Source organism: Oryctolagus cuniculus, chromosome 4, assembly GCF_051225735.1.
Source record: "Oryctolagus cuniculus isolate XC-2025 breed Fujian yellow rabbit chromosome 4, ASM5122573v1, whole genome shotgun sequence".
Classification (NCBI taxonomy): Eukaryota; Metazoa; Chordata; class Mammalia; order Lagomorpha; family Leporidae; genus Oryctolagus; species Oryctolagus cuniculus.
Genome location: NC_142870.1, coordinates 85,162,546 through 85,231,953, shown reverse-complemented (window position 1 = coordinate 85,231,953; position 69,408 = coordinate 85,162,546). Strand labels below are relative to the sequence as shown.

Genomic DNA, 69,408 nt, shown 5'->3' with positions numbered 1-69,408 from the left:
CTATATTAAATCTTGGAAATCCAGCATGTCTTTTACCCTAAGAGTCAGCCGCATTTCCAGCGCTCACAGCCTCATGTGGCTCAGGGCTCCTGCCCTGGACAGCATGATCTAAGGTTCGTCCAGCCTCTGGATCGTTCCTCCATACCCTTCACGACCTGCCGGCACAAAAGCTTCCCCACGGGCAAACAGACAAGGAGAGCGTTTGCGCCAGTGCATGGAATAGTATGCAGCCAAACAAATGGCTCTTTCATGGGCTTGTTTGGAAGGAGAGCCCAGATGTGTCACTAAGTGAACCAGGCAAGATACCGTGCAGGTGGAGTTCCGCTGTTGCAGGAAATGCCCGCACGGCACCGGCCACGCACACAGCCTTCCTGGAAAGAGTCTCCAGAAACTCCGCACACCAGGAGGGCCACGGTGGAAGGCCGGCATGGGAGAGGACTGCCTGGAGTCCGCACACTCCCACGTTTGAATCTGGAATATGTGGCTGTGCTACTCGGCCACCATTAAAACAAACTCCTGGGAGAAGGGCACACATTGGCACGTGCGTTTGCCCCTGGGCAGCACTAGTGGCCCTGCTGGGAGGAGCCAGTGCAGGTCAGGTCTCTGTTGTCACGGCTGCCCACAGCAGGGGCAGTGGGCGGGGAGATGCTATCAGTGACTCTGAAGGGCTCCTTTGTTTCCAGAAATGCGGTGGTTTCCACTCAGCCGCCCTGCCCCCTCCCAAACCCTCTGTCTCTGGGGTCCCTCTGTCACCTGCTGCAAGAGCGTGGGGTTTTCCCGGAAGAGCCTCTGGCCTTAAGCTGGGGGGTGGGGAAAGCAGTGGCTGGGCAGGGGCATCGTGTTCTCTTCCCAAGGGCTGCCATTCATTCCCATATGCAACCCTGCCAACCTGAGATCATGCTGTCCAGGGCAGGAGTCCTGGCACCTCCAGCCTGCGTGTGACAGGCAGCGACAGTGTGAGACGATACAGTGCTGAGCCTTCTTGCACTGTGTGTGTCCACCTGTGCGATCTGGCACTTATTCACTCATTCATTAATTCTTTTTTTTAAATTGATTTATTTATTTGAAAGGCAGAGTTACAGAGAGGCAGAGACAGAGAGAGAGAGAAGTCTTCCATCTGCTGATTCACTCCTCAGGTGGCTGAAACAGCCAGAGCTGCGCCATTCCAGGAGCCAGGAGCTTCTTCCGGGTCTCCCACGTGGGTGCAGGGGCCCAAAGACTTGGGCCGTATTCTGCTGTTTCCCAGGCCAGAGCAGAGAGCTGGATTGGAAGAGGAGCAGCCAGGACTGCACACACCTGACCATGAGCCTGCTTGATAAGCTATACTCCGTTTAACAAATGTCTTATTTCGAAAAAAAATTTTAATTGCAAAAGTAAAAGGAGCCCAAAGCACCCCTGTGCTCATGGATGCCTGCCTGCTCCACACGAATCCCTGTGGCTAGTGTTGTACGCCGTCCACTTTGTCTACATGCACGAGGCTCCGGGAGCACCTACACATCATGCACTCATACATCATGTACACACGCAGTATGCACACAAATCACACAGTCACACAGCATGCACACACACATCACACACTCACATACCATGCACACACACAGCATGCATACACATTGCACACACACACATCATGCACACACGCAGTATGCACACACATCACACAGTCACACAGCATGCACACACACATCACACACTCACATACCATGCACACACACAGCATGCATACACATTGCACACACACACATCATGCACACACACAATATGCACACAAATCACACAGTCACACAGCATGCACACACACATCACACACTCACACAGCGTGCACACACACATTGCTCTGCCTGCTCTGACTGTGTCATACGCGATGCCCCCTTGCCACTGCACTCTTAGAACGGCATGCCTGCTCGGAGCTGTGTGCTCAGTCACAGCCCAGGAGGGATCAAGCCTGCCCTTCTTCCTCCTCCTTCTACCTGCAAAGAGTTGGGCACCTGGAGCAAAACGATGATCTTTTTGCAAAGCCTGTCTTGAAATTTAGGAGCAAAAATCAAAATGTTGTCCCAGAGGAAAGCTCTGGGGTTCTTCAAGTCCTCCAGGGGACAGCCTGTTCTGCATCCAGGCCTGGTGTGCATGCGCGTGTGTGTGCACAGGGCAGGAGTCAGCTGTGTGCCCTGCAGCCACACCTCCCGGCCAGGTGGCCAGTGAAGACCTGAGCCCTGGAGAGCACGTCTCTGACCAGCCAATCGGCTCTGGCCCTGGGAAGGGCTCCTTCCCCTTGGTGTGGTGGAACAGAGCCCACTCCTGGTCGGCCGGCCCTGCTCCCAGGGCACAGTAATGAGCGCTGGTTCTCAGCTGCTTTCGAGAGCCGTGTCCTTAATGCACGCAAGGAAGGTTGGGTGCAAACGTACTCTACTCCCCGGCTTCGCTGGCCTCAGGGGACACCCCTGAGCGTGGGGTCTGCCGAATCAGTAACTGGGCATGGGGAGACCTCCACCTACTGCATCAGAACTTCTGGGCTCTGAGCCCGGGAATGTGTATTTTCAGCAGGTGCAGATCCATTTGGCTCCGCAGCCACTGTCCTCAAAGGCCGCTCAGATCTGCAGCGGGGGGCGGGGGAAGGGTCGCAGAGGTAGAAGCCTTCCAGATGGTGAGCGCTCAGCCCTTGAGACCCTGGTTGGTCCTGGATGGCAGTTTCTCCAGTGTAGAGGCCTCAGGCCCTCGGCCCACAGCCTGTGGGTCCTGGAAGGGAGTGTGTGTGTGTGTGTGTGTGTGCTCAAGGCTGGCTTCCATCTCTTCTCCCTGCTAGGTGGATCCCAGAGGTCCTTGATGAGTGCAGAGTCAGCGCCCATGCTGGGGTTCTCCCTGATTAGTGGGGCCAGGAGCGGCAGGGGGAAACCAGTGACGCACCAAGGTGTGCTCTGGCCACCCTGGCCAAAGCTGGTGGCTGGTGCACCCAGCTCGCTGGAGCGCAGCTGCGGGCAAGAGCAGGTGCCTGGGCCAGGGTGAGCCCCTGGAGTGCGCGCTCACAGCCTCTCAGCAGCAGGCCGGGACTTCCCCTCCCGCCGCCTGCAAGCTGCTGGGCGCTCGCTCTGTGCGGCCAGCACCCACAGCCCTCCAAAGCCACACACTGCGGCAAACACCGGGCCTCCGCGACCTAATCTCTCTCCTGAAACTGTGCCTCCCTCTGCCCCTTCCCCTGTCCCCGGCACAGCCCTGGGGCAGACAGCAGGCACCCAGGGACAGAGCAGAGGGGAGAGAGAGAGGCAGGCAGGAGTGGAAGAGAAAGGGGAAGGAAGAAGGGAGGGGGAAGAAGAAAGACTACCATGCAATCTGCTTTTTATTCTAAGATTTATTTGAAAGCCAGGTTAACAGACGGAGGAAGAGACACATACAGAGAGGGTGAGAGAGAGGTCTTCCAACCACTGGTTCATATCCCCAAAATGCCCAGAACAGCCAGGGCCAGGCCAGGCCACGCTGAACCCAGGAGCCTGGAACTCTCTCCTGTCTCCCCCATGGGTGGCAGGGACCCTAGCACGTGAGCCATCCTGCACTGCCTTCCCAGGTGCATTAGCAGGAGCTGCTCTGGGAAGCGAAGCAGCTGGGACTCGAACCAGGCCTCAGGCAGCCCAAGCAGCAGCCTAATTCACTGCGCCACAGTGCCCACCCTTCCAGTTCTTTTTGTTTTTGCTTTTAAGATATAGCTATTTATTTGAAAGGCAGAGAGAGAGGGAGACATCTTCCATCCGCTGGTTCACTCCCCAAATGGCAGCAGCGGCCAGGGCTGGGCCAGGCTGAAGCCAGGAGCCAGAACTCTATCCAGTCTCCCACGTGGGTGCAGGGGCCCAAGCACTTGGCCATCCTCCGCTCTTTCCCAGGGGTATAAGCAGGGAGCTGGATCGGAAGTGGAGCAGCAGGGACTGGAGCCGGAGCTCATGTGGGACTCAGGCCTCACTGGTAGCAGCTCAACTCTGAGCCATAGCTCTCCAGGCCTCACCTGACCCACTGAAGCAACACAGTCCACAGCGCATTCCAGCGAGGCTCCTTGGCCGAACCCAGTTCAGGACTATCTCCCCTCCTACTCCTGTTCCCTAAGGCCTCTCCTGTGGGGGAAATGTGAACTGACTGGACTTCTCAGCTGATTCTCCAGGCTTGAGAAGACACCCACCTGGCACACAAACTGAATAACTGATTGAAAGAATACCTGTCTCTCGGTGTTCAAATAAGGTCAGTTCTTGAGATCTAGACTAAAAAGCTACCTCCTCAGGGAAGGCTTCCTGGATTTCTCCTCCTGGAAGTGACTCCTCCATCCCCTATGAGGACACCGGACATTTCCCATCCTGCTTGCTGGACGGGCTGTGGGTTTCTACCTGGTGATACAGTCGTGCTGGACACCTGAGAGGGCAGGACAGAGGAAACAGCACAGGCTTGGAGGTCAGACCCTGCCAAGTTCAAGTCCCACCTCTCCCTCTCAGTGGCTTTGAGCCTGGAGGAGCAGTTTATCCTGTTTCTTGGCATGATCATCAGCAACGGCACGTCTGTCACGGGGATTAGCCATGTGATTGGAAGTTCTGGGGTGCCAGGTATCTCCTGGGCCCCTGCTGGAAGGCAGATGTGATAAGGTGACATCCTCTGGCCACTGGCAGGCTAGCAGCCGGTGAGCGTTGGTTCCAGGCACTGCTGAGCAACAGTGCTGCTGTCTCCCCGACTCCGCCTTCCCGGCAGGAGTCCCGCCCCCTGGGGCAGAGGTGCTGGCATCCTAAGGTGGGAGAGTGCCAATCACACTGGCAGCCAGGAGCAAGAGGTGAGAAGAGGGGTCTCGTTGCTTGCAGCCCCTGAGAGCGCCTACCCTGGCCAGTCCCAGATGCAATGCAGGCAGGGCTGTCAGCACAGCTCTGCTAAGTGGTAGGTGCTTGATTGAAGAATTTACAAACGCACGTCTGCACGAATGAGCCAGGGATGGGCTGGTAGACGCTTCCAGACTGGGGCTGCTCCCAGAACGGAGAGCAGGTGGCAATGCCCCTGGGTCCCTTATGGTGAAGGTGGACACCTTATGCAGGTGCTGCTGGCGGCCAGCTCACAACTGGGCAGTAGGGGCGGCCGCTCTGCTCTTCGCCACCCATCCACAGACATCCCCCCACCCCCCGCACAGCTCTCTGGACACCACCCTGAGCGACAGTGCGACTCGAGGCCCTCAGCACTGGTGTGTTTGCCAGAGAAGATCCCATCTGGAGAGGCAGATGCCCAGCTAAGTGGCCTCGTGAGTCCCTTGAGCCTGCTCACCACCCACAGACACCTCCATCAGAGAGAAGAGGCAGGGGAGAGGGGAGCCGAGACCACCGCAAGCTGCTCTCCTCCAGTCCAGGTGTTGACAGGTGGCTGCTTTGCATGACCAGGACTGAGCAACCCGGGGAGAAAGGGGCTGCAAGCCGTGGTGGGCAGCCCATGGTCTGCACAGGGCTTCTCACAACCAGCGTCCCTGTGGCCCAGGTACTTGATGGAGCTGCCTGCATGGGGACCACTATCGTCCCCATTTTGCAGAAAAGGGAACTAAGGCTTCCAGCAGGCGTCTGCAGCAGGTGGTTCCGGCCATGGATATCAGGAGCCTGCTGGGAATTTTCCCTCAGCCCCCTGGAGAGGCTGAGCGCCTTCCCTGTTCCTCCTGCTGATATTCGCTGCTCGATGAAATAGGCAGACAGGGCGTCCACCAAAGAAACTTCCCAAGACTGCTCCCCATCGCTGTAAAAAAATAGAAACAGAAAGAGACGGGGCGGGTGGGAGGAATGCCCCCCCAGAAACCAACACAGCACTCCAGAAAAGAGGGGAGAAGGAAAGCATTGTGGGAAGCCCTAGGCTCCTGGCCCCAGGGCAGCCAGAGCAATGCACCGGCTGGGGTTCTGTACAGTGGGCTCAGGGCCACAGCTGGGCACTCACAAGCACCAGGTCCAAAAGGCAATGGGAAAGGAGCCGGAAGAGCAAGCACAGGTCAGGTGGTGGGAGGGGGGTGCAGAGGTTCAGGAAACTGGCGGGGGCGGGCTCCCCACGCTGTGGTGTTTGGGTGCCTCTGAGGCCAGGCAGGGCGGGGCCCTCACGGCTCACTCTCCTTTGCTGGCTCCTGCAGGGCTGACCCCAGGTTCCTTCCCGGGTGCCAGCTCTGACACTGACGTGGTTTGCGTGAACTGAGAGCCTTGTGGCCTTTTGACTGCTGGGGACTGTCACCTCCAGACTCAGAGCTAGCCTGCAACAGCTCACCCCTGCAGCACGGATGGGTGGACGGAGGCTCTAAGAGATGAAAGCAAGCAGCGGAGCCCAGATTTGAATCAACGCCCGCCTGGCTGCAAACCTCAGGGCGTTTCTACTGCATCTGGCTGCTGCCTGTGGGGGTCGCTTTTTTTTTTTTTTTCCTCCTCCATCAACAGAGAACTAAAAAGGACCCTCTCTATCCTCCTCCCCGAGAGTGAACTCCAATATCAAGGGCAGTGGTGCAGAAAGCCATTGCCCCCATGTCCTTGCCAGGAACCAAGAGATAACCCTTATTTGCAACTTAGTTTGAATATTAACTCAGCACCCAAGGGCGCTGTCCAATACAAGCAAGACAAAGTCCTAGCCTCGCCTCCAGCTTAGGAGCTCAGAACTCAGCAGAGGAGCCCAAGTCTCCACCACTTGGAAGTCCTCACAGCAAAGCCCCAGCCATGGGTCCCTTTCCCTCACCGTCACAGCGTCCCCAGAAGGGCAGCCCTGGGCACTTGCACAACCCGGAGAGGCGAGTGACAGGCTGCCGGGGCCCCCAGTGGGCAGGAGAATTCCCCTGGCACCCTGTGCCCTCGAGGGCACCATTCCAGGAAGTGGCTTTTCTTCTGCACCTGCACCCAGTCCTGGCCTCAGCGGCTGTGAGCCAGCCACCACTGCACCACAGTGACATTTCCCCAAGCACAGCCCACACGCTCGTGGCTGGCTCAGCACCGGGGGCAGAGGGAGTGCCTCCTGCAGGTGCATCGCAGTTCATCTCTGGCCCTCAGTGGTGTCTCTGCTTCTGGCCCTGGCCCCTGGCCCAGAGCCCTGCTCCTGTGCCTCTGTGTGGACGCACCGGGGTGGCAGGAGAGGGGTGGCGCGGGGCCAGGGCTCTGGCCATCTCCCAGACGCACTGACACCTCAGTTCTCAGTTACCCGAGGTGACAATTTGCCTTTCCAACTGGGCCATAAAAGTAAATGACCTCTCTGGAAACTGACTTCCTTTCCACACCCAAGCCCCACTCCTCGGGGCTCTGTTTGGAGACTTCTCCCGGTTGGAGCACGCAAGCAACACAGAGAGACATGGAACGTGCCTCCAGCCTCTTGGGGAACCGGCAGTGTAGGCATAACAGAAACTTTCAAACGGACGGCTCCAGCAGGAGCGGAACCTAAATTAAGCCAGACGCTAGCCAGGCAGCAGGGCTCTTCCTGTCTGTACTTACTCACCCAGCCCTGGTGCCATCTGCGAACACACCACCACTCCCTTCCTGCCGGACCCTGCGACTAACGGCCACCGCCCCTCTGCCCCAGGCCTCCCTGCTCTCTGTAAGGATCTCCTCTGCCTCATTCGTTTCTCCACAAGCTGAATCCAGCACCTACGTGAGCGTTCCCCCTGACGTACACAGCCCCAGACCTCCATCAGAATTAACAATTCCTTCTAGGATCTTCCCCACTTGTATTATTTTAATTGCTTGCTGATTTTGTTTGAAAGGCACAGGCAGAGAGAGACAGACAGAAACAGATATTCTGTCCACTGGGTTCACTCCCCAGCTGCCTACAACAGGCAGGGCTAAGCAGGCTGAAGCCAGGAGCCGAGAATTCAGTGCAGGTCTTCCTCCTAGCTGGCAGTGACCAAGTATGAGAGCCTTCGCCACTGCCTCCCAGGGTGCGCACCAGCAGGAAGCTGCATCGGAAGCGGAGGAGGCAGGATTCAAAGCAGGCCCTCTGCTGTGGAGGGCAGGCGGCCCCAGGAGGGCTCAGCCACCGCACTCCTCGTCCTCGATTTTCAGCACCGCTGTTTGACAGCACTTACACATTTTATTGCACTTGGTCCTTTTAAACATTCCACTTCCAGGAGACTTCAAAGTGTTCCTAAGCAGAGGACGTGGTTTGTGAGCGCCAAACTCACCTTGCAGTATTCGCTCAGCAAACGCTTACATGGAGTGAGCTAGCGAGTGGCCCGATAACATACCCTCGTAAGTTACTTCTGCACTTGGTTCCCCTGCATTCCCTACAGAGCAAAGGACACATACAAATGTTGCTGTGCCCAGCTCAAGGTGAGAACCAGCTCGCAGGGTCGCCCGCCTGTACTCACTGGACTGATGTTTAAGTTTCAGCCGAGCAGAGCGCTCCCCACACTTCAGTGTGCACGTGCATTTCCTGGGAGCCAAAGAAAATGCTTATTCTGAGCCAGCGCATCTGCAGCAAGGTCCCAGACTGCATTTCTAACCAACTCCCGGTGTCCCCTGCGCAGCTGGGGAAGGGCCACACTTCCGGGCTTGCCCACCTAACAGGTGGCTGAGAGAAAGAGAACACCCAATGGGTTTGACTATATGGTAGTGATTTCACTGCCTTGGAAATCCTAGGAAGGAAGACAGCTAGCATTAGGCCCATTTTACAGATGTGGAAACTGAGGCTCAGAGAGACTAAATGAATTATCAAGGGTAGACTTCATCCTTCTGATTCCAGCTCTGTGCCATCTTGACGGCTCCGTGGCGCTCTGCCCACTGGGAGGACTCACGAGGACAGCACCATGTCCCGTCCTGATGAGGGTCACTCACACCAGGATCTGCAATGCAGAGCTGCAAGAGAGAAGAACCAGGGTCCCCAGGCAGGCGCGCACGTGCCCGTGGATCTGCCACAGAAATGTGCCCGTCTTTGTTTTCCACCCATGGCCCAATTAGACTGGAGATGGGGCCTTCTTCCCTCCACCCAATCCCTTTAAAAGGGAAGAGAAAAAAAAAAAAAAAAAAACAGTGGCTTTAGGGTTTTCCTTTTAAGCCCTGAACCTCTCCAGTGAAAAGTGCTGCCCTCGCGACCTGCTGATGTAATTGCCATAATTGAAGATTCCTGGCCCCCCTGTGGGTGGACAGGGCCCCATTCATCCATCGGGTCAGCGAAGTGTAAACCTGCTGAGTCCTTCAGATGCCCTGGCCGTGGCCTCCCCCGCCCCCCGCCCTCTAGCCCTGCAGGCTGGGCTCCCCGCGAGGCCGGGGCGGCCAGGCCCAGGCTGGTCCCTCTCTCCATCTGGGAGCAGTGCCTAATTAAGGGGTCTGTTCTCATCTCCATGGGGCTGACTTAACGCCTCCTGACAGTAATGAGAGCCACACGTGTGGGGCTGGGGGGTGGGAAAGACAGCCCCCCTGCTGTCTTAGCACCCTATTAAACAGCAAGTCACACACACACACACACACACAAGCACGCACACACACACACACGCACGCACGCGCGCGTACCCCTGCCTTCCAATTCTGCAGTCATCACCATCAAACCTTTAAAGCTGCAAGGAGCTGCTTCCAGTTCTGAAAGAGGAAGGAACCAGAGAGAAGAAACCACTCGCCCAAGGGCACCGGGTGAGTCAGGGTCACCAGGCCCCAGGTGTCCTGTCGCACTTCACAGCACAGACGTCCCCTGCGGAGGGTGGGGCGCTCCACTGCAGCCCCCGGGGAGCTGGGGAGTGGGTGGGGAGACAGACTCCTCCCCCGCTGCTCGGGAGCGTTCAGCTGGGGAGGGCCGTCAAGGCAGAGGAGAAAGGAGCCCTGAGAGCAGGCTCTGGGGACCTGAGGCTTCGGGGATCTCGAGGACGCCCTTCGATCATCCGACAGAACCAGCCTCAGAGGGAGACCCTCATGGCTGCCCCGGTCCCTCTCCCTCAGCTTCCCAGTTAGGGAGCTAGTCTCGGTTTCTCTCTCGGCCATTCTTCATTCTTCGCAGTCCCTGTCTAGCCTCCGACCCCTATTTTGTGCCCCAGTCCTCACTCCCAACCCACAGCCCCTGAGCACCTTACCATGCTGCGCTCCTGTTTCCCCAGCAGAGGAACTTCACACAATGCCAGGCATGGAGTTGGCTCTCGGTATGTAGTCAAGGAGCATCATAAAGTCAAGTCCGTGTTTGCTTCAACTCTAAATCATGAGAGTTCATTGGGGTTTTTTTTTAATATTTAATTTATTTAAAAGACACACACACACACACACACACACACAAGTCAGAGAGAGAGAGAGATCTCCCATCTGCTGGTTCAGTGCCCAAATGCTTGCAATAGCCAGGGCTGGGCCAGCCAGAGCCAGGAGCTCCGTCCAGATCTCCCACCTGGGTGGCAGGGACCCAATCGCTTGAGCCAATACCTGCTGCCTCTCAGGGTTTGCATTAGCGGGAAGCTGGAGGCAGAAGCAAAGGCGGGGGTCAGAACCCAAGCACTCTGATGTGTGAAGCCGGTGTCCCAAGTAGCATCTTAACCCCTATACCACCCACCCACCCCAGTTCGTTACTTTAATCACAATTTTGCTGATAGAGAGGGCCAAGCAAGCAGTGTGAGGTGCAGGGCAGACAGAAATGCTAAAAATAACATGAACCAAATCTCAGAGACACTGACCCAACTAAGACAGTAAATGAGAGAAAAAAAAATATTTCAGTTGTATCCATTTCCAAGTCCAATGGCAGATGTGTGAATCCCAAGAAAGAAACTGCCAATATCCTGGGTGCTAACAGCGTGATCTGGAGACCCGGCTCCTTCCAGAAGCCCCCTCAGCAGAGTCTCCCATTTACTTCCCCCTTCCACCTCCCGGTCCTCCGTGCCCTGGCTTTCCGCGTGATGGGTCTCATGGCTGGTATTACGGCCCAACCCCGCCCAGAACCTTCCCGGCTCCCTGCTGCCTTGTGCATGACAGCTGTGCTGCCAGCTCCCCAGGGACGCCCCTGTCTCCCACCCCGCCCCAGAGCACTGCCTCCATTGTCGTTAGCCCAGTCGCTCTCTCATCCCACTCAGACAGCACAGGCAGGGCATGGGGTGCCGCTGCAGCTCCGGGAGGCGAGTCTTACCTCCCCCATTTGACGGCTCTGAGCCCATTCCTGCTGGGTAAGATGTGGAAGATGATGGCATCCACTTTGCAGGGTCGCTATGAGGACCAAGTGGTGCAATGGATGCTTAAGTACCGTACAACATGACAAGGGCTAGAGGAGCGACAGTTGTTCGTGTCTAGTCACGACTGTTCCCTTCTGCAGTGTGGCCTTGGATCTTGGCCTTGCCCTGCTCCTTGTCCTGCACCCAATCAAACCCGACTCCAGCCCTGCCACCCATAGAAAGGCATGCCTGGACACTCCAGCTCTCATTGACCCTGGTTTTTAAGGTCTCACCTGTAAAACAGCTGGGTTCGTTCACTGTGTGGTGTGCATGTGACCTTACAATTCCAAGCTGTGCAGGTAATATAACACAAAAATTCAGATGGCTTACAATTTAAAGATATATCTTTAATAGCGAAGTGCAAGATAAAAATGATGGGGGAGGGGCCGGTGCTGTGGCGAAGCGGGTTAATGCCCTGGCCTGAGGCACCGGCATCCCATATGGGCTCTGGTTCCAGTCCCGGCTGCTCTACTTCCGATCCAGCTCTCTGCTATGGCCTGGAAAAGCAGTAGAAGATGGTCCAAGTTCTTGGGCCCCTGTACCCGCGTGGAAGACCCAGAAAAGCTCCTAGCTTCAGATCGGCACAGCTCCAGCCATTGCAGCCAATTGGGGAGTGAATCACCATCAGATGGAAGACACCTCTCTCTCTCTCTCTCTCTCTCTGCCTCTCTCTGTGTAACTCTGACTTTCAAATAAATAAATAAATAAATCTTTTTAAAAATGAGGGGAGAAATCAGAAGTGCCACTAAGGGATGTATTGGTTTGCCTACACCGTGGTAACAAGATACCGCAGACTGAACAAGACTTTAAGAGCGGCCGGCGCCGCGGCTCACTAGGCTAATCCTCTGCCTTGCGGCACTGGCACACCGGGTTCTAGTCCCAGTTGGGGCGCCGGATTCTGTACCGGTTGCTCCTCTTCCAGGCCAGCTCTCTGCTGTGGCCAGGGAGTGCAGTGGAGGATGGCCCAAGTACTTGGGCCCTGCACCCCATGGGAGACCAGGAAAAGCACCTGGCTCCTGGCTCCTGGCTCCTGCCATCGGATCAGCGCGGTGCGCCGGCCATTGGAGGGTGAACCAACGGCAAAAAGAAGACCTTTCTCTCTGTCTCTCTTTCTCACTGTCCACTCTGCCTGTCATTAAAAAAAAAAAAAAAAAAGAGAGCCGGCGCCGTGGCTCAATAGGCTAATCCTCCACCTTGCGGCGCCGGCACACCGGGTTCTAGTCCCGGTTGGGGCACCGGATTCTGTCCCGGTTGCCCCTCTTCCAGGCCAGCTCTCTGCTATGGCCAGGGAGTGCAGTGGAGGATGGCCCAGGTGCTTGGGCCCTGCACCCCATGGGAGACCAGGAAAAGCACCTGGCTCCTGGCTCCTGCCAGGATCAGCGCGGTGCGCCGGCTGCAGCGGCGGCCATTGGAGGGTGAACCAGCGGCAAAGGAAGACCTTTCTCTCTCTGTCTCTCTCTCTCACTGTCCACTCTGCCTGTCAAAAAAAAAAAAAAGAAAGACTTCAAGAGCAGGATTTTTTTTTTCTCACAGTGCGGAGGCCGGAAGTCCACGGTCGGGGAGCCAGCACACTCAGTGCCCTGGCTCGTGCACCGCCGCCTTCTCGGCTCTCACCGTGTCTTCACAAGGCAGCAGGAGAGAAAGAGTGCGAACACCAGCCTCCTGGAACTGATCCCATCCATCAGAAGGCTCCACCCTTGCAAACTCATCTACAGCTAATGGCCTTTCCAAAGCCCTATCCCCAGAGTCCACTACACTGCGGGCAGCGATGCCAACATATGAGTTTGGGGGGGGGAGGTAGGGGCCACCATTCCATCCACAGCAGGGGTAAAGGGGACAATTATGCCAGAGACGCAGCTGAAGCTGCCTACTGCAGCGACAGACCCCCGGAGGATAATCCTCATTTTCTCTTCTTCACATTTCTGTACAGGGAAACTCGCCCTCCCAGGCCCATCAAGGAGAAGGTTGGAATGAAACATTTCCCTCTCTGTCCCCTTGTGGAGGAGGAGAAGCTAACAAGAAGGGTGAGGGCTACATTCACCAGTATTTAAAAGCAAAATAAATGTATCTTTCAATTCCTTCGTCCGTGAACTGTTTGACCTATAGATGCTGTCCATAGATCCTCATATTTGAGACACCAACCTGGAAGACAACAGGCCTTCTCCAACTCCACAGTTTCTGCTACAAAATGGAGAGACATCGTTCCCACCGCCCGCAGGTGAGGTCACTGCCTCCCAGGAGGGGGGTGGGGGGGACAGAACCTGCCCTTCCCCAAACCAGGAGCTCGGGAAGCACCTGGGCACTTCGACCATTTCATGTCAGCCAGGGGCTCACTGAGGGCAAGAGCCAGATTCTTCCACTTCTTTCTACGCCCCGGTGCGTGCATGCTCTTTGCTGCTGGACCGCTGGCACTTGGCAGAAAGAATCCCTCTGTCTCCCCTCCCTGCTCCCTCCTTCCCCTGTGGCCTGTACCAATCGCCACTGCTTCCCCAGGTCATCGTCCCAGCCTCGATGCCACGTGATCATTGCTCAGACTCCCTCCAGTGAGTCTGAGCTCCTTGGGACAAGGCTGGGGTGCGGTTCATGTGTTATCTGCCTCTGAGGTTGTCAGCACGGAGTCTAGGCTTTATTCATCCAACATGGCACGTAACAGCGTTCAGTCGGTGTTTGCAAGGGAGAGAATCAGTGAGCACAGGCTGAGTATGGCTTTACTGTCACTGAGCCCCTAGCCCTGGCCCAGTGCAGGCTCTGAGGACACGGAGGGAGCGTGAGAGAATTCACACAACTCTTCCCACACTTCACCAGTATCCGGTTTGCTTCCTGGATAAATGCCATGGAGGCAGGGGCTGCATCTGTTTTGTTCGCCCAAGCAATGCAGCAGTTCACTCCATACCAAGGAAGGCATCCATAAACTGCTGTTGAAGCAAGCAGTGGGTGCCATGGAACCCCGCTTTTCAGCTTTGGCTTCCTTGAACAGCACGTTCTACATTGTACAGTGTGGCTCTGCGCCTGCTCTTGCTTCTCTGTTGAGAGCCCAGAACTGCATGGACTTGCGGAGGTTTCTCTGCTCAGCTGAACTGCCTGGAGCCCTGAGCAAGAGAGGCAGCAGGTTCTCAACGAGAAGCCTCAAAGAAGACTGCTGAGTAACAGGTGACGGATCAGCAGCCACTTCTGAATTGAATGATTGTCTTTAAATATCCTTAAACTTAAAAATTTTCTTAGAAAAGATGGCTAGATGGGGCGGGCACTGTGACGCAGTGAATAAGCCACCACCTACAGTGCCGGCATCCCATATGGGCTCTGGTTCCAGTCCCGGCTGCTCTACTTCCGATCTAGCTCTCTGCTATGACCTGGGAAAGCAGTAGAAGATGGCCCAAGTCCTTGGGTCCCTGCACCCACATGGGAGACATGGAGGAAGCTCCTGGCTCCTGGCTTCGGATTGGCGCAGCTCCAGCTGTTGCAGCCATCTGGGGAGTGAACCAGTGGATGGAAGACCTCTCTCTGCCTCTCCTCTCTCTGTATAACTGACTTTCAAATAAAATAAATAGATTTTTTAAAAAATGAAGAAGAAGAAGGAGAAGGAGAAGGAGAAGGAGAAGGAGAAGGAGGGGGAAGAAGAAAAGATGGTTAGAACAAGAATGAAAGTCAGGATTCTTTAAAATTTTGAGATGGGTTGGCACTGTGGAGCAGCAGGTTAGGTTGAGGTCTTCAGTGCTGGCATCCCACATGGGCGCCGATTTGAGTCCCAGGTGCTCCCCTTCTATCCAGCTCCCTGCTAACGCATCTGGGAAAGCAGTGGTAGATGGCCCAAGCACTTCAGTCCCTGCACTCACGTGTGAGACCCAGATGTCCTGGCTCTTGGCTTCAGCTTGGCCCAGTCCAGGCCATTGTGGCCATCTCAGGAGTGAACCAGTGGGTAGAAGATCTCTCTCTGTCTCCCTTCCCCCTCCCCACTCTGTAACTCTGCCTTTCAAATAAATGAAGAAATCTTCAAATCTTGAGAGAAATTCAGTTATGGGCTATAAGACTCTACACTTGCATTTTGCAAGAATATACCCTGGGTATCAGCTCGTCAGCAGCCCAGGTCTCAGTTACAAGTCGCTTCACTGATATGTGCAGCTCTGGGTCCCTCCTCAAGGCCGGGCTTCCTGTTCACAGGGGCTTTCACTGGCTCCAGGCCCCACTGGAAACATCTTTCTTGATGTAGCAGCTCAAAGCATTCTAAAGACGACATTCTCCAACTCCAGTGGACCTCGAATCAGCAGGGAGATTGCTGAGAGCCAATCCCGAGACCGATTCAGCCGGATTAGATTGGAAGCCTAGAACGTACCTGGTAACACACCCCCTGCTATAGACGGAGTCGTGTCTCCCCCAGATCCTATGTGGGAGTCCTATAGGCTGAGTCGTGTCTCCCCCAGATCCTATGTGGGAGTCCTATAGGCTGAGTCGTGTCTCCCCCAGATCCTATGTGGGAGTCCTATAGGCTGAGTCGTGTCTCCCCCAGATCCTATGTGGGAATCCTAATCCCTGGGGTGAAGGTGCCGAGAAATGGAACGTGTGGGAGGGCATGAGGCTTGGAGGGTGGTGTGAGGGATGCGAGCCTTGGGAAGAAGACGCCAGAGAGCTCTGTCTTGCTCTGAGTGTCCAGGAAAGGCCACGTGAGGACGCAACCAGGGAGGCAGCCGCCGCAGGCAGGGAGGGGCGGCCTCACCAGACAGGGACAGGCCCTGCTGGCAAATTGCTCTTGGACTTTCAGCTCCAGAACTGAGAGCAAAACTGTGTGCTGTTCAAGCCACCCAGCCTCAGGTGCTCTGCCAAGGCAGCCCGAGCTGACTCAGGCACCCCACCTAGGTCAGGTGCCAAAGGCCAGCGCTTCAGAGATGGCCCCTCTAGTCCCACGAGACAACTCGCTTCCAGTCTTCCCTAGGCCGCTCACTGAGCTGTCTTCTTCCCTGGGACTCTCTAAGCCCCCAGGACAGACACCTCCTTGGGCACAAGTTACAACAATGTCACTGCCCTGTGCATCACACAGGACATGGCCTCCATCAGGTATTTGAATTCAAGAATGAGGGAGTGAATGAATGATTGAACACATGGCTGGATTTAATATCACACAGAACACCCCCTTCCCTTTCAGCCCCTTTGCCCACCTCCGTTCTTCCAGCTCACCCAAGAAAACCAGGACTTGCAACAAGACAATGCTCCATTCTTGCTTTTGTGGGACTCTTTCAGACTTGTTGCATGGGACTCCAGCCCCAGGCAGGGCAAGACAGCTCCACAGATAGAACCCAAGGGAGCTCCTCTGGTTGTTGCCAAAGACTGCAAAGGTCATTTTCAATCAATGACACTGCCAGTGTGGCTGCCCTGGGACCCCTGTGGAGGAAAGGCACCAGAACCTTCCTTCTCTGCAGGAAAGCCCTGGACAGCCTTGGCCAGGTCCAGAGGAGGCTAAGGGCGGCGGGTTTGCACCTCTCCATCTGTTGCTGAGTGAAGTCTTGGGCAGGCAGTCCAGGTAGGGAAGCTAACAATTAATTTGGAATCAAAACACAATCCTCCCCTGCATGCCCTCCCCCGTTCAGTCTTCCACTCTGAAGGCGGAGGGGAAAAACGGTCCCTTCCCCCCTCACCCCCACGCCTCATGCAAGACTGGCCCAGGCTTTGTCAGAGCCGTACGCCGCTGTCATTCGCTGTGTTGTAAGTGCAGCGACAATGATCAGGTTGGGTGTTTAGAACAGTATGATGTAAGTGGGGCCTGTGATGAAAGAGACGCTGACAGACAGTGCAAGCCGACACCATGAGAACAGCTCTGGCTGTGAGGTCACGCAGTCCGACAGATAGGCTGTGCTGTTTTCTCAGCCCCACACTCGATGCCCCACCAGTTATTCAATAACCAGGAATAAGATGCAAATTCCTGGGTTTCCATGGGGATGGGGAGGGGGAGGGCCACACTTCCCACCTGCCAGACTGCGGGTTTGGTCAGGGGCATGGCAGAGCAGCCAGGCTGGCAGTCTGCCCACGAGGATGGATCGATGAAACGAAAGGCAAGAAAGATACTCAGAGGCATCATTTCTGCGGAGGAGTGAAAAAGTGATTCTGCACCTTGCTTGATCCAAACAGCCACACCCCAGCCCTCAGGGGAAAGTGAGACGTGCCCCAGACTGAGCAAGCGCTCAGAGGCAGCTGCCCATTCTCAACAAGTTCACTTTTAAAAAGATCAGGGGAGAGAAGGAGTTAGTGGAGATTTTGAGTCTGCTTGTTTGGGAAGGGAAGTTATTTTATTTCTTAATTTTAAATTTCACTCTTCAGCAAAACCCACAGATTGCCGTAACATGCAAAGCTCACGGCTTCTTCACATGAAATATTTTGATAAAAGATTGCTTCAAAAGTAATGCTTCAAAAATGCAAGTTCAAGCCAAACCTAGTTTCCTTTGAAAATTCCACAGAGGTTGCAGGGAAAAGGGGTGGTTGTAGATTTGCTTCTGAAGCAAGTAGTACGGGTGGAAGGGTCAGGGTTGGGGAAGGGTTTGTTCATTTCCTGGGGCTGGTGTAACCAAGCAGGCAGCATACAACAATGCGCACATCTATGGCCTCACGGCTCTGGAGGCTGGAAGTCCAAACAAGGAGTCAGCAGGGCCGGGTGCCTCTTCCCAGTGCCTGGTGGTGGCCAGCAATCCTTGGTCACAGCTGCATTGCTCCACTGTCTGCCTCCATTGCCACACGGCCTTCGCTCTCACGTGTGTGTGCCTGTGCCTGTCTCCTCTCCATCCTACATCAGTCCTATGGGATTAACGGCCGCTCCTGCTCCATAGGACCTCATGTTAACTAGCAACTTGTGCAACAGTGCTGTTTCCAACTAAGATCCCATTCTCAGGCGCTGGGAGTGGAGAGAGAGTCTGCTGAAAGGATGCAACTCCATCCACAGCCGGCGATAACCACAGAGCTACAATCAGATCAAAGGAAAGCACAGAGCGCCAGCCTCCCCCTCACTGCTGTCTGCGCACAAGGTGCTCTGGCATCAGCAAAGCGATGGTACATCAGTGATTTCCTTCCCAAGAAGGAAACAAATCATTGATTCCTCAAGTCTTTAGGCAAATGTCTCCTACGCACCTACTAAGGGCCCGGCTGTGCTGGCTGTGGCTCAGAGAGAGAAGACAATAATGTTAGAAGTCACTGTGCAGTTTTGCAATTCTTTGCTCACCTGTGCCCAGCTGGGCTTACTGAAGTGTCAGCACTCGGCGGGGCCAGGAAGCCCTCACAGTAGGCACCATAGTGCATGACAAGCTGTGCAACCAGGCTTCATGGAGCCTCTGAGAAGAGAAAAGTAGCAAACACGCAGGGATTAAAGAACAATGTGTTACATGCCGAAGAGACCAAGTCCAAAGCCAGAAAGACATAAGGGGAGAATCATAAGATTTTTAAGCTGGAAAGGATTTTTGAGCTCATCTTAGTCATTGGTTCCAAACCTAAACACAGAAATCCATGGAATACTTTCTTCCACTATTGATGTGCAATTTTGTGAACCTGCGGAAACAAAGTAGCTGGATTGAGGGGGTGGGGGGTTTAACAGGAGCGCCTTCTGCTCAGCACCCCCATCCCAGCATCCTTTGGAAACCACTCGACCTCCAAGGGGCAAGCTGAGGCCCCAACAAGGCGCAGTGGCTACTTTCTTCAGGGGCACACATCATAACTCAATGGCGGAGGCGGGACCTGGGCTCTGTTCTGATTTCCAGCCCAGAGCTTCTGGCACCAACTCATGTTCGGAGGGGCAAGTGGACAAGAAGGTGGGGTTCCGCGTCCTCCGGCCTCCCCTTTGCGCCACACACACTCTCCTTTCCTGCAGCCTCGCCCCCCTCCCCACATGGGCAGAGGGAACCATTTACAGCCACCTAGGCTTGGCCTGTGCTGTCCTGTTCATTCCCAGGAGGAGGGGGAGGTAACTCAGTGACTTTCCAGGCCTTTTCCAGCCGGGTGACACCTCCATCCCACCACCTCCTTGCTCTGCAGCCCAAGGGATTGCAATCTACCAAACCACTGGACACTTACGGTGCCCCCACCGGCCCTTCCCGTGGAGGAGAAGCTGGGGGGTTCGCAGAGGCTGGTGGAGAGCTGTCCATTCACAAGGTGGCTCTGAGTCTCCCTCATTCTGACGCATGTGACTGACAGACGGCATGCACCGGGGGTGCCGGACACACAGACTTCCCAAAGAAGAGGAGCCCCCGGGAGACTGACAGCTCCGCTGCGGACAGTTTAGAAGTCCCTACCCAAAGGTCGGTGTTCCGGCTTCTTGGCCCAAGAACTCAATCCTGGGAAAACCTTGCAGGATGGTAGGGGTTTCCTCACGAAGCCATCTGTCCACGACTGGACCTCACCCATTACCAAGACTCCAGGGACTCACAGCAGCCTTGGAGGACCCTGATTCTGAAGTTACCTCCCCAGCAGTCAAAAGATCACGAGTTTGGAGAGAGCTGCGGAAGGTGGTGCGCCTAGGAGAAGTGATGGCCTTCATGCTCAGACTCGAGCTTCCTGAGTCCAAGTGTGGGCTCCGCCATCTACTCGGGACCAAGGTGAATTGGAGCCAAATCTCTTAATGACCCTTGAGTCATCTTTCAGCTGTGAGTTCAGCTTTTACTCAACATTCATTCAACAAACACTCGTGGGGCACCTGTGACCTTCCAGGTGCAGCTCAGAGCCACTGTGCGTGGCACATTTTGTGCCTCCTTCCTTGCAGGCTGCGGTGAGGAAAACACTGTTAGGGGCCTGACCGTGGCTCCTGACTGGTCACGGCAGGTAAGTATTGCCTCCACGGCGAGACTGCCAAGAGTGGGGGGGCATTCTTTCCTCCCTGTGTCCCCTCACTCCTCAATCATCACTGTCCGACTTCATTCTTTTTTTTTTTTTTTAAGATTTATTTATTTATTTGAAACTCAGAGTTACACAGAGAGAGAAGGAGAGGCAGAGAGAAAGAGAGGTCTTCCATTTGCTGGTTACTTCCCAATTGGCTGCAATGGTTGGAGCTGCACCAATCTGAAGCCAGGAGCTAGGAGCTTTCTCTGGGCCTCCCATGCTGGGGCAGGGGCCCAAGGACTTGGGCCATCTTCTACTGCTTTCCCAGGCCATAGCAGGGAGCTGGATCAGAAGTGGAGCAGCTGGGACTCGAACCAGCGCCCATATGGGATGCAGGCACTGCAGGTGGTGGCTTTACCCACTAGTGCCACAGTGCCAACCCCTGACTTCATTCTTAACAATGTGATTAGCTCTCATGTTTTTCACGATTCATCGCCACACTACCCATTTTGAGGACTAAATTGGCAGTTGAAAAATCTATGATTCATGCAAATAGCTTCAAACTTTCCTTTTGAAGTAGTGAATGGTATGAGCTCGGCGTTTCCACCACGCGAAGCCAGCACGTAGCAGAAGCTCAATAATTACGCCGAGTGAGTAAATTACTGAATAAATGAATGGGGAGAAACCTCGCCTTCAAGGAGAATTAGTAAAACAGAACCAAAGGAAGGAAAAATGGTTGTGGAGTTTATTTCAGCCACGCTCCCAATAAACTAACAGCCTTTTGAATATTCTCTGAACCACTGCAAATGACTCTGGTGTGTCTGTCTCTCGGTGGTGACATGATATGATGACATTGTGGTGCATTGGGCTAAGCTGCTGCCTGAGACACCAGCCACGCATATGAGCTCTGATTCAAGTCTCGGCTGCTCCACTTCTGATCCAGCTCCCCGCTAATGGCCTGGAAAAGGCAGCAGAAGATGGCCCAAGCGCTTGGGCCGCTGCACCCACATGGGCAACCTGGATGGAGTTTCAAGCTTTGTCCTGGCCCAGCACTGACCATTGCAGCCATTTGGGAAGTGAACCAGCAGACAAAAGATTTCTCTCTCTCTCTATCTCTCCCTCCCTCCCTCCCTCCTTCCCTTTCTCCCTCCCTTCTTCCCTCTTTCTCCCCTCTGTAGCTTGGATTTGCAAATAAATAAAAGAAATCTGTTTTTCTCTTAAACCTTCCAGTCTAGCTGACACTGTGCCTGGTCAAGCAGACAGCCAATCCCAGCGGTGCACGCTGAGATGCTCCTGTGACCCTTGCTACCCACAGGGAGTGGGTGGGGCCCGTGCCCTCGGCCACCCTCACACTCACTGCCAGGGCCAAGGGGAACACTTTCATCCAGGCCTTCTCCCCCCGCCCTCCCTTCTCCTTCTTTCTTGTCAGCTGCACCCAGTGATAAAAGCTGGGGTAAATTGAAATTGGCAGCTCTGTGGTCCTCAAGCAGTAGGAAAAGTACTAGAGATCATGTGAGCCACACTTTTCAAAACTGAAAAAAAAATCTAATCTTGCCTCAATAAAAACGACATCATGTCACCGTAATCGGCAGGCGAAAGGCTTGGAAGTAGCTGGCACCGACCCAGCAGAGTTCAGGGGTTACACCGGCAGCGCTGGATTCCCACGGGAAAGGTAGACCGCGAGCAGTGCCTTTCAGGTGAGCGGCTGAGGCCTATCAGGTAGGGGAGGAGTGGGGAGGACGAGGAAAGCCCACCTCCCGCCCCGAAATCCCTCTGTAATCTCCAGCATTGCTGTAACAGCAGCCCAGGGCCGGGCTGCCTCCCCCTCTCCCACCTGCCTGCCTTCCTGATGTAGCTCTTGGCTCTGCTCCTCCCTTGCCTGGCTGACTCCAGGGAGAGATGCGATGACAGCCAAACTGGGAGGTGTCGATGACGACGGCCAAGCTCCCTGGGAGGGCTCAGAGCAGACCCAAGGAGGGTGGCAACGAACGCCCCCATTCCACTCCAGTGTGGGCTCTCTGCAAACTCAGCCCAACCAGGCCGGAGCCAAAGACACCAATAAAAACGGTGGGTTGGCCACAGTGTGTGGGGGGGAGCAAGGAGGGGCTGCATTTCTGCACAGGAGCTGCTTCAGCCCCTGGGAAGTGCAAGGCGGGGAGCTGGCTTTCGCTGTACCTCAGTTTACCTGCCATGGATAGTGACTGACTGCTACCTGCTGTTGACTGTTAGCAGTCCCAGGACAGGTGAGTAAGGGACAGGTAGGAGTGGCCACCTCTGGGCAGAGCAGAATTCCTCTTCAGTTCCTGCCCTTTTGTACTGCTTGACTTTTTTTTTTAAATCTGTACAATTGTTCTACATTAAATCAATCATGGGAAAAAGAGACAGGAATCCTTTAGCGGCAAATGAAGCTTCAGTGTTGTCTGTGCCTCCTGTATTCCTCATCTGACTTCTTTAAAAAAGAAAAACTATATCATTATATTTTTAAAGATGTATTTATTTATTTATATGAAAGTCAGAGTTACAAAGAGAGAAGGAAGCCGGCGCCGCGGCTCAATAGGCTAATCCTCCGCCTGCAGCACCAGCATACCAGGTTCTAGTCCCAGTCGGGGTGCCAGATTCTGTCCCGGTTGCCCCTCTTCCAGGCCAGCTCTCTGCTGTGGCCAGGGAGTGCAGTGGAGGATGGCCCAGGTGCTTGGGCCCTACACCCACATGGGAGACCAGGAGAAGCACCTGGCTCCTGCCTTCAGATCATCATGGTGCGCCAGCCACAGCGGCCATTGGAGGGTGAACCAACGGCAAAGGAAGACCTTTCTCTCTGTCTCTCTCTCTCTCTCTCTCACTGTCCACTCTGCTTGTCAAAAAAAAAAAAAAAAAAAAGAGAGAGAGAGAGAGGGAGAAACCGGATGGGGCTGGGGGGAGAGAGAGAGCTTTCATCCGCTGGTTCACTCCCCAGGAACTTTTGGGAGTCCCCTTGTCTATGTAGAAAATCATGCCTAATGTGCTGGGACAAGTAGGAGTAAACGCCATTTTGTATTCTCATGGCAATCCACACCCCAACCGGCCAGACACCGAGCCAGTGAAGCCCTTGATGCTGGCGTCTTAGGCTCCGAGGCCACAGGCGACGTTGAGGCCACGTCTGTCTCCGGGGACTGCAAACCTGAGTGGGAGTCCAGTTGATGTCCCGACCTAGGGAGCAGGTGGTCAGAGTTGCCCTGGGGGGCGGGGGAGCAGGGCTTTGGAGCATGAGAAGGTTCTCAATGCACTGAGGGCGCTGGATGGCAGGAGACTGAGAGCAAACATCCACGTGGTTTGCCCACGCAGAAGCCTGGCCCTGAGACGGACAGAAGGCTGTGGCGCTGTGAGGGCCAGGGCAGTGGCCAGTGAGCGGACACGGGCCTTGGGTTCCCTGTGGTGGACAAGGGCGGCTCAGACATGTTCCTCTCCAAGGTGAAGGAGAAAGGACACACATCAGAGGCCCAGGAGGCTCTGGGCTTGTGGGAGACGCTGTTTGCCATGTGAATTCTTCACAATCCACCCAAAACCCAACCCCCTCTTTGCTGCCATTCTGGTCTAAGCTGCCTGCATCTCTTACCTGGATGAAGGCCCCAGTTCCTTAACCAGTGTCCTGTCCACCACAGAGCAGCCCAAGTGACCCTTCAGAAAGATGCAGCTGTATGCGAAAGTTGGCCACGGCTCCCACTCCCTGATAACAACCGCAAGGTCCCTAGCAGGTCCCTTGCCCCCAAGCCCGAAGCAGCTGGCCCTGTCACTCAGCCCCTTCCCTTGCTCACTTTACCCCAGCCGCTCTGACTGCCCCTTGTTCCAAGAGCAGCTGGGAAGCCCGGACCTGCCTCTGAGCGCTGTGCACACGGTTCCCTCCTTCTGAAAGTCTCCTTGCATTTTCTCAGGAGTCTCCTCTCTCAGGCCTTCCCTGGGCGTGCGATTTCAACTTGTACCCTCTTGCCACAGCCTTGGCATTGATTTCTCCCTATAGTACCCAGCATGATTTTTAATAGATTTATTTATTAATTTGAAAGGTAGAGTTACAGAGAGAGAGGGACAGACAGAGAGAGGGCAAGAGAGATTTTCCATCCACTGGTTCACTTCCACAAAGGACTGTAACAGCCAGCGCTGGGCCAGGCCAAGCCCGGAGCCTGGAATCCCAGCCAGGTCTCCCACGCAAGTGCAGGGGCCCAAGCACTTGGGCCGTCTTCTGCTGCTTTCCCAGGCACGTGAGCAGCTGGGACTCAAACCCGCACCCACATGGGATCCTGGTGTTGTAGGTGGCAGCTAAAACCTCCAACTCCACCCCTGGCGTCTGTTAATGCATACTCTAACTCGTCTACTTACTTTGCTTGTCTATCTCCCTACATATTTTCAGTTTATTAAACTGTAAGCCCTGGGGGCCTTGTCCTCAGAAGAGTTGCAATTAGTAAATTTAGAAGGAATGAAGAAATGAGAATCCACCATTAAGCAGCACAGCCTTGGAAGGGCCCTACACCTAGTGGGCAGAGGCAGAAACAACCTACGGCATCGCCTCCCGAAGGCGGTGGGGGAAGCATGGTAACTTTATAATGGGCAGGCCTGGCAGGAGCCACCCTAACCAGGTGACCATCAGCGGCAGTGAAGTAAAGTGCCTCGCCACTTCAGGCGTGTGGTGTCCTTGCCAAGAATGCAACTTCAGGGCCAGTTCGAGTTCTGACTGCTCCTCTTCCAGTCCACCTCCCTGCTGATAGCCTGGGAAAGCAGCGGAAAATGGCCCAAGTGCTTTGTGGGGATCCCAGAGGAAGTTCCTGGTTCCTGGCTTCAGCCTGGCCCAGCCCTGGCTATTGCAGCCATTTATGGAGTAAACAACTAGCAGATGGAATCTCAATCTCTCTCTCTCTCTCTCTCTCTCTCTCTCTCTCTCTCTATATATATATATATATATATAGTGACAAGCTTGGGTGCCATCTTCAGAGCCCTCGTCTCCACCATGGCCAGGCCAATCCAGGCACCAGGCCGTCAATGTCAATGTCAATGTCACTCTCTTGAATCCACTCTCCTCCACAGGCCACCAGCGCGCTCTCCACCATCCGATCTGGATTCCTGATGGAACCCCTGCTCAGAGAGAGGCAGCGCATGACACTCTAGGGTAAGGGTGCCCTGTGAAGCTGTGCAGTCGCTCGCTACCCAAATACAAGGGTGCAGACAGGGGCAAGGGAAGAGGAACACCTGAGACATGGAAGCCCGGGCGGGGGCAGTTACTTTGAACTTGTCAACAAATGAAAGGGGAAATCCATAAAAGTCCAAAGCCCCCGCGTGGCCACGGTGCGCAGTCATTACGGTGAGCGAGAGCGGGTCCTCACACAGGGTTTCAGAGGGAAGATGCCACACCAGCTCCAGTCTGACTCAAAGACCTGGGCATATTTGGGCGCTGCTTTTATCTCCCCCCTCACTTGTTGTCTCAGGGTAAACACCTGTGATTCATAAGTGCCTGAAGAGTGAATCAGCATTCTCCTGTTCAAACCAGGAGAGCAGGCCACATCAATCAATAGCCCACAGGGGACTGTTAATCATTACATGAGCACATATAGGAGCACTCAGGCAAGGCAGCCATTGCTCTTGTATTTCTTGTCTTGTCTTTTCTTTTTTTTTTTGACGAAAATTAACAAATCACAAAACTTGACTTCAACCTATTCAGAAAAACAGTGTTTTTTTTAATTATAAATTGAGTCAACTCAAGGCTGAGAGGGTAGGTTTTTCAGGTGGGGAAGTGCTCCTGCCTTTAGGGTCTTTCTTCAGCCATTAAACCATGCCCAGATTTTGAACTCCAGCACTTGCTTTTTTTTTTTTTTTTTTTTTTTTTTTTTTTTTTTTGACAGGCAGAGTGGACAGTGTGAGAGAGAGACAGAGAGAAAGGTCTTCCTTTTTGCCGTTGGTTCACCCTCCAATGGCCGCCGCTGCAGCCGGCGCACCGCGCTGATCCTGGCAGGAGCCAGGAGCCAGGTGCTTTTCCTGGTCTCCCATGGGGTGCAGGGCCCAAGCACCTGGGCCATCCTCCACTGCACTCCCTGGCCATAGCAGAGAGCTGGCCTGGAAGAGGGGCAACCGGGACAGAATCCGGCGCCCTGACCGGGACTAGAACCCGGTGTGCCGGCGCCGCAAGGCCAGCACTTGCTTTTGTCGTAGTCACACATCCCAGGAAAATGGGAGCTCTCAGCCACAGATCACCTGGGTGGGTGCGAAGTGACAAGTGCAGAAGTCGGGAGTGCACCTGCTCTGCTGAGGAAGAAACCAAATCATGTCAGACAGCCTCCAGGGCAGCCGTCAGGGGGCTTGCTTTTTCCTTTATTCTTTTTTTAAAATTTATTTATTTGTGAGTCAGCATTAGAAATAAAGAGAGGGAGAGACAGAGAGAAAGGTCTTCTGTCCACTGGTTCACATCCCAAATGGCTGCAACAGCTGGAACGAGGCCAATCTAAAGCCAGGAGTCAGGAGCTTCTGGGTGTCCCACATAAGTGCAGGGGCCCAAGGACTTGGGTCATCTTCTACTGCTTTCCCAGGCCACAGCAGAGAGCTGGGTTGGAAGAGGAGCAGCAGGGATACGAACCGATATCCATAGGGGATGCCAGCGTTGCAGGCGGAAGCTTTCCCTGCTATGCCACAGCTCCGGCCCAAGTCATGGGAGCTTTCTAAGTGCCCTGAATCAGGTCCTCTAGGCTCAAACTTGGCTCCGCCCTCTGTGGACATCAGTGACATCGCCTCCCCCACATGTGGAGGTGCTGAACATCAGTGGCTTTTCAACATCGCTTCTTCTCTTTCTCCCTCAGGAAGCATCTCTGATTTTTAAAACATTGAAAAAGACAGCCGAATGGACAGTCTATCAGAAATACTCTCGGAATCACAGAGCCAGGGTGGCCCCAGGGCCCAGTTCATGCTGACACGGCCGTCACCAGCACTGCGTTTCCCCCTTGGAAGAGTCCACTTCACAGGCACCTCCACAGCACGGGAGCAGGCAGGGTCTTGGATGTTCATCTTTTCTGCCAATCTTACCTCCCTAGAGACCGAGACCCAGGGAGCACCTGCCGCCCGTGCTTCCTATTCTGGGGGGGAAGTGTCCCTCTGCAGTGTGGCCTATGCCGTCTCCTCGGGTGGGTGTGGGAGGCAGGGTGCTCAGTGGATGCCCGACACCCTTGCCTCCATGTGGACCTCTCTGTCCTGTGGATCTGGGCTCATCTCGGTTATTTCTGGCAAGGCCTTGCCAAGCTCTGCGTCTTTCCATAAAGCCACAGTTACCACGCTTGTGTGGTAGAAACCCTCCTCCCTGGAAAAGGAAGTGCAGGCAGACGATGTTTTAGTTTCTCCTGGTCACACAGCCTGTAACTCATAAAAGACAGCCTGAGGCTTTTGCCTTGCCCAGGATCCTCACGGACTAAGCCAGTCCCAGGGGTTGTCCATCCATTTCTGGGAGAATTTAACATCTTATGAATTTGGGTTTTTTTAACCTTTTATTAATTATTACTTGTTTCTATTTATTAGAAAGACAGAATGATAGGTATCAACGGAGAGAGAGAGATCTCCCATACTCTAGTTCACTCCTTGAATAGCACAACAGTGGGAGCTGGGCCAGGCCAAAGCCAGGAGCCGGCAACTCCATCCTGGTCTCCCACATGGGTGGCAAGCACCCAAGTATTTGAGCCATCACCTGCTGCCTCCCAGGGTGCACATTAGCGAGAAGCCATCATTGGAAGCAGAGCCACGACTCAAACCCAGGCACTGTGACATGGGATGCAGGGCTCCCAAGCAGCGTCACCACCGCTGTGCCAAACACTTGCACTGTGAATTATTTAGATGAATGAAGGTATCCATTTCAGATATCAGAGATACACACATAGTAGTAACAGCAATGGCTAAGAATTTCTATTGTATTTTTAATTTGCCAGACACTTTCCGAAGCCCATTAGATATGCTAGTCCTGACAACAATCTTAGAAGGTGGGTGCTATGACTATCTCCCCATTAAACAGGTAAGTAAATTGAGGTCCCCAGTTGCTATGCCACGCAGTGGAAAGAATGCAAACAAGCTGGAACACGAACAAGGCCGTCTGGCTGCACAGCCTGTGTGGCAGCCACCCTGCCATATTCTTTTTCATGAACATATACCTAGCTGTATGTGCAACATTCCCAACAGAAATACCCATGAGATCGGTCAAATCTCAGCAGTAAAACACCTGAAGTTCACAGGGGAAGGCACAGTTGAAATATGAGAGGACATTTCACCTCCACTTTATAGCCCCTGTATCGATATCAGTCAGCATCATAAAGCACAGGTGTGTTGGGGTGCCCTATGAAGGCAGGTGGCTGCGTGTGTGCCGTTCACACCTACCTCACCCAGTGTGTCTGAGCACCAGTCCTATCTACTTGGCTGTACAGACTCTCCCACGAGGAGCTGGCACAGAATGAGAAGTGTGAGGGCAGGAGAGCTAAGCGGTGACCCCACCTCCGGATCACGCGCGGGGCCTGCGTGCCGCCTGGGTGACCACCCACTAGACTCACCAGCCCTCAATGTCCCCCTTGCTCCCTTTCCCTGTCTTCCAAAAGCACCGACGACCGGCCATTTCCATCTGCTGCCCCACGGTGGAAGCTGCCTGCTTGAATCTTACTTATTAACCACACGTAGATAGGGCAGACTGCGATTACAGTGCCAGTGGTTGGGAGCCCAGTATCTCTCCTCTTCCCACGTACCTTACCCTGAGAATTGCTTTGTACTTGCCCATTGCCATGTGGTGGTGTGTCTTTAATAACCATCAATAAAGATAGGCCTGGGAAAATGCGCACACTCACAGCCTCCTCTGAATTCCCCTGATTGCAACAGAGCAGAGTTGTCTGCAGGGGTATGCGGGTGGCCCATAGGCGGTCACCTGGACAGTCCTTGATTCAGCCACCAAAGAAAATTTAGAAAAACATGCTAACTCTCTCAGGGTTCCTTCAGTCACCGATACAAACTATTTCTTAAAGTCCAAGTTCATTCATGCACTTATTCCCCAAACATTTGGAGGTACCTACTCTGTGAACGTTCTCTTCATGTGGTTCCACCAAACCCCATGAGGGTATTCATAGCTTCTTTATTAGAGAAGCAGTGGAGACAACAAACGTGGGAAGGGGGGGGGGGTGGGTGTTGATATAAACCTATGATGTCATCATAGATGAACAGTGTTTGTGCAGAAGGCAGGGATGGAAGCAATTGTCACAATAGGTGTGCGATTCTGCCTTGCACACAGTAGGTATTTAAAAATAGTCATTGGGCAGGATTAAGTTGCACAGACATAGAAAGTAGATGGATATCCCCCGGGCACAAGGAGATCAAATACTGGAACCTGAGTACTTGGGTCCCTACGTGACGGTGGGAGCCTTTGGAGATGAAGGCCACAGCTGGATCTGTGCGTGATAAGCACAGCTTGGCTCATCACACAAAGCCAGCAATGCGCAGGGACCTTATCAAGGGCCCTGGCCTCAGGTCGGCCAGGCACGTGGCAGTGTGCTACAGGAAACTTGCCGTCCCAGATCTCGCTCAGATTTCAGCAGAGGCCAGCCCACGGAAGTGCGGTCCCACAAAGGGAGCGACTCTGCTCCCGCCTTCACATCATGTGTGCACACTGAGAGGGCCTGGTGGCGGGGGAGATCCACTGTGCAGAGAGCTGCCCACAGCCCTCTCTGGGACCACCACCCTCAGACAGGCCAAGCAGCAGGATCAGTGCCCCTGGTCCACTCCCCACCGTCGCCCAGTGCAGAACCAAAGGTCTTGTTAGGGAGAAGCATGGCCGGCGCCGCGGCTCACTAGGCTAATCCTCCACCTTGCGGCACCGGCACCCCGGGTTCTAGTCCCGGTCGGGGTGCCGGTTCTGTCCCGGTTGCCCCTCTTCCAGGCCAGCTCTCTGCTGTGGCCAGGGAGTGCAGTGGAGGATGGCCCAAGTGCTTGGGCCCTGCACCCCATGGGAGACCAGGAGAAGCACCTGGCTCCTGACATTGGATCAGCGCCATGCGCCGGCCGCAGCGCGCCAGCCACGGTGGCCATTGGAGGGTGAACCAACGGCAAAGGAAGACCTTCCTCTCTGTCTCTCTCTCTCTCACTGTCCACTCTGCCTGTCAAAAAAAAAAAAAAATTTTTAAAAAAAATTGTTAGGGAGAAGCAGCAATGCGGGTTCCAGAACCTGGCCAGGGCCCTCGGGCACGGGCCTGTTCTTTCCTTCTGAGATCTTCCCAGGAAGTCTTGCAGAGGACATGGAGTGCTGAACCCAGTGCCTCTGTCCCAGCTCGGCGGAGCCCAGGCACTCACCCAACAGCCCATCTCCTTGGTAAACACGATTCCTTCCCTTGCTGTCTCCGTCTGGTTTTCCTCCCGCCCCTCCTAATCCCTTCCCCCAAGGATGTGGCCTCTGAGCTGTGATGTCCTGTGTCAGGTGTCAGACCGCTCCCTTGTCCTGGAGATCTTCCTCTGGCCCCCGGCTCTCCCCGAGAAAACAAAGTTGGTTCTCCTGACCCCCAACCTCCCTGCCCTACCTTGTCTGTTTTCCAGGAAGACCATCATCTATCCACTTCCTGTGCCCCCAATAGCCAAGAGTCCCACACTGGCCACACGAATTCTCTCTCTCCGCCCCTGAGCTCGCCACTGCAGCACTTCCGGTCTAACTGATCTCGGTCAGCAGGTTCCATAGGACAAGGCACTGTAGTGGTCACAAAAAGGGCTTTGTCAGCTGTTGGGTTCTGCCAGGAAACGGAACAGGTACCTCCAACAGCAGGAAAGACCTGGAAGTCCCGCCCACCCTAGAACCTGCCAGGGTCCTGGGCAGCAGCTGTGGCCGCTGCCTGGGCTGCCTTCTCTTTCTCTCTCTGCCCGACATGTAGAAGGAAAATGCTTTTCTCATGCTCTCTTGCTTCCTAAATGTCCAGTCTGCCTGCACCGTGTCTCTGTGCTCTAACCCCTGCCTGTGTTCCCAGCTAGGGCTCTGCCACTGAGAGGTTGGCATCTGTGCAGCCCCGCTTCCGCCGCTGCACCTGTAGGCTCCCTCAGTCTTCCCATCAGCGCTCAGGTTAGGAAAACAGGCTGGGGACTACAAGGAAGAAGAGAGGACATGCACCCGCCTTGACTGGGAGGCAGGCTGCCTACCGTGCAAGGCCCCGGCCAAAGGCTTCCTGTCTCCTGGAACTCGGAAACCACTGAGTTCCCATCTTTCCCAGAGAATCCAGGGCGAGGAGCACATGGAAGAGAGTGTCCCAGCGCGCAGCCTCTGTGGTCTGCCAGCGTCACTCACCGGTGGACAGCTCGGCTCCTCAGGGGCACTCTTCATCTGCCGTGGCAGTGTTAGTCATGGCTGGAGATGCCATTTCAAAATCTTGTCCTCCTCTACAGGTACAGCGCGGAGAGACTGGTGGTGGGAAAGGTGAGCCGAGTTCTGGCTTTGCTGTTTCCTCTCTGGGGAAGCTGTTGGCGCCTGGGCTCGGTTTCTACATCACTGAACCAGCAGCCCGAGTGAGCCCTTATAGCCCCCCTCCTGGCTTCCCCAGCCCTCACCTCTCTGCAATCTGTGCCACAATGCAAGGATGGTAATGATAATTTCTTAAATCAAAAAGAATTTAGTTACTCTGAGAGGCAGATACATGTGTGTGTGGGAGGGGAGACAAAAAGCTCTTATCTACTGATTTACCCCCACCACCACCACCACCAAATGCCAGCAACAAACAAGGCTAAACTAGGCTGAAGCTGGGGCATGGGAACTCAGCCCAGGTCTTGCACATCGGTGGCAGGAATCCAACTACTTGAGCCATTGCTTGCTGTCTCCCAGGCATATCAGCAGGAAGCTAGAACCCGGAGCCGAGCCAGGACTCAAACTCAGGGATGCTGGTAGGGAATGATATCTTAGCCCACCCCTGCTAATTACAATTTAAAAAGAGTTTGTCTCTATTCATCCCAGGTCATGTTCAAGAGCCAAGTTTTATTTAAAAGCTTTTTTTTTTCCTGGCTACCTGCACCTTTTTTACTGTGTTGTGGAGACATTTGGTGTGACGTTAAAGTTTGCGCAGTTTACTGGCAAGCCCAATGGATGTACGTGCTGTGTTTGGGGGGCTAGGCTTCACCCCATGAGCTGGGCCTGGCTTCACATGCCCCAGACCGAGCAAGCCCTGGGGTGTGTAAGCTAGCACCGCAGTGATCCCTTGGGAATGCCCTCCTTCCCCCTGGCTCCGAGGTTAGGGGTCAGGTAAGTGTGTGCAGAACCTTCCCACTGCCAGGCCATCCCAGGGCGCCCTGCCCCCACCCCACTGGGAAAGGCTTTCTTGGCAACCAGCCTCCTTCAGAGCGCATTAGAGAAGTGCACATTCCCTTGGTCTCGCCGGCTGGCTCCGATGGCGTGTTCCAGGAGGGGGAGGGGAGGGGCATTGCGGGCTGCTAGTAACCCATGCGGAAAGCGGCGGCTCTCCGTCCCCAGCCCCCAGCTTGCAGCTCGAGGTCCCGGCTTGGCCAGGAATCAACCCAGAGTTTTGTTCCGAAGTGGCGACTTATTTTTATCAAGGATGGAGTGCCGAGCTGCAGTTGTGTCGAATGCCTTCACATGGCAACAGGGCCCTTGCTGCCAGCATTCTGGAGAGCTCTTTTCTTCGCAGTCTTGCCTGTCCCTCTCCATCCATAACCTGGGTGCAGGGCTGTCAAGTGAGGTAGAGCGGAGAAAAAACTGGAAATTCCAGATATCCTTATTAACACGTCTATGTTACATGCAGCCTTTGGTGAGGGCCACAACGCTATCTACTCCATCATAAAAATCCCGAAAACAGCATTGTGGTGGGGGGACCCCCCCCAAGCTGGCTTCTGCCTCCCCCACCCCCGCACCCCAGCCTTGTGGTGCTGTGGGCCCTGGCGCAAGGCTCTTCCCCTCTCTGGGGCTTAGAATACCCAGCAGTAAGAGGAGGTTGCCTGGGTCAGCTTTCCTTAACCTTTTTTGGTCACAAAAAGCTTTGCAATTCTGCTGTGAGCTGTGGCCCCTCTGCTCAGGGAAAAAAAAAATGATGCATCTGTTCATTCACGTGAAAAGTGTTTATTAAAATCCTGTTAAATATGCGCATCCAGGCACAGCTTGGAATTCCACTTGTGGGGGCAGGGGTCTTGAGAGGCTCCCCGGGGGCTCGCGCAAGAACCCCTTGGTTATAAACGCTGAGATGAGCGCAGAGGGACTCATCCAGAAAGTCCACGAGGGCGATCTATTAAAAGGCCATAAAACTACCAGTCAGGCCGACGCCCGCGGCCGGAAGGAGGCAGCCAGGCAGTCATTATGAAGGTGCTCTCCAGCTTCCCGCCCCTTGCCGGTGCCCCCACCCGGCACGCGCAGGCGCAGGCAGACACGCATGCACAGCCCGCCTGGAATGTGCTGCTGCTTGGGCTCAGACTGCAAGAACCTGGCTGCAGCCCTGGCGAGACCGCGTGCACGTCTCTCCTCTCCTGGGCTTTATTTTTCTCAAGGTCTCTGAAAGGGCTGTGATCAGGTGATACGTGTGGGACGGCTCCCGGTACAGGTGCGGAGCAGGTCCTGGGGGGGAGGAGAGAACCCGCCCTGTGTGTACTTACTCCAGGCTCTTTCAATAGCCCTCCCAGGATAGCTGTTGGCAAGGCAGCTACCACGTCTCTGGCAGGCTGCAGGGAATCTGAGTGTGAGAAAGTCAGTCAAGCGGAGGAAAGGGAGAAAAAAAAAAAAAGCTTTGCATCCTCCGGCAAAATACCTTTTTTCTTCTTTGGTTCTTGCTCTGTCCTTTCTGTAGCTTTAAAACAAACCCACAGACCATTCTGATACCTAGGGGGCAAAGGCGAGTCTCACTAGCCATGCAGTTATTTGTTTTATGGCTTTAAAGCTAACAGGTGACGCAATCAGAGCTAGAAACCACCCTCCACTGCAGGCAGTGGGGGTGGGGAGCACTGGGAGGAGGTGAACCCAGGAGCCGCTGGTTGCTGCCTATAGGGGAGGGTTCATTGTGTGCTGCTGATACCACTGAGGAACAGAGCTGGGACTCCTTCCTGCTGCCTTGGGAGAGCCAAGAGGATGGCTGGAAAGGGATTTCTGCACCCCCAAGATCCAAAAGTCATCTGTTGGCTGAGGGAGCTCACTGCCCTTCGCAAGGGGTGGACACGGTGCCAACTTGGCCCTGCTTTCTCGGCTCAGGACGAGGACACCGCAGATCTTCTATGAGCACATTTGCAAGAAACTTGCTCCTTGAATGGTTATGAAACAGGGGACAGAGAGAGCATAGATTTGATTTGATTATTTATGTTTTGCTCCCACACAAGCTCATGGCTGAGTTTTGGTACTTGAGACCTCTGTCCCTGTATCTAAAAACGCACGTGTGAGTGTCTGGGTGACGTGTGCCTTCCACCTATCTACTCACTCCTAAAGTGGCAATAAGTGAGCTGTTGGTTAACCGATCGTGCGGCTACCGCTGGCCCTGTCGTGAGAACCTAACTTGGCTGATCCCATTCTCCACTCACACTCTGGGTGTCAACTCCTGGAGGGACAACAGAATCAGACGGAAAAGGCTCTTGGACTGGAAGGGACAGGGTGGCACGAGGGACTGGTCAGCCAGGGCCCAACAGTGGACAGCTGCCCAAGTCTGCGCGGAGCTTGGTGGAGGAAGCAGGGGTTTTGAAAGGCTGGGGTGGGGGCAGGGGCTGCAAAGGGTTAACCTGCTTCCCTGGGAAGGGTTCATCTCCTTGGAAGAATCTGGGTCAGTGTACTTGTGCAGTTTTTTAAAAAGTCAGCCGCTGCGTAGAAGCATTTTAAGAAGCTTGCAGAGTTGACGGGAGGCAGGGCCGAGAGCAGGGCAGCCAGCTTCCCAGGCTCACCGCCGCTCGCCAGGCGGAGTTCAGACACACAGGAAAACCCCACTTTTTGCAAAAGCAACAGACAATACTCTGTCATCACCACTTCTCCATCTGTTCACAGTAAAACAGAAAAGTCCTGCCCTATGGGCCCAAGTTGCTGGTCAACAAAGGAGGCATCGTTCATCATTTCTTCAGAACATGATAGGGCATAGCCCACTCTGCAGTGTGTTCAGAAAACACAAAAAGTCCCAGAGAGCAGTGCAAGGGGCAGGAATGAACAAACCCAGCCTGCAATGAGGTAAGCGTTTGGCTGCAGACTTGAGGGCTCTCCTGCAAGGTGGAAATGAGGCTTAGAAGATTAAATAGAGCCAGAGCCACAAGGATGCCTTAGTCAGCCGCCAGGTGGAGGGGGGCGACGGGGAACACTGCAGCATGGGGGACCCCCTGGGTGGGGTACAGGCAATGCCCAGGTCAGCTGGAGCCGGCTAGCCAGGTGCTTCCCAGGGAGTGGCCGTCTACACCTGCCACCATGGAACCTTCTGGTCTGGCCTCAGTGTTCCTGCACACTCTTGCCAGAGCCGTCTTCCTCAAGGGCAGGCACCCTGCCGCCTCTTTGCCTGGAGCACATTTCCTGGCTCCCCACTGTCTAAAGCTACAGCCCCCTGGCAAGGCGTTTAAGGGTCTTGGAGCACGGTGTCCACACACTGGGCTGCAGGCCACAGTCCCTGAGTAAGGCCTGAGAGGTGCTGGTCTCCTCCTCAGCCCCATGACACAGCACATTTCCAATGTGGCAGGCAGGCCTCCCTGTTTTTCAAGGGATAGGCCACCTCCTCCAGGAAGTTTTCCAAGGTGCTCTAATTTACAAGTAATTTAACTCTCAAACAGCCACAGCATTCTGCCTCCATCTAGAAACGAAACCGTGTCTGCAGGACTGGGGCCTCTCGGAGGACTCCACAGGGAAATCCACAAATGTCAGCTGAACTCACAAGCCTTATCTGTCCCGGGGTTGGGAGCTTCCTGCGGGCCATACCCTCTGACTCTTTCCTGTAACACCCCCTCGCTCGGCCCCGCGCCTTGCAGACCAGCTCCAGCCTTGCGGCTGTCCCTACAGGTGTGGTCTGTCCTGCAAGCCCCAAAAGGGGGAATGCAGGCAAGCCCGCAGGGTCAGGGAGCAGAACCTCAGGGTGTGCCCGCCTCCGCCGCTCACAGCCACCTCCGTGCACACTGGCACTGCCTCCCTTGTCGTGGTAATCCAGGGCTTAGCACAGTGTCTGGCACTGAGCGCGCGCTCCCTACTGAACGCGAGGGGCTCGCCCAAGGTCAGTGGAGTCAGGAGCCGCCTAGCCGCACCAGGGGCGGATCTGGGGGAATCATTGACAACCTTATCTCCGCGGGGAGCTCGGGGGGAAGGAAGGAATGAAGTGTCAGAGAAGTGTGTGCCAGGCCTCCCGGACGCGCGAAGGGCGGGGGAGGGGGCGAGGGGGGGCGACATCAGAGGAGGCGCTGGGCTCCCAGGCCGCCCCGAGCCGCAGGCCGAGCTCCTGACGGCGGTGGGGTGGGGACACGGGGTCGGCGACCCGGCCGGCCAGGCAGACTCCGGAGGCGGCGGCCGGCCTGCCGGGGCCGTGCGCGCCGCCCGCCCTGCCCGCGCGGCAAATCCCCCAGGGAGGCCGCCGCCAGAGCCCTGGCGCTCCCGGCCCGGCGCCCGCCACGTGGCACCCGGCGGCGGCGGCGGCGGCTCCTCCCGGCGCGCGGCCCGGCCAGCCGGCAGCACGCAGCCGCCCGCGCCGCCCTCCTCTTCCCGGCCGCCCGCCGGCGGCCTCCCGGGCGCGGAGAGGGGGAGCTGCCCAGCCGCCCGGGACCCGGGGAAGGGGCGGGCCGCACGAAGCCGCCCTAACCGCAGCCGCCGAGCGGAGGCAGGAGGCTGACCCGGCCGCTTCCTCACTGCGGTCAGGCATCTCGTGACCGCGGCGGGCGCCGGGGGCCCCGCGGGAGAGGGCGGGCGGGCGGGGGCGAGGAACGAGCCAGGTGCCCCCCCGCCCCCACCCCGGGGCTGCGGCGAGGGAAGTCTGGGGCCAAGTTAAAGCCCCGAGCCCGAAAAGCAGGGTGGGGGAGGGCTGGAACCATGCCCCGCTCTCCACCCTAGGGCGTGCGCTCCCCGCCCGGAAGGGCTGACCTTGGCCGGGGGAGGGGCGGGGGAGGGTAAGCGCCGGGGCTGGGCTCTCCGCCCGCCGCCCCCTCGGATTCCTGGCCCGGCGGGGCCCGGGGAGGGGGCCCCGGACACACACACACCCCACACGCAGCGCGCGCCAATGAGCCCGGGCCAGGCGCAGGGGGCGGGGTTTTCCCAGGCTCGAGCACAGCAGCTGCTATTTACCTTCTTGGCTTCTCCCGGGGACCAGGAACCGGCCCCCGCTCCCGGCCGCCCGCCGCCGCCTCCCGCCTCCCTGCCCCCGGGGCGCGCGCACACACACTCACACACGCACGCACACACACATCCTCCCGGCCCGGCCGCAGCCGCGGCGGCAATAAAACATCCTGGCACGTGCTCCGGCTCCAGGCGCGCCCTCGCCGGCCGGCTGATGTCAAACTGCAGCTCGGCTGGTGCAGCTCTTAAAGGGCCCGCGAGGGGAGAGGCAGCCTCGCCGCCCGCCTGCCTCGAGGTGCCGCCGCGCCGAGGGCCCGCGGGCGGAAAGGGAGAGGGTGCGGAGGAGCGCGCGCGCGTCCCGGAGCGGCGTTGCCATCAAAGCGCCCCTTGTTCGTTTGTCATTGGCGATTCCATTTCCTTTCTACCCAGTTGGAAATTTTTCTGATTGTTTCCTGGGGCAGCGTGGGGGTCCAGGGCCCCCAACACCAACAGAAGGAAAGAGGGACGGGGTGGTGAAGGTGGGGGGCGTCCAAGAACCACCTTGCCCTGAGAAGCCTGCAAATGAGAAGTGCAAGGTAATTTTATTTTTCCTTCTGGTGCATGCAAAAAGGAATTTGGGGGTGGGTGGGGTTATTTTTCTGCATTATCTACTTTTCACTCTCCTCAGTATACAGAAGCTCGGAGGGAAATCACTTAGATGTTTGGGTAATTCACACCCTTGCACGCTTATGCCGCTTTTAATCACTGATCATGTCTCTCTTTTTTTCTTTGGTCTATACCTTTCTGAAAATATATTTCCAATGAACTTCTTATTACAGTCAAAGCAGTTCTGTGACACATAGAAAAGAGAACAAAGAGCAAAGACATTGGCCCCTTAAAGAAAGAAACTAGTCTAAAACTAATGCGGAAAAATCCTCTCGAAAGCAAAGCCCAGAGGGGAGAGTAGCAAAGGGTTAAAATTCCTTTGATTGACGTTGTAGCCTCCGGTGCCCTGGGCTCAGGCGCGCGCCATTGGCCGCCAGACCTTGTGCCTGGCGGCCAATGGGGGGGCGCGGTCCACGAGCGGTGCCGCGTGTCTCCTCCTCCCATTGGCTGAAAGTTACTGTGGGAAAGAAAGTTTGGGAAGTTTCACACGAGCCGTTCGCGTGCAGTCCCAGATATATATAGAGGCCGCCAGGGCCTGGGGATCACACAGGATCCGGAGCTGGTGCTGATAACAGCGGAATCCCCCGTCTACCTCTCTCCTTGGTCCTGGAATAGCGCTACCGATCACCCAGTAGCTGCAAAATAGAATAATAAACCCTCGGCACTTGCTCAGTAGTTTTGTGAAAGTCTCAAGAAAAAAGGGACATTAAAATATTATTTTTGGGCGAAGGTCTCCAAAAATAAAAATTCTCTAGGGATTAAAAAAAAAGGAAGGAAAATGCCAGCTGATATAATGGAGAAAAATTCCTCGTCCCCGGTGGCTGCTACCCCAGCCAGTGTCAACACGACACCGGATAAACCAAAGACAGCCTCTGAGCACAGGAAGGTAAGCGCAGTGCCTGTATCTCTAGCCCCAGGAACCAGGTCGGGGGTGGGGGCTCCTTTCCCTCCGGAAACCCCGGGGTGAAGCGGCAGATCCCAGGGGAACTCAGAGTTCTGTCTGATTTCTTTGCAGTCTTCAAAGCCAATCATGGAGAAAAGACGAAGAGCGAGAATAAATGAAAGCCTGAGCCAGCTGAAAACTCTGATTTTGGATGCTCTTAAGAAAGATGTAAGTGGGGGAGAATCCTGCTGCTTTTATTATTATTATTATTATTATTATTTATTAAGAAGTGCGAAGTACTGTTTCGGAGCCTCCGGGAATGAAATCCCCCTTGCCTGCGAGGCGAGGATCGTAGCCTAGCCCGGCAATGCTGCTTTCTCGCCGGGGTCCACGGCCGGGGAGGCGGGGGGCGGGAGGGCCCCAGCGATCCGAGGCAGCTGACGGGGGGCGGCGGGGGTCTCACTGCCCTGCCTTGCCCTCTGTTGTGCAGAGCTCGCGGCATTCCAAGCTGGAGAAGGCCGATATCCTGGAGATGACCGTGAAGCACCTCCGGAACCTGCAGCGCGCGCAGATGACCGGTGAGGGCGCGGTGAGGGCGGCTCGCGCGTCCCCCTCGGCGGGCGGCCCTCGCACCCGGCGGTGATTCCTTCCAGACTTCCGCCCGCGGTTGTGAGCGGCATTGAGCTACATTTTACTGCCTTGGCTCACGCTCGCGTTCCCACGGTCTGGGTCTTATTTATAGCCGCAACTCCAAGTTGTTACTGTTCCGGAAAGGGAGGGAGAGAGGTGGTAGCCGCGAGGGTGGCGGGCGGCTTGGCTGCGGGGGAAGCGGGCTGGGCGAAAGGACTGGGAGCCGTGGCGGTTTGGAGCTGTGTGCAGCCTGGGGGTGGAGTGGGGGGGGGGGGGTCATCTGGTTTAGCGCACTGCTCTCCTCCCCCGCTCCAGAAGGGGAAACCGGCGCGGTTGGTGGATTGAGGGTGGGGGCCGAGTCCCAAGGTCACAGCGCGCGCGGGGCTGGGCCTGAGAGCAGTTTAAATGGAGCGACAGGGAATGGGAAGGCGGTGTCTCGGCTCGGATTGCCACGCTGGTGTGGCGGTGGCGGTGGTGGTGGCGGCTGGTTCCCCTAGAGCCAACCCCCTCCGCCCCTCCCCGCGCCCCAGCCGCAGGCGGTCCGGCGGGCGCGTGGTCGGGGAGGCGCGCCGCAGGGACCTCCCAGGGCGGGAGGCAATGGCCCCGGGGCCAGGGCCGTTCGGTGACCCGTCTGCCTCCTTCTGGCCTACAGCCGCGCTGAGCACAGATCCGAGCGTACTGGGGAAATACCGCGCCGGCTTCAGCGAGTGCATGAACGAGGTGACCCGCTTCCTGTCCACGTGCGAGGGCGTTAACACCGAGGTGCGCACCCGGTTGCTCGGCCACCTGGCCAACTGCATGACCCAGATCAACGCCATGACCTATCCCGGGCAGCCGCACCCCGCCTTGCAGGCGCCGCCGCCGCCCCCGCCTGGCCCCGGCGGCCCCCAGCACGCGCCGTTCGCGCCGCCGCCGCTCGTGCCCATCCCCGGGGGCGCGGCGCCCCCTCCCGGCGGCGCCCCCTGCAAGCTGGGCAGCCAGGCTGGAGAGGCGGCTAAGGTGTTCGGCGGCTTCCAGGTGGTGCCTGCTCCCGACGGCCAGTTTGCCTTCCTCATCCCCAACGGGGCCTTCGCACACAGCGGCCCGGTCATCCCCGTGTACACCAGCAACAACGGGACCTCGGTAGGTCCCAACGCCGTGTCCCCTTCCAGCGGGCCCTCGCTCACGGCCGACTCCATGTGGAGGCCGTGGCGGAACTGAGGGGTTCTGGACACCTCTCCACCCAGACTGCCCTACCCGCTTCTCCACCCTCCGGACATTAAACAGGAACTTGGATACTGGGAGTGAAGAGAACTTTTCTGTGATTGATTTCAGTGGTTACCTTGTTGGTTTTTTTTTAATTTCTAAAAGTTACTTTTTTGTAGAAGAGCTGTATTAAGTGACTGACCATGCACTATATTTGTATATATTTTATATGTTCATATTGGATTGCGCCTTTGTATTATAAAAGTAAAGATGACATTTCGTTTTTTACACGAGATTTCTTTTTTATGTGATGCCAAAGATGTTTGAAACTGCTCTTAAAATATCTTCCTTTGGGGAAGTTTGAGAAAATATAATAAAAGAAAAAGAGTGAAGGTGTTTATGTGTGGGGACTGATTATTTCAGAATATGTAAAAAGGCTCACGGAATTTGAGTTACATGTAATCTGGGAATTCAGGAATTGGCTCTATTGTTATTAAAAGAACAGCATTTTTAAAAATCCACCCAGCCTTTTCACCCACACCACATCAACTACAAAGACCAAATCCCACTTAATTTACAAGCTCTCCTTTGATTCGGCTTCCTTAATAAATTTGGGTGCGAACCTCCTGCAAGATTTCGGAGGTTTCAGAGTTGGCAGTAGGCTGAGCCATACAGCCCTCATCCTGTGAGCTCCTGAGAAGGTTGGACAGGACTGCATTTTCAGGACTGTCATGGAGGCAATGCTGAACTGGCCGCAGCCCCTGGGAGGTCGGCCCCTGCCTTGTCCTGGGAGCAGCTCGCCCACACCCACAGGGCAGCCCTCCTCCTGGAGCCGCCTGCCTTCCAGTGCTGGGGGTCTCCCCTAATCAGCCTGTCCCGAGGTGCAGCCAGACATGCCCTAGCTCCAGCACGCACACGCGTCCAATGCTGCTCTGCCCCCTCTTCAAGCAAGCTGGAAAGGTCAACAGATTCCTTCTGCCAAGGGACAGCTAGTTAGACTCCCAAGTGGAACCCCAGCCCAGATGATTAACGCCACACATGTGTTTCTGATAAGTCTGTGCTGGGCTCTAATAGAGAAAGCATGTGGGGGCTGTGCTGGCAGGCGCACAGGCCATCTTCCCCTTTTAATACAAACAGCAAGCGACCCCTGCGCTTGGTCATGCCCCATTTCCAGGCAAGATGTGGGCTCCAGATAGAAGCAAAAGGGCTGTCTCGGGTTTCAGCTCACATAACCCTCCTTAACAAGTCCTAACTCAAAGCGGACAGCTTTAAACTGTGCCAGGATCTGCAGGGAATTTCTTCCAAATCCCATCACAAAGGCTTGTCAGATTTTGTCAGATTTGGCCAGGTGTTTGACTGCATCCAGGTGTTGGGGAAATGAGAACCACGAGTCCTGCGAGACCAGACACATCAGCCTGCGCTGCGGCTCTGGCGGGCGCGCCCTCCTCCCCCACCCGCCGGCCTCTCTCACCTCCCCCCCAACCCCCTCCGCCCCCTTCTCGGAGAGCGGCTTCTGGGAGGAGGATGAGGCGGGAGAGATCAATCTTTGAAGCTTCCCTAACAAAGATAAAGCCAACGATTTTCTGTCTTGTTTCAAAAGCTTTCCCCTCTCCTCCGCCCGGCGCTGGCCTTTCCCACAGGCCGGCGCGCAGAACAAGCGTCGGGCGGCTCTGTCGCAGGAACCATCGGGCACACAGCGGCAGTCCGCTCCCCCCTGCCCCCAGACACCTTGGGCCCCAGCTTGGGCCCTAGAGGGAGAGGTCTGAAAGCCACTTTTTTTTGCAGTTGGCTGCCACTCGCCTGATTTTGTGTACATGAAAGGTGTCCAACACTCCCTCCGCCAAACACACACACACACACACCCTTCTTTATCATATCACTTTTCCACCTTTTCCCTCTCATTTAAACACAAACATCATAACAATCGCTCCATTCAGGGACCCATCCCAAACCCAAATGCTCCGTGGACGCCTGTCCTCTGGGTGTTCTGTCCTGATAGAAAAAATAGATGGCATGGTCTCATTTTTGCACAACTCCTTCACAGTGATGTCCTTTAAAATTCACAGGAAAAAGAAGAAAAACCCTGTGCCATCTCGATATCGACTCAGTTAACTTTGTCTTTCCTTATGCGAAGGGCAGCCACTGAAAAAGTGCATTTGCATCGATACCCCAAAAAGCACACCCAGTATCTGCCTGGGAAGGGCTAATAAATGCAAGGAAAATAAGTCAGCATTGGTTCTTTCGAAAATAAACAGGGGGTTGAAAACCTCTTCTTTCCCCCCTGCAATTTGGGCAGGGCCCAGTAGACACAGCCTCTATTTCTCTGTGGAACGGGAAGGAGGGTGGAGTCGGATCTTCTGGTTCTGCCCCGGCTGTGCCACTAAAGTCACCTTGTGTCACCTTGGATAAGTCATTTCCCCATCCCTGGGCCGTTTCCATTCCATACAAGGGCTGGATCTGTTTCTGAGACCGTACCTCCTGCCCCCTGGCTGGCTGGCCTAGGGAGCTGGGGAAGAGGCCAAGCTTCAGAGGAGACATCCATCGTGTCTCCCAGGAGGTCCCTCGGGCCTGGTCTAATTATACAGCCTCTGGGCACACCCGGCAGCCCCTCTCCCCGGCCCCCAGCAGTGCTGATCTCTCGGAGAGATAAGGCAGAGCTCCAAGCTCCGGGTCCGGATGCAGCCCGCGGGCCTCGGAGGCCGCGCGCCTCAGCCCCTCGTCGGAGACCCCCCCTCGCGCCCGCTCCCCCACCCCCCAGGCTCCCTGTCGTCTCAGGCAGCATCCGGAGCGGGAAAGACGCCCAACTGGGGGGCTGGGGCAGAGCTCTGTGCGGTCCAGACTCGAGCCTTCTGCAAACTGTGCACAGGCGCGACTCCGAGAGGCTTGGCCCCCACCCCACCCCACGTGTTTGTGGACCGGGGAGCGACCCAGAGGTTTCACTGGACCTCCTCATCGTCACCACCGTCCCGGGAAACCTGTCATTAAAGTCAGTTAACTATTCCCACACCCCGTGGCCGGTAACAGCCCGCTGCTAGCTTCCTCCCGGGCTCCTAAGTGCTACCAGATGGGCGGCCGAGCTGCCCCCGCCGCGCGCCCGCCGGGGCGGCTCGGGGGCTCCGGGGAGGCCGCCGGGGCCCGCGGCCAGGGTTGGGAGCGGGCCGGGGCGGCCACGCCGGGCCGGCCCCGGCGGCCCCGCGGCCAAGGTGGCTTGCTTAGCAGGCCCGGCTGCTTTCTGGCAGGAAATGAATAGCTCCCAGATGAGCTCAGGCAACCTGAGAGGTCGTGAGAACGGCGCGAACCCCCGCCTGTGCAGCCGGCAGCCTGCCAGGCCGCGGGGGGAGCGGGCGCGGCGGCGGCGGGAGGCCTGGAGGCCCGGCGGGCGGGCGGGCGGGCGCGCGGGCGGCGGCGGGCGCGGGGGAGGGAGCGGCTGACACACGAGCCCGCGCCCGCGCCCGCTGACAGGCAGGCCGCCGCCCGCGCTTCCCCGCCCCGGGCCCCAGCGCCTCCCAAGCAGCAGGCCCAAGCCGCAGAAACGCGGCCGCCCGGCCCCGCCGAGCCCGGGGGTGGGGCCGCCTGCCAGTGTTTTTCCAGTTCCCCCGGTAGCTCCGGGCCGCATTTAGAAGCCGGGGAAACTGGGCCGGGGCCAGTGGCAGGGCACCGGAGGCCCTGGCGGCGCGCTGAGCACTGCCGGGCGCGGGGCCAGGCCGGGGCAGCGGTGGGCAGGCAGGGGCGGGCCCGCAAAGTCGCACTCGAAACAAGGACCTGGGGGTCCCCGAAGCCCGCAGGCAGCTCGCATCTGAGGATCCTGAGCGCCTACTAAGTGCGCGGCAAGGCCGCAGCAGGTGCGAGGGAGCCCGCGCTGATTGCGACACCGCCTCTTGCGCACAGAGCTCCCTGTGAAGCCAGGAAGATAGACAAACACACAAATGTGACTCATCCCTGGCTGCGTGTGCTGAGTGCCAAGACCCAAGTTTAAACAAAGGGCACCAGCACAGAGATGAGTTCTGATTTGAGAGGGAATCAGGGGCGTTTTTCAGGGAGGGGGCCTTAAAACCAGGGGTCACAGATGGGTTCAATAAGAAGTGGGAATAAGTCGGTGAGGGATCTCGCAGGGCCGATAAATTTGGATGGAGGTTCCAGCTTGGGGGAAACCCCAAGAATCCCACCCTGGTGGCTGGGTTTAAATTTTTCAAATACCCTGCAACTGGCTTGCAGGTTGGGCTGCCACCTGCTCTGGTCCTGGGCTTGCTGTGGTGTAGCCAGAGGTTTGATCTGGATTCAGGTGGCTGGGTGTTGCAGCCCAAGACCACTTCCTTAACTTTTCTGTGACTCTGTTTTGTGACCCTGCCTGTCTTATTTGCAACTGCAGGCTCGCTGAGAGGCAGGGTGTGGGACTGCTTTGCAGGCACTTGCCGTGAGGTGGCAGCTGCGGGGACCCCTACCCAGCCACAGGAGGGGGTTGTCCACCAGGCCAAAGAGCCACCCCTGGCCTCGGCCGCACGTGAAAGGACCAGGACTTCTTCCAGTGGCTTCTGAATGTCTCGGGTTCATTTGACACCTCCAAAAGCAGACAGCATGGGAATAAAGGAAAAAGAGAGGCGTGACCTCTGTCGTTCTGAGGCTCCCTATGTGCTGAGCAAGGCAAGGTATGCAAGACAAAATGACGCTGTGTGGCGTGCCATGGAAGAGGAGGAGCACACGGTGGTGTGGCAAACAAAGGTTGTGTGTCCCCCCAAGTCATGATCAATTGCTGTGATCAGAGAAATTGCTGACATGGTGAGCAACCAGCATTTCATCTGAGACGTTATTGTCTAGTGCGTAGTTTCGAGATGAGTCATTTGGCCATACGAACAGCTTCTAAAAGAACACAGTCACCTCCAGGTGGTCAATGAACTGGACTGGGAGCCCGGAAATCGGGATTCTGGTTTCACTAGTCTCTGGGGCTTCAGCTGCCTCACCAGCAGGAGCGACAGGCGCAGGAGCAGGGAGTCTCTGAAGCCCTTCCAAGCCCGCAGTCTGTGAGTCCCTGTCCTTGGCCGGCTTCTCTGGGCCTTCACAGTTTGTCATGTGCCCTGTAAGACTTCAGAACGTTCTTTATTTCTTTTAAGATGTATTTATTTATTTGAAAGGCAGAGTTACACAGAGAAAGAAGGAGAGGCAGAGAGAGAGAGAGCAAGGTCTTCCATCTGCTGGTTCCCTCCTCAAATGGCCACAACAGCCAGAGCTGGGATGATCTGAAGCCAGGAACCAGGAACCTCTGGGTCTCCCACATGGGTACAGGGGCCCAAGCACTTGGGCCATCTTCTGCTGCTTTCCCAGGTGCATTAGCAGGGAGCTGGACTCGAAATGGAGCAGCCAGAACTCAAAAAGGTGCCCATATGGGATGCTGGCCTTTACCTGCTATACCACAGTGCCGGCCCCAGATTTCAGAACTTTTAATGAAGGGCCTGGGAGGCTCTGTTTTCCTGTACAGTTAAACATGTGGAAACTGAGACCTAAAGGATGGGTACCATCGTCCTCTCTCATAAGAAAATAGGCTTGGGGCTGGCCTCATGGCATAGTGGAGGAAGCTGCCACTTAGCATGCTGGCATCCAGTATTGGAGTGCCGGTTCAAGGCCCAGCAGCTCCACTTCCACTTGGGAAGGCAACTGATGATGGCCCAAGTGTTGGGGTCCCTGCCCTCTATGTAGGAGACCCAGATGGAGTTCCTGGTTCCTGGCTTCAGGCTGGCCCAGCGTTAGGCTGTTGTGGACATTTGGGGAATGAACCAGAGAGGTCTCTGTGTCACTCTGCTGTTCAAATACATACATCTTTTTGGGGAAAGAACACACAGTGGATTCTTGCAGACTTGTGTGCTGGTGAGAATCGTGCCTGCTGCGGGGCACCTGAGGCAGACTTGCCCACACGTCTGCCTCTGCGCCGCCAGCCTTTGCTTGCATCAGAGCAGCAAGAGGTGCAAATGCCAGCCCTTCCCCCTCGGCGCCCCCCCCCGCCCCCGCCCACCTGCTCCTGCCCTGCTCATTGGCTCCCTTTCTTCTGAGGAGAGGATGTGATCTGTTGGTTATCAGAACTGTGGCCGTTTAGGAAACCTCTTTCCCCAACTGGCTAGACTTTTCCACTAGTGTATTTACTGACTAGAGTAAATTTACTGAGCCAGTCTGGTTAAACAAGAATGTCAGTGAAATAGTGGGAAATCTGAATCTTAAATAGCCAGTGAAAAGGCAGAAACTTAGCAAATACTCGTTGTGTGTCTGAATTCAGCGTTTGCATAAGCACTTGCTTTCATAAAACTGATGCGTTAAAGGCCCTCGAACAACGTATTCTTTTAAGCGGTTAAACCTGGCCCTGGCAAACTCATTTATACTATAAATCTTTCTCTATAATAAGAATAAGAGGTGCCATAATTACAGCCCAAGTAAATAACTGGAATCTAAGTGAATAATGAAGCTTTACTGTAGCTGTTCTTGCTCTGTCTGGTATGCTTCCATTCCAGTTGGCCCTCACTCAAGCAGGTATCAATGCATTTTTCCCTTGGAACTGTAAGTATCACCAACCACAGTCATATTGGCTAAGCAGCACTCTTTCTTTTCTAAATATTTCGGTTTTCACACGTAGAACCTGTTTTCATATACAGCTGACTTTTCTGATTTCGCCATCAATGAGAGAGACCTGAAGTGTATAAATCCAGTTTAGAAACAACTCCAGCCTGGAAAAAAACTAGAGAGATTGACAAACACAACCCCACACTTCATGTGTTCTGCGCTATAGTGTCTCTCCCATCAGCTTTGCTCTGAAGCTGTGTGGTTATCAAATCTGCCCCTGAGGCATCGAAGGGTAGAACAGGAATCTTAGTCCTTAACAGGGCCAGGAGAGAGCACATGCAGCCCAGTGAATCAGCTTTGTTAGCTTCCAGAGCAATAGGCTTTCTGCATCATTCTTCCCTCCTCCTGACAGGTACGTGTGAAAGTGCTTGAGGCATTTCTTTACCTCAGTGAATACCCAGGGACAGGATTCACAGCCTGAAAGAAGGGGTCCCACACGCCAGATTTGTGGAGAACAAATGCCCTTGAGGAGAGAGGGCAGTTCTGGCCAGTGTTTTGCTCTGCAATTATGACCCATACGATTATTTTTTTTAATATTTATTTATTTATTTGAAAATCAGAGTTACAGAGAGGCAGAGAAAAAGAAAGAGAGGAGAGAGAGGCAGAGATAAAGAGGTCTTCCTTCTGCTGGTTCACTCCCCAAATGGCCACAGTAGTCGGAGCTGGGCAGATCCAAAGCCAGGAGCCAGGAGTTCCTCCAGGTTTCTCATGCAAGTGCAGAGGCCCAAGGACTTGGGCCATCTTCTATTGCTTTCCCAGGCCATAGCAGAGAGCTGGATGGAAGTGGAGCAGCCAGGACTAGAACCGGTGCCCATATGGGATGCCAGCACTGCAGGTGGCGACTTCACTCACTATGCCACTGCGCCAGCCCTCCATACGATTATTTTTATATAAATGGACTCAGATACATTATTGTTGTAATTGATCATTAGTATTAATTCATTAAATAAGTGGATTTGGCCACTAATGCTTTTCAAGGGAGAACAAGCCTCTAAAAAATCTGTAAAACCACAGATTCATTTGTGTTCATTTTGTTTTTGTTCTCTTGTTTTGAAGTTAGGAGCAGAGGAAAGGGTGGGGGAGAGAAGGCAAGCTCATTTTGGCTCAAAACCTTTTGTAGTCTGGGCATCATTTCATAATATATTATTTCCTAATCTGTGTTTTCCGGCGCATTTGGGGGTCCCTCATGTGTAACTGTCTAGAAGGCACTGAACTGCTTTAGTGTGGTCCCCTTCAGATTTCATGTGTAGTGCTAAACAGAGTATCCGTCCAAGGAAGATTCATGATTGAGACAGTTTGATGCTGGGAGCAAATCAAAACAAGACAACTTCAAATGTTCTTGCCTCAAATATTTGCACAACTCCTGTTTCAAAGGCTTAAGCTATGGTCATATTTGCGCACACACACACAACACACAACGCTATGGTTTGAAAGCCATGTTGAAATGTGATTGCCGTTGTGGCAGTGGTGGGAGGTGTTGGGCATGGGGTGGGGCTTCCACGAGTGATCAATGCATTTCTTAGAGCAATGGGTTAGCTTCTGGGGAGTCTGGCCTGCTTTATTCTCTTCTGCAGGCATCCGATTGCCTTCTTCCTTCTCTCCATGTATAGAACAACATGAGGCCCTCACCAGAACCAGACAAATGCACCTGCCCAACCTGGACCTTCCAGTCTGCAGAAGCATCAGCTAAAGGAACCTCTTACCTTAAAAAATCACCCAATCTCAGTTATTCTGTTATAATGACAAAAAACTGGTTCAAAAATGGAAATCTGATTTCAAGCAATTGTTTCAAGGCATAGCAATCAGTTTCTAATTAAATGTTGGGCTGAATTTGCATAGTTTATGAAAAGCCAAGTCCTCCTGAGAAGCACACAAACTCCCCCCGTCTGGTGAGCGTCTCCTCAGCTCTTCCACTGACCCCTCAAGATGCTTGTTCTGTTTTTAAGGAGCCCCCTCTTGGTCCCGCCTTCTCTTGGGGGCTGCTGGATCGATGACTGAGCATGGGCACAGTGTCGGGGGAGCTTGGTTCCCAGGATCTCAGGAGCACGGCTCTGGGCTGCACAGAGAGGACACACTCTCTGCCTCCCCATGGTTTTGTCAAACCAGTTCTCCTCCTTCCAGATGAGCAATGTATAGGCAATGGGGCAATTGCCTATACATGGGCGCCATCCGCTCTCCTGCTCTTTCCCCTTCTCCGCATGAGCTCCTTGTCACCTGGCTCCCTCCCGTCCTGTTAGGGACTGTGCTCTGCAACCCACCCTCTTACCCTTCCTCAGGGTTGTGGCCCAAAGAGCGCCTGTTCTTGTGCTTGAGTTGTGAACATCCCTTACCTGGTGTGCAGCCCCGCTCCCCCGGTACGTAAGCGCACTAATTTCTCCATAGTGTTTAAGAGCCACCTGCAGCCTCTCTCCTCCCTGCCACCGGAACACCCGCGTCTTGGTCACGTGACACCACTTGGCTTCTCCCTTGCTGCATGCTCACAGCCGGGCCCCCTGTGTGCTTGCTCTCCCCTAAGTGCTCCTGCTGGGACAAGTCAGTGAACAAACACAGGATCACCTTTGTACCCTTTCCTCTGTCAACACCTGTGAGGTTTCCCCGGTGCTCAAGCTCCACCTTTCGAATTCCTTTCTTCCTTACCTGCAGTGGCATCTCTTGCTTTTGAGTCCTTCCGTGCTCTCTGGCCACTTCTCAGGCTCCCGCATGGTGTCCCCGCCTTCTGCCTTCTCTCTGTGTCTTTCCCCTCCTGCCGCTCAGCTGCCTATGGCGTTGTCGGGTATCTACTGGAAGAGGACCGGCCAGCCTGGCATCTTCAATCCAGAATTCTTTCCTGAGTTCCCAGCACAGGCTCGCTTGGCCACCCGGCCCCCGTCCCTGCAAGGCTCAGTATGTCCTGCTAAAATCCAGCCCTGTCTCCCTCCTGCAGCTCTCATCAGCCTTCCCTCTGGCCAGTCTCAACCCTCCCTGTCACCGCCTCATGCAGGAGTTTTGAGGTTTGGGCTTTCGTCTCCCGCGGTCTGATCTCGACTTTGATCTTGCCCTCCCTGCAATGCCTTGGCCCTACTCCAGCGCAAACAGCCGAGGCTCTGGCAGGAAACTTCCCAAGAAACCCTGTTGCTTTCATGCCAGAGAAACTGGCGTAATGCACTCCTTCCTACTCCGTTGCCCCATTGCCTATAAGCAGGCCCGAGCCGGCCCTCGTTCCACCCGCACTTAAGGCTGCTTCAGTGCCCGAGCCCTCCACATGCTCCCCGGCTTCTGTCCCTTCACGTGTGTGTGTCCCTGTGCTGGACGTTCCTCAGAGACATCCTGTGTTGCATGTCTCGTAAGATGTGGCTCCATCTGCCTACATGGGGAAGCCCACGGGGCCTTTGCCCTCTTCCTGGGGTGACTGACACGGCACTGCTGCAGTCGGAGAGCAGAGACTTTCTCTCGCTCCCTCCCCAGCCTCTGCAAGTTTGGGAGGCAGACACGATGCATGGCTGCAGGAGCGGGCCTGCAGGGATCATTCAGGAAGCATCAAGCTGGACAATCTTCAGGATAAATGAACGAGCACAAGTTTTTCAGAATCAAAAATGATGCAGAGAGAATGGGAAAATAAGTCATAAACTTTAAGAATCACCAAAAAGTGTCAGACTTTGAAGCCCTCTTTGTGAAGCCAGTTTGAAGAGGAGTTGTCCATTCACAGGGGACTGGGCCATGCTGTGACCCCGAGCAAGCAGCGGCCGAGAGCACACAGAGGCGCCCCGGGTGATTCCAGAGAGGAAAGTGCAGCGGGGCTGTCGGGGACAAGACCTCTGCAATCTGTCAGCAAAGTGTTCCTAGGCACAACAGGCTCGCCGACTTCCCAGAGCAAATCGGTGCGGATCTTTTCTTGCTGCCCGGGACCGATGGGTTCTGTGCTCCCGTTGCGTGCCAGGTCAAAATGAGCCTGTGTCACCTGAGGTGCTCTTTCGGAAGAGGCTGCGGTGGCAAGTCTCCTGCAGCTCAGGTGCAGGGCCTGACGTGAAAGGCATCGGGGCCCCGGTGGGTCGCTGGCCCACAGGACAGCGCCCAGCAGGTGCTAGCTGCTCATTCCCTCACCAGGAGCCGGGGCGGCCTCTGCTCTGTACTGGGGACCGTTTCAGGCACCAGAGTTTCTGCAATGACCAAGACAGGCAAGGCCTTGCCTCAAAGCCCACATTCCCCCATGGGGAAGAAAACAAAGGAGACAATGCCTACTCACGGCAGGTACCATGCAGGAGCTGACGTAGGAGGCTGTTCAAGGGGGCTGGGGCAGGGGTGGGGTCTTACTTAGAAGGAATGGACAGGGAAGGGCTCACTGAGAAGGTGACTGCTGAAGCCTAGGAGGCCAGCAGAACAAAGCTGATAAAACAAAAACACCGGATCTGCTTGTGAAAGACCTATGAGTAAAGGCGGAAAATGTTGGCTGCAGCCATGCTGGGAGGTGGAGGGGGCTCAGGACCGCGGAAGGACCCATGTCATTTGCTGCTGTTTTCACGACCACAGAACTAAACTCTCCTCTATGGTGTGCAGAGCACTGTAGCTATCCAAGTAAGAAGCGACTTTGGTCCCTTTGTTAGCATGAAAATGTGTCCGATGTTAGCTGGCTTTGCATCCACTTGTTCCCTCCTTTGAACATCCTGTGAGCTTCTGCTTGGCGCATGGTGGTGGGCAGGGACCCACAGGGGCTGCAGGGACGACGGCAGAAGCCTTTCAGAACTCTAGTGGTTGCACAGAATTTCAGAGGGGGAGTGCCGTCAGCAGTCCAGGAGATGGAGCTTAGGGCAAGCCAGAGTTACAGCTTGGGACTCCAGACCTCCCCTCTCCATCTTCTTCTGCTTCAGGGATTTTTTTTTCCAGGCCTCTCAGTTTTGTGTTTCCTGTCATCTGCACCCCAGTCCCCTCCCCACCATCTGCAGCCTGCCCTCGCCAGCCCGCTTGGCTGATACTTAGCCAGCAGGTGCAGCTTGGCCTCCTTGCCTGAGCCGGCTCCCCCTGAACTTCAGGTCACGGTGCTCTCACTCTGCGCCAGGCTACCATCCACTCCTAGTCACGTGGCCTCGGCACTGCCTTCACGGTCACACTACATTGTCAGGACCTAACAGAATGCCTGGGACACAGTAGGCAAACAGACAACCCTACTAAGCCTCCTGCTACCCCATGCCCCAACGCCACCTTCGTCTTTGCTTTTGCTCCATTCTTTCTCACCTCCCTCCCTCCCATTCTTACCTCCTGGCACCTTCCAGACCCCGGTGCTTCCGCTGGTGTTACCAGGGCGCCACTGAGACCCAGCTTCCAAGCGGCTTCCGGGCTGGGCCACTCTGGTTTGATGACTCAGTGTGTGTCTCTCCAGCCAGGTCCCTTTGCAATGTGCTGGAGGCCCACTCCACTACCTGTGAGTCAGCAGAGGCCAGCCCAGTTTCCCCAGCACCCTACCAGTACCCGGTGAGACCAGGGAGAAGTACTCTGCAGTGTTAGGGAAGGACAGTATGGCTGATTGATCTTCCTTTTCTTCATTTTCCACTTACTCCATAAAGCAGTCCTGCTACTTGCATATCAAAAATGCAAACATTTCAAAAACTGAGTCTGTAGCTGGCGTCGTGGAGCTGCAACACCGGCATCCCGTATGAGCGCTGGTTCAAGTTCCAGCCACTCCCCACTAATGTGCGGAAGATGATCCAAGTCCTTGGGCCCCTGCCATCCATGCGGGAGACCCAGCCGGAGTTCTAGGCTCCTGGCTTCCACCTGGCCCAACCCCATTGCTGTGGCCATTTGTAGAGTAAACCAGCAGATGGATGATATTGCTCTCTCTTTGTGTCTCTCCCGCTAACTCTGCCTTTCAAATAAATCAATCTTAAAAAAAATAATAAAATCTGAGTATTCACCTCTCCTCAATGCCAGCTCTGCCGATAGTGGCTACAGTTTGGGTCATCGTCTACGTCCTCTCTTCCTGAGTCCTGAGCATCTTTTTCGAGTCCCCTGCTGCTAGACCGGCCCAGAGGGACAATGTTCTGATTTTCCCTGCACACTCCTAGTTTCCACCCAGGGCCTGCCTTACATGCTGTGGCAACTCAGAGGGCCCTGATTAGTTCTTTGGCTCATGCAACAGGTTTTGAGTTAGCCCCAGAATTTCTGCCTGCGCGCTTAGCAGAAGGCTATCCTGGGGCCTGCGTGACCTCCATCTGGTTCCACCATCTTCCCTGATCACAATGACTACACTTGCCCAAGACTCTGAAATAAGCTTTCTGGTGGATTAAGATGGAAGCATGGGACTGGCATTGTGGCATAGCAGGTAAAACCAGCGCCTGCAATGCCTTCATCCCATATGGGGGCCTGTTTGAGACCTGGCTGCTCCACTTCCAATCCAGCTCCCTGCTAATGTGCCTGGGAAAGCAGTGGAAGGTGGCCCAAGTTCTTGGGCCCCTGCACCCAAGTGGGGGACCCAAAAGAAGCTCCTGGCTTCCTGAGCTTCAGCTCAGCCCGGCTCCTGCCGTTACGGCCATTTGGGGAGTGAAGCAGTGGATGGAAGATTCTCTCTCTCTCTCTCTCTCTCTCTCTCTCACTCTCTCAAGTAAATAAATAAATCTTAAAAAAAAAATTATCGTCCTCTCGGTCCCCACCCGTCCAGAGCTAGAGCTGTCTTCTTCCCTGGATGCTGGCATGATTGCTTTCACGGATTGAAGGGACAGAAGAGACACAGTGCCCGTGCCAGGCCCAAGCCTCCAGGAAGCCAGGAGTTCTGCTTTTGCACACTGGGGAGCCCTGAGCCACCAGCTAAGAAGTCGGCTCCACTAACGGAGAGCCCACACCGAGCAGCCACATGGAGACAGAGGCCCAGCCACCCCAGCACTCCTGCTGAGCCCAGCCTTACGGCCATCACTGCGCAGGAACCCCACATGTGAGGTAGCCATCTTGGGGGGCGGCAGCTGCTGGAGTCCCAAGATGACCGCTGCACAGCCACTGCCCAGTGGAGTGTGAGTGCCGCGCAGCTGAGCCCGGTCAACCTGCAGGATGCTGGGAGATAATAAAGTGCTGTTGCTTTAGCCTGACCAAAGCTGGCTCCCTAACACCTATTGATGAAAGCCAACTGAGTTTGTTGGTGATGGCAGTAAGGGAGAGAGCGCCACCTGATAAAGCCTGGGTAGTGTCTCCTGGGGGCAGGAAGGAAGTTCAGAATGTACTAACACTCGCTGCGGATTCAAGGCAGTCTTTCAAGATGGGGGCTTGATTAGAATCGGGCAAGAATCACCTTGTAGCACAAGGACATTGGTGGAAACAACACAACGAAAGGTTTCTCTATGCATTTATGTCTTTATTTGAAAGAGAGATAAAGACAGAAGGTCAGAGAGAGAAAGTCGTCCAGCTGTTGTTTCACTCCCCTAAAAGCCAGCAAAAGCTGGGACTGGGCCAGGCTGAAGTCAGGAGCCCAGAATCAATGTGGGACTCCTGCATGGGCGTCAGGGACTCAGGTTCTTGAGCCATCATTTACTGCTTGCCAGCTTCTGATGCTGCATCAGCAGCAGAGGCAGAACTCGAAGCAGGCACCTGAATGGGATGTGAGTGCCTGAGGTAGTGCCTTAACCACTGCACCACACTCCAGCCTTGATCTGAAAGAAAAAATGATTCATTTACGAGGAGAGCGTGCTCCTGTCTATTGGTTCAGCCCCTAAATGCCTGCAACAGTTGGGACTGGACCGGGCTAATATCAACAGCAGGGAACTCAGTCCAGGCCTCCCATGTCGGTGGCGGGAACCCAAATGACCTGAGCCATCGCCACTGCCTCCCAGGGTCTGCACTGGCAGGAAGCTGGAGTCAGGAGCCAGAGCCAGGAATCAAGGCCTGGTGTCTGGAAGCAGGCATCTTAACCGCGAGGCCAAATGCCTACTCCGGTAGTGAGGTTTTGAGATGGTAGATTCAGAAAATATTAGAGCAGAAACTCTCTGTTGATGTTCTCAACCAAAGAGTTGACATGAAATTCCTTTATTGGAGGATCAAACCACTTACCTAGGCAGGAAGATTCTGGAAGAATAAAGTCACCCTAATGGAGACAGAAAGTTGTGTTAATGCCGTTGGTAAGATGTGTTTTTGTTCCCTAGGTCCAGACGGGGTGTGGGCTGGTTTCAGTTTTCAAGCCACTGTGTTTGTGAATGATTGCCTACACAGCATGGAGACCCCCTCCAGGCCCCTTGCTGCTCCTCACTGTCTCCATTCTTCCATCAGGTGTGGCCTCTGCACCTGTTAATGCATGCCGCATGCTGTGCTAGGCACTGGAGGCACAAAGCTGAAAAAGACAGAGCAGCTCCTCCTTGGAGCTTAAGTTGTCCTCTGAGGAGCTAGACTTGTAGCCTTGCACTTGGAATCCTGATGACACGCCCTGTAGAAAATACAATAGAGCAGTGGCTGAGAGTGTTCCTGGGGGAGGGGTGGGCACGGAGGTCCTCCTGAGAAGACATCGGAGTCCCATGCCGCTGAATGGAGGGAGGATCCATGGGAGTGAGGCCCTGGGGCGAAAACCTTGCAGGCAGAGGGCACGCCAGGGGCAATGAAAAGCTGGATGAGCTAGGGGGGCAGAAACACCAGTGAGCCCTGAATGTGGAGATCAAAGGGCATGTCGTCCCCCCCCCCCGGGGGGGGGTGCAGAAAGGGAGGCAGCAGAGGCCAGATCCTAGGGGGCTCTGTAGCCTCGCTGCCAAAAGCAGTCAAGTGTGAGGGGCGGGTGCTGTAGCACAGCAGCTGAGCCACTGCCTAGGATGCCAGTGCTGGTTCAAGTTCCGACTGCTCCACTTTTGATCGAGAGCCCTGCTAATGTCCAGGAAAGCAGCAGAGGATGGCACAAGTGTTTGGGCCTCTGTATCCACATGGGAGACCCGGGTGAAGCTCCTGGATCCTAGATTCAGCCAGCCCAGTCCCTGCCATAGCAGCCATTTGGGGAGTGAACCGTTGAACGGAAGATCTCCCTGTGTCTATTCCTCTCTCTCTGTAACTGCCTTTCAAATAAATAAATAAATCTTTAAAAAGAAATTGTGTGCTTTTATATGATCTAGGTGCCACTTTTTTAAAGATTTATTTTATTTATTTGAAAGACAGAGTTACACAGAGAGGTAGAGACAGAGAGAGAGAGAGTCTTCCATCTGCTGGTTCACTCCCCAGATAAACACAATGGCTGCAGCTGCGCCAATCTGAAGCCAGGAACAAGGAGCTTTTTCCAGGTCTCCCACACGGGTGCAGGGCCCAAGCACTTGGGCCATCCTCCACTGCCCTCCCAGGCCACAGCAGAGAGCTGGACTGGAAGAGGAGCAACCGGGACTAGAACTGCTGCCCATATGGGATGCCTGTGCTTCAGGCCAGGGCTTTAATCTGCTGCACCACAGCACCAGCCCCAGATGCCACTTTTTTTTTTTTTTTAAGTAAAAGAAACCGTTAATTTTAATATATTTTATTTAACCCAGTGTATACAAAATAGTATTATTTTGACACGTAACCCACATACAAAAATATTAATGGGATGTTTACATTCATTTTCTGGTAGTAAGTCTTGAAATAGGCTTGTACAAGGGGTCTCCAAAAAGTTTGTGGAAAATGTACATTATGAACAAACTATGAATGGATTTCAGATTTTTTCAACCTAAAATAAAATGATCTTTTAATTCAATTTTCCACAAACTTTTTCAGATCCTCTTGCAGCACATCTCAGTTTAGAAATGTGGATCAGCTGCATTTCAGGTGCTCAGCTGACACCTGTGCCCAGCGGCTGCCTCTCTGGCCAGTGATCATCATCCCTGCAGATGGCCCAGGGCTTCCATTCCTCCTCTTACCTCACCACCCACCTAGCGCTTAGATAATCGCGTCTCAGTGCCACCACGTCTGCCTGCAGTGCCTCCCGCGTCTCACAGCTCAGCTATTGCTCCACCCTCGAAATGGGTCTACTTCCTCCTTTCTTCCCCCTCCAGATGACCGCTGTATCCTGCCCCAGCAGAGCTCCTGCCTTCTCCCCTGTCCTCTTCAAAACTATCGCTGGCTCCCACTGCCCATCGAGGTTCCAAACCAAGGCCTTCGAGACCCTCCCTCCAGCCTTCCGCCCTGCTGCCTTGACACAACCCGATGAAAACCCAGACCCCACACTTGCTTATGAAAGACATGAAAAGAATGCTGTTTGATTTCCCAAAATATTTCCCAAAATACGCCCTGGAACAAGCGTAGTCAAGCAGTGGAGGCATTCAGGGTTTGTTTCTGCCTCTTATTATTCCCTCTGATAATTTCCTCTCTGTACAGAAGTATTTTTATGTTGTCAGGTTTGTTCTCCTTTGAAATGCAGTGTAGATCCAGTGTTCTATACCATTTGGATGTGAGAGGCCTCTTTATTGCTTGACTTCTTGGGTCTCGTCCCATAACAAACTCTTGGCAACAGTGAAACACCAAGAAAGTGTCCGTCACCAGGGGCCACTCAGTGTGTGTGTGTATGTGTGTGCGTGTGTGTGTGAGAGAGAGAGAGAGAGAGAGACTACAAGCTAAAGGATACCTAATTATATTTTCAAACAACCTGTGACATCACTTGGAATTACAAGAAACACTCCGGGGTATCACAAGTGTAAGCTGAGAATCTCTGAAATCCCCTTGGCTTGGAGTCTTGGCGATTTTCCTTTGCCCCTTAGCTGAAACATTTAAGCAATCAGCTACGTAATTTTTGTAGATCCAACTCCAAGAGTCATCCATAAAAAATTCCCAGGGTGCCCACACGCCAGTACATGTTGCAGGCTGCTCCTGGCTGCTTTCACACCTGAACTAGACTGAAGTGGACTGAGCCATGCGTTGCCAGGGAACGCAGCTCGCATTTGCCTCTCCGAATATCAGTAAGAAAAGGCAAGGGGCTCACAGTCCCATCCCAGCTGGCGTCCCCACTCCCCAGGTCTTGTCCACCAACCGCATTTGGCTGGATTTTAATTTGGCCTGGGTCTACTTCAGTCCCTTGCACATAGCTGGGAATAAATGAAGGGCTAATAGCAAACATCTTTTGCATGGCTCATTGGCACATAAAAGGCAATTCTCCTCGCCAGACCGCCCAGCTCAGGGGCTCATGAAGCTCCTGGCTCTCCAGGCTGCCTCTTCCCAACACCAAACTCTTGCTGAGCACCCACTGGGTGCTATGATTACAGAGAGGCAAATGAATGGGACACTGGGATACTGGTCTTTGGGGAACTTAGGTGTAAATAAAGGTTTATTTTTTTGTTTTCAATTTTTTTTAATAGGGGCACAGTCAGTGCTATGGTGTAGTGGGTAAAGCCACTGCTGGCATCCCATATGGGCCCCAGTTTGAGTTCCGACTGTTGTACTTCCGATCCAGCTCTCTGTTATGGCCTGGGAAAGCAGTAGAAGATGGCCCAAGTCCTTGGGTCCCTGCACTTGAGTGGGAGACCCGGAAGAAGCTCCTGGCTCCTGGCTTCTGATTGGCGCAGCTCTGTTGTGTCCTTTTGGGGAATTTTAACCAGCAGATGGAAGACCTCTCTCTCTCTCTCTCTCTGCCTCCGTCTGTATGTGTGTGTGTGTGTGGGGGGGTGCTCTTGGTGTGATTCCAGCAAAATCGGTGCTTCCTTTTTAAAAAGACAGGGGATTCCAGGTAGTTTGCAGCAAGGGCAGTAGGAGAAGTAGAGGGTAGGTTAGAAGCAGCTCCGGGGCTGGGTGTGAGACGGAGATAGGGAGGGTGGAGCCACACCAGGTCTAACCGGTTGCATGTGCTAATGAGTCAGAGCCACCAATCAATCTTCATCCAGGAAAAGCTGCCTCTTTAAATCTCCTGGAGACACAGGTGGAGCCAGAAGAACCTGACCTGGAGATGGGCCTTGCCCCAAACCACTGTGACCTTGGCAGTGTCACCTGCCCTCATCTCGAGAGGAGGGTGTTGGGTCATTTGGTTCCTCCACCTGGAGACAGACAGTTCTGAACTGCAGTCCCCTTGACGAGGGTCAGGCGGGCCGACGTGAATCAGGGAACTGCTTATGCCAGGTGTGGCCGTGGCAGCTGACAGCCAGCATTCAATATCTCTGCCCCAACACACAGCACCCCTCCGGATCTTGGTTATCCACCCACACCCCCAATCTTGGCCACCGTCACTCCCACCTCCTTCTCTGCCTCTGCCCCTTGCCTTGTTTGCTTCATGTTTTCATCATTTGTGCAGTCAACAAATACATTTGGCACCCTCAGTACTGGGCAGTCTACTGGGTGCCGAGGCCTGCCCCCCGCCACACTGCGGGCTGCAGTTTCTAAGACAAAAGGGGGAAAGCCAAGGCCAGGAGGGCTCCCGGGTGCTGGGCCTCCCAGGTGGAGGCTGGGCCGGAGGATGCTGACCCACTGTGTGCAGGCCCCTGGGAAGCAGCCTCCGCTGCCTGGATTCCCTCCGAATTAACTCCCTGAAGTGGAGAGTGACGGCCGTTACTGTCCAGAACCTCAGAGTCCAGGCTTGCAAGTGAAACTCGCGATTGCCTCCCCCTCATGTCCGTCCTCTCTCCTCCTTTCTCCTCTCTGGTTAAAGCTTGGGCTGGGGCAGGGAGAAGGCTCGGGGCGCATTGGATGAAGCCCCTGGCAAATGCAGAGGCTGATTGAGCAATCTGGGCTTTGGGTTCAGGTTGCCTGCCAGCGGGAGCAGCATTCTTGGGCACCTTTGTCACCTTTGTCACCTTCTGCCGGCTCCCTATGACTCCATGTTTGCCAAGAACTGGGCAAGGCCATTCTGGAATCTAATGGATGCTCAGGGCCGGAGGAAGCCTGCTTCCAGGGAGACAGGGCAGGCTGCCCAGACTGTGGACAGAGCAGGCAGGCCCCGGGTTGCCGCCGGGGTCAGCCCCCACACCATCCTTTGGGTCTGGCAGGGAGAACAACCCCTCCCTTGGAGGCCATCCCCTGCCCCTCTGTCCTGGGAGAGCCATATCATACCTACACACGTTGGTGGCCTGCAGGTGATCCTATATATAATTAAGGAGGGATGAAGGTAGAAGAGGGAGTGTTGAGCAGCCCAGAGCTGTTGCAACCTCTGAATCAAGGGAAAGAATCTCTGGGCTGGAGTGGGAGGGGGTGGCTGAAGGCACTCATGAACTGGGGTGAGAAAAGGGGGCCGTGGGTGTGCAGAGAATGAGACGGATCTACAAGATTCTGAGAGCAGAAGAATCGTCCCTCTCCAAAGCTGGAGCTCAGGGCTCAGCCTGAGAATGTCAGTCTCTCTCCCCCTCCCACCTCTCACCCACATCCATCTATGTGTGTATGTATGTATGTATGTATCTATCTATCTATCCATCTATCATCATCATCTATATTCTCTTCCCTTTCTCTCTCTCTCTCTCTCTCTCCCTTCCCCTTTCCTGCCCTCACTTCAGTGGTTCGTGTTTTCATTTGCCAAGCTTCTGGGGACCTGGTATTTAGTTGGCCTGGCTAGCTGTGCAGCCTCCCTCCCACTCTCTGAATTTCACAAATAAACCCCTGAGGACAGAGCCCTCCTCACGGCCAGCAGCACCCGGGCTCCTGCTCAGCCTCTGCAGCCCTGGCCCAGCTTCTTGGAAGAACTCCTGCCTAGCTCCAGGCACAAACACAGCCCTGCCTTTCAAGAGCCCTGGGCCACCAGAAGCCCCGGGAGGGCGGGTAGGGGCTGGGGCCCAGAGGGACACAGCTAGGTGGGGCCGTGCACTCGGCAGCTCCCTCACCGGGGCTTGTCTCACAGGAGACCAACCACTCTGCTCGGCGACCTTGAGAAAGTTATTTTGGCCACCCTAGACTTCCCTTTCCCTGTTTTTAAATAGATCAGGGACTTAGGCTGTTTAATTCACAACGAAGCTGCATGGAAAAAGACGGCCTTGTTTTGAAGCATTTTGGCTTCCCAAGCAGAACACAAGATTCTGGGAAGTTTCTGGAATAGGCACAGGTACGCATGTGCGAGATGCACAGCTCCGTCCACCCCTCCTGCTGCATTCAGTCATGGGCTGGGGGGCAACTCCGGGCCTGGGGATCTCACACATGCTGCCGTGGCCCCTCCGTGTCATGCCGGGAACAGTCAGTGTGCAGCACGGATTTATTGACTGAATGTACGTGAGCGTCCTTTCCTGTACCCTGCCTTGTGCCAGTCATGGTGTTCAGGGACGGTGCCTCCTGCCCGGCTGCTCGGCATCCATGAAGGCGACCTGCATGCAAACATGTCATGTGGTTCCAGGACGGGACAGAATGGGGGGCCCAGGGCAGCTCAGAGAAGGAAGCCTTCAGCTGTGCCCTGTGCAGGACGCAGAGGTGTTTTCCAGAGCAAATAGCTGCAGGCATTGAAGTGCCAGGCAAGCATCTTGCAGCAGAGGGAAAATGTGCTCAAAAGCACAGAGCCCGGAAGCCACGTGGTAGAGCCGGGGAACCATAGATTGTTCCTCATGGCCGGACTGCAAGGTGGAGCGTCAGGAGATGAGGGTGGGGTGGGTAAGGAGGGCTGGATCCTGCAGGTCGGATGTGCCTGTTTTCATGCAATTCTTATCCTCAAGGTCAACATTCTTCCTGGGAGAGCTGACCTTTCTCTGTGTTCACTGAGCTCACACAGTCCTCAGTGACTCGGAGACCCTCCAGCCCACCCCCAGTGCCCAGCTCCACCCTGGAAAGGGCTACTTGGGGTGAGCACAGAATCTGTCGTCGGAGCTGGTTCCCTTCGCGAGGGGCGGGGTAAAAGGGATCCTTATCAATAGCTATCAATAACCACGCGCAGGGGACAGGCAGGAAGCAGAGCTCTTCCGGGCAACTCAGGACAGACACTCACACCAGCTGAAGGTCTCAGGTTGCCACTGAAGGATTTGTTTCTTCTTTTGATGATTGCTAGTTTTGGTTTTGGTTTTTGAATCGACACACAGAAATGATGGGTGTCGTGAGTTGTTCCAGTACATGCACGCATCAGTCGTGAGTTGTTCCAGTACCTGCACGCATCAGTCGTGAGTTGTTCCAGTACCTGCACACATCAGTCGTGAGTTGTTCCAGTACATGCACGCATCAGGCAATGCTCGAGTCAGGACAGACCCCTCTGTCTCCTGACTGAAGAGCTCTGTGGGAGAAAGTGTTGCGGTCCGAATGGCATTGCTGGAAGTGAGTTCTTCTCTCCCCCCGAATGTCTTCCTAGAACACTGGGAGGAAGAGGATAGCTTAGACATATAAAAGGCTCTTCAGCCTTTTGCATTCTACAGATCCCTGTTCCATGGGCATTTGAATGGAGAGAAGTGTTGAATAACCAACCTCAAGGAAGTTTTGAGGGTGGATTGCAATTCAACCTAAACCTTGAAGATCCATACCCATATCCTGTGTTCTGAGTTGAAACTCAATAAAACTGCCCAAGAAAAACACGTCCAAGGGACCTCTGCTCATCCACACCTCCGGGAAGGGAAAGGCGATGCCCGTGAAAACATTCCGCTGAAACTAGAGCCCCTGCCAGTCAGCCTCCCTCGCAGTGCCAGCCCTCCCTTCCTCTGCCTCCCGCCTCCCGCCTCCTGCCCAGCAGCCAGCAGGTGAGACGCCACTGAGCTGGTCAAGGATGTGAGCCAGAACTGGCTAAGTTAGTGCAATTCCTTCAACCCCATCACAGTCCTCTCCCTCTCAACAAGTCTTTTCACTTCCTAGCAAATCAGGCACAAGCTCTTCAAACACAATTCCAAGACCCTCTGTTATATTCTCCATGTGCCGTTTCTTTAAAAAAAAAAAACAAAAACTAATGATATAAATTTGAATGAAGCCCATTTTCTTTATATAAATATTTATTTATTTGAAAGGCAGAGTAACATAGAGAGAGGATGAGACAGAAAAAGAAAAAGAAATATCTTTTTAAAAAAAGATTGATCTCTTTATTTATTTGAAAGACAGAAATACAGAAAGATAGAAGAAGAGAGACAGAGAGATCTTCCATTTGCAGGTTCACTCCCCAGATGGCTGCAACAGCAGGAGCTGCGCCATTCCAAAGCCAGGAGCCAGGTGCTTCCTCCCAGTCTCCCATGCGAATACAGGGGCCCAAGGACTTGGGCCATCTTCTACTGCTTTCCCAGGCCATAGCAGAGAGCTGGATCAGAAGTGGAGCAGTTGAGACTCTCACCGGTGCCCACATGGGATGCCGGCACTGCAGGTGGAGGCTTTACCCGCTACGCCACAGCGCCGGCCCCAAGAGGCATCTTTCATCTGATGGTTCCCTCCCCAGATATCCACAACAGCCAGATGTGGGCCAGGCCAAAGCCAGGAGCGGGAAACTCCATGCAGGTCTCCCGTGTAGGTGGCAACAACCCAAGTAATGGGCCAGCATCTGCTACCTCCCAGTAACATAAACCAGGAAGCTGGATAGGAGCCACAAGTAACTGGGACCTGAGGCAGGACTCTGCTGTAGAATCCAGGCCTCCCCGGCCACAGCACCAACCACATGTCCTGCTTCTTACAACCTGATCAGAATTCTTGCTAAATATACTTTGTATTTTCTCTCTGAGAGCTAACTCCTATTCTATTTCCTGCTTATCAAAATTCTACCATGAAATTTCACCTCATCCTTGAATCTTGTCTTTCTCCCTCTCTTCCTTTCTTTCATGTTTACTTAAACACTCATTTTTCAAGATATCTATATACTGTGCTCTTAAATAAAGATTCTGGGTGCTGGTAGCTATCAATGGCTCCTCTATGCCAAGAAACTGAGAGCTACTGTGATTTAAAGCACAGCTCCATAGAACTAGATTTGGTTCTGAATGTCGCACACTTGGCTCGTTCTGTCCAGTCTGAAAATGCAAAGGAAATAGAAAAGCCACAACATATTTGAAAAAGAACAAAGTTGGAGAAGTTACACACTCTAAAGATTCATTTTAAAGTTCACTGGGTAAGACAGTGCAATATTGGTGTCATAACACCAATGTTACAACAATAAACAACAGTAGATCAATGGGACAATATGAAGAATCCAGAAATAGATTCCACACCCTCAACAAAGATGCAGAGAATGATGGTGAAGAAAGGATAAACTATTCAGCAAATTGCAATGAAATAATCTGACAACAAATGGAAAAAAAAAAGAGAACTTTTAGCTCTACTTCACACCATATTCAAGAAATAACCCACAATAGGTCATAAACCTAAATGTAAAACCCAAAACTCTAAAACTTCCAGAAGAGATGTAAAAGAAAACCTTTGTGACCTGGGGTTAGCCATGATTTCTCAGTCACACCACCAGCAGCACAAGGATTTCATCAAAATTAAGAACTTCTTTTCAGAAAAAAGTAATTTGAGAACAACCACCTTTGGATAAAAATTAAAAAGAAATTGGGGAAGATATTTGCAAGTCACAAATCTGATAAGGGAATTGTTTCCAGATTATATTAAGAACCTGCAAAACTCCGTACTACCAAAAAAAAAAAAAGTTTACAAAATGGGCCAGAGACGTAAACAGCCTTCATCCTATAAGACTGTGGCTAGCAACCAAGAACACATAAAGATGGACATCACTGGTCATTAGGGAAAGGCAAATAAAATCACAGTGAGGTACAAACTCGCGATACACCTCCCAGAAGGTCTAAAACTAAACAGACCAAACAGTGCCAAACGTTGACAAGGATCTGAAGTAACCAGAACCCTCACACAGCACTTGAGGGGATTGTAAAATGGTGCAGACTATCTGGGAAAGCAACATATGCCTCCCATATGATGCAGCCGCTCCACATGCAGGCATTTACACCGAGAAATGGAAGCACGTGTGCACGCAGACACTCTCACATGAAACAGTCAAGGCATCGTTATTTGTAGTAGCCAAAGAACGGGAAGCAATGCACATGTCTGTGAGTAAGTGAATGGGTACGTGAAGGGGCTGGATCCTACAAGTTACTCCCCCACAGTTCAGCAACAAAACGGACCGGGATGCATTCTGGAAAGCGCACCACAGAAGATACCGACACCAGTCATGATCCAGTCTTGGATGTCAGCAGGAGGCAGGCTCTCGGGGACCGCTGCGGCGTGTGGCGTTCCACCACTTGCCAGAAAGTCTTCACGCAGGCACACGGTTGTCCACAGAAAACATGAGTGAGTCTCAGAGCTGTTACGCTGAGTGCAAGAAGTCACGCTAGAAAGAGGACAGCCTCTGCCATGCTGCTGATACGAAGCTCTACGACATGCAAGCGAGTCTCCGGCCGTGTAAAGCAAATCTGTCGCTGCCTGGGGACTAGGGGATGGGTAGAGGCAGACAGGATGCCGGAGAGGCAAGAAAGACCAGCAGGGGACACAAGGAGATTTTGGAGGGTAATCCACCATCCTCACTGCCACACGGCTTCTCGGGGATCACATATGTGTCCAAACTTAGTTGTATGCTTCATGTGCAGCTGTTTTATGTCACTTATACCCCTGACAAAGCTTAATTTTAATTTTAATTAATTTATTTTGTATGTATTTGAAAGACAGAGAAAGGCAAGGGAGAGGGAGATAGAAAGAGATAGGCAGAGAGCAATCTGCTCCCTGGTTCATTCCCCAACTGCCTGAAATAGCTGGGACTGAGCCAGGCCATGCCAGGAGCCCCGGACTCAGCTCATGACTCCCATATTGGTGGCAGGGACCCCAGTATTTGAGTCGTCACTGTCACCTGCAAGGGTGCACACAAGCAGGAAACCGGAATGAGGAGTTGAGGAGTAGAGCGGGGCCTTGAACGCTGGGCACTCTGATACGGGATGTCAAGCCATGTCTTTTTTTTTTTTCTTTTTTTTTTACATTTATTTATGTATTATTTGAAAGGCAGAGTTAGAGGGAGAGAGAGGGGGAGAGTGCGCGAGCGAGCTGGTTCACTCCCTAAATGGCCACAACAGCCAGGGCCGGGTCAGGCTGAAGTCAGGAACCAGGAGCTTTATCCGGATCTCTCACATGGGTGCAGGGACCCAAGTCTTGGACCATCTCCATGCTGCTTTCCCAGGCCATTAGCAGGGAGCTGGGTCAGAAGTGGAGCAGCCAGGACTTGAACCAGTGCCCATATGAGATGCCAGCATTGCAGGCAGCAGCTTAACTTGTTGCATCACAGCACTGGTCCCTAAACAGTCCCTTAACTGCTACACCAAGCACCCACCCTAAGCTTAGTTTTAAAAAATAGGTGTAGTCTTGGGGCCGGCGCTGTGGCGTAGCGGGTAAAGCCACCGCCTGCAGTGCCGGCATCCCATGTGGGCGCCGGTTCAAGTTCCAGTTGCTCCACTTCCATCCAGCTCTCTGCTGTGGCCTGGGAAAGCAGTAGAAGATGGCCCAAGTCCTTTGTGCCCTGCACCCATGTGGGAGACTGAGGAGAAGCTCCTGACTCCTGGCTTCGGATCAGCACAGCTCTGGCCATTGCGGCCATCTGGGGAGTGAACCAGCGGATGGAAGACCTCTCTCTCTCTCTCTCTCTCTCTCTCTCTCTCTGCCTCTCCTCTCTGTGTAACTCTGACTTTCAATAATAAATAAATCTTTTTTAAAAAAATGGGTGTAGTCTGTCATCTAAATGCTCAAATTCATGGACTCACCAAAGAGATTTCACTTAAAGAAGAAGAGGGATTTGGTGTATTCGTTTTGCTTTAATATTCTCTAGTTCAGCGTTCTCCACAGTCACTCAGCATCTGACCTTACAAACCATAAGTCTGTTGCAATCCCTACAGGGCTGGGTGGAAGGAGGGATTAATACCCAAGTTGTGTTTCTTGCGATCTCTGCCAATTGTTTCTCAACTACAAGGGGCCCTCTGGGATGGGATGGAAGGATTGGTCCACGGGGCCTTGGAATGGGAAGGCTGTCAGGCTCTCGCTTCCCCTCTCCCTCCAGTGCAGGAAGCCCCTTTTGACCTGTGATGGAAGAGGGTTAGGAAGAGGAGAGATGGACAGATACGATACATGAAACTTGAGTTTGCCAAGTTTTTTGTTGTTGTTGTTGTTTGTTTGCTTTTAAAAGACAGACAGAGAGAAAGATCTTCCACTGCTGGTTCACTCCGCAGATGGCCACAAAGGCAGCCAGAAGCCAGGAGCTTCTTCTGGGCCTCTCACAAGGGTACAGGGGCCCAAGGACTTGGGCCATCTTCTGATGCTTTCCCAGGCCATTAGTAGGGAGCTGGATCGGAAGTGAAGCAGCTGGGACTTGAACCAGTACCCATGTGGGATGCCGGCATCACAGGCTGTGGCTTAACCCACTTCACCACAACGCTGGCCCAATCAACAATTCATATATATAATGTAAAAGTGCATTTTCGACCAGATGAGCTCTTTTGTTTTTTAGAGTGGTTTGCGTGTTAGCTAGCCCTGAAATGTCTTTTTTAATGTTTCATTGCATTTTCTTTCCCAATTTTGTGTATTTAGGACCAAGAGTCTGAGCTCTTCCATCCTGATTAGCAGCAAGACTGCCACAAACTTTGTGTTCTGTTAAAATAAAGTCTGGGCAAGCCGACCAGGACTATGCCCCTTCTGCTGCGCCGGGACCCTGGTGGAGCTTGCTGCTTTGAGCTGCTTCTCAGAAGGGAATGATCTCTTCGAGGCTCCACCCAGTCGGTTCTCAGCCAGGACTTCCAACTCTCCCCGACTGGAAGTTTATCAGACACATCTACAGAGACTTTTCCGGGAGGATGTTTACAAAGGACTTCTAGAGTTGCCAAGAAAAGAGAGAATGGGAAAGATAGGGTTTCTGAGGCAGTGAAATTTAAACATAAAAGGACCTTTCTTTACCTTCTAACAGGTTGTCCAAAGGCCAGCAGTGGGCACAGCAGGTGGCAGTGGGGCTGAACAGCTTCCTGTGGCCAGGTGCCTCCCGGTCACTTGAGCCAGCAGAGTTCACGTGTTAGGGTAGTGTCTTGCTCCCTCTTACTGCAAAGTTGGAATTCTTTCGGTGATGAAAGGTTTACTTTTCCTCCCTATTCTCAGATTCACTTTATTCTTGGCTCATAGAAAGAGACACTTCTTATTATTTGTATTTTGTTTATTTATTTTACAGAATATTTATCTGAAAGGCAGAGTGACAGAGAGAGAGAGAGAGAGAGAGAGAGCGAGCGAGCTCTTCCAGGGGCTGGATCAGAAGCAGAGCAGCTGAGACTGGATTCGGCACTCTGATACAGGATGCCAGTGTCGAAGGTGGTGGCTTAGTCCCCCATGCCTCAGCACTGGCCCTCTAAGGGACACTTCTTAAAAAGTCTGATCCAGCTTCCTGCTGATGGCTCTTGGGAGAGGAGCACAAAGATGACTCAAGTACTTGGGCCCCTGCCACCCGTGTGGGAGACCGGGATGGAGTCCCTGCCTCCTGCCTTCAGCCTGGCCCTGCCCCTGGAAGATCTCTCCCTCCCTCCCTCCCTCTCTCTCTCTGTCAATCTGCCTTTCAAATTAATAGATAAATCTTTCTTTAAGGTAATCTCTTGCTTAATAACTACGTCATAGCTACAGAGAGTGCAGCAATAGCCATGTGAGAATACTTTTACCTCTGGGGATGGGAAAGTTCTGGGACATGGTAATCACCGTATGTAATAAACAGGAGACATAGGTCCAGAGCATTGCGAGTGTGGGTTCAGTAATATCCCAACGATTTGAAATTGTGCCCCCAATAAGGTATTCAGAATTGCCATCTGTGGACATCTAAATGCTTGTGGTTTGTTAAGTTGGATTCATTTTTGGGGAGAGTTTCCCCAAACTGTAGCATGCACCAGTGCGTGGTTGCTCTGGAGACCCACCTCCTGTGGGGGGGAGTCCCTTTAGGGGCTCTCTCTTTAGATTCCAGGGAAACAGGGTTTCTCCAGCCAGCCTTGGAAACAATGTTTCTCTCTGATAAGAATGACTCCATTTTATCCCAGTGAAAGCTCATCATCACAAGGAAGCGTAAAGAAGTGACTCACTGTAGCAGCCCGACAAGGTTCGCGGCTGCTGTGAATTTTCATCAACAAGCTCCATCTCTAAGTTTTGAATCTCCACTCTTTCCATTTTAGTCCAGAGTAAAAGCAAATGGGTTTCTGCGTGGAGGCCCCTCCCCCGGGTGAGTGATTACATTTCAGGGCCTTATAGAGAAGAAAAGGAGTTTACCCCATTCTCAGAAGAATGACCATGTTAGTTGTGGCAGCATCTCACTGCGGTGAAAAGGAAACCTGGGGAGGGGAGGGGGGTGCCTTGCGGGTGGGGAGGGGTCCCTGTCAGGTCCAAGGCTTAGGCCCCTAGCGGGTTCACAGAAGGAAAGCTTGGGAGCCAACTTTTACGCTTTCTGGCACCCTTTCCGGCACAGCATACGTGATTTTTCATAGCCTATTTGTAGAGCAGTTTTAGGTTCGCTTTGTTTTTTTAAGCAAAGAAAAACCACGCGTAATTCATTGGCAGGAAAGAGCTCCAGGAAGAAAGTGAAGCAGTAAGATTACT

The 69,408-nt window shown here is 54.1% G+C and overlaps 1 protein-coding gene and 3 long non-coding RNA genes across 6 annotated transcripts; 2 read left to right on the top strand and 2 right to left on the bottom strand.

Annotated features, from left to right (window-relative positions):
* Window positions 1-32,958: 32,958 nt before the first annotated feature.
* Window positions 32,959-37,263, bottom strand: LOC103350485 (uncharacterized). Of its 2 annotated transcripts, XR_518490.5 has the most exons (4): window positions 37,128-37,263; window positions 33,658-33,728; window positions 33,506-33,582; window positions 32,959-33,141 (listed from the first exon to the last, which is right to left on the bottom strand). It is a non-coding gene; the product is annotated as an uncharacterized LOC103350485 (long non-coding RNA). The 2 variants fall into 2 exon arrangements; XR_016232458.1 differs by lacking the exon at window positions 33,506-33,582 and having other exon boundaries at window positions 32,959-33,467.
* Window positions 35,820-37,694, top strand: LOC149127031 (uncharacterized). Its single transcript, XR_016232459.1, has 2 exons — window positions 35,820-36,069; window positions 37,548-37,694. It is a non-coding gene; the product is annotated as an uncharacterized LOC149127031 (long non-coding RNA).
* A 573-nt stretch (window positions 37,695-38,267) lies between these two features.
* Window positions 38,268-40,857, top strand: HES1 (hes family bHLH transcription factor 1). The gene is made up of 4 exons (XM_002716517.5): window positions 38,268-38,649; window positions 38,779-38,874; window positions 39,137-39,224; window positions 39,929-40,857. Exons 1-4 carry the CDS (start codon window positions 38,542-38,544, stop codon window positions 40,474-40,476), a joined length of 840 nt encoding a protein of 279 aa, XP_002716563.1. The 5' UTR covers window positions 38,268-38,541; the 3' UTR covers window positions 40,477-40,857.
* Window positions 40,858-47,588: 6,731 nt separating this feature from the next.
* On the bottom strand, window positions 47,589-52,483 carry LOC149127030 (uncharacterized). Of its 2 annotated transcripts, XR_016232105.1 has the most exons (3): window positions 52,294-52,483; window positions 49,702-49,844; window positions 47,589-47,837 (listed from the first exon to the last, which is right to left on the bottom strand). It is a non-coding gene; the product is annotated as an uncharacterized LOC149127030 (long non-coding RNA). The 2 variants fall into 2 exon arrangements; XR_016232104.1 differs by lacking the exon at window positions 52,294-52,483 and having other exon boundaries at window positions 49,702-50,119.
* Between the last annotated feature and the right edge of the window lie 16,925 nt (window positions 52,484-69,408).

Excerpts from the sequence above, each read along its gene's own strand:
- HES1 (XM_002716517.5), top strand. The coding sequence starts at position 38,542 with ATGCCAGCTGATATAATGGAGAAAAATTCCTCGTCCCCGGTGGCTGCT. Across the intron at positions 38,875-39,136 it reads TGGATGCTCTTAAGAAAGAT|AGCTCGCGGCATTCCAAGCT; the intron begins GTAAGTGGGGGA and ends TCTGTTGTGCAG. Across the intron at positions 39,225-39,928 it reads GCAGCGCGCGCAGATGACCG|CCGCGCTGAGCACAGATCCG; the intron begins GTGAGGGCGCGG and ends TCTGGCCTACAG.